Below are 72,089 nucleotides of genomic sequence, written 5' to 3'. Positions count from 1 at the left end.
TGGGTCTCCTATACTTTGGACTTCCCAGTGCCCTTAAACCAGTGAAATAATTTTCCTGGGACCCATTCATAAAATGCAAGAAAATACATGGATAGCAGAGGAGTTCTGGAATTAATGTGGTCATCTGTGCATATTAATATACTCATCAATATTGTCATGAGATTGGTGACTTTGGGCTGAGTTCAAGCTGATTTCATAATGGGTGAAAGTACTCCTGAATGTATAGTAATCTGGAAGTAAATTGCCTTTTCTTCTTCGTTTTCCTAACAAAATGCTAGTGCCTCAGTTACTGCAGCTTCCATACAAAACGCCCCAATTATTAACTATTTTTTGTTTTTAAAACATCTGACACATCAATAAAATGTTCTCTGAAGCCTTAATATGACTTCAGAGGGTTTATGTGGCACCTTTCACAATAGATATATAAATTTCTGCAGGTGAATAATGATCAAGCTATGCACTTATAATTACTGTTTATCTGCAGAGCATAAGTTATTGATGGGGATAAGACTGATTTCATTGTATTTCCTCATAATCCCTTTGGTACAAACATAATGGCTTACTAAAACAACAACAAATACCCCACAAAACCAAATCATATAATGTTCATTGCTTAACAGTTTTTGATCCTCCATCACATAAAATCCATTAATACTTGATTGGATTTTAAAAGGTTCATATATTTCAGCTGATGAAAGAGCAACATAGGTTCTCTCTCTCTCTCTCTCTCATGCGCGTGCATGCACACACAGACACACTCACTCACTTTTCACAAACGCATGGGCATGCTTACACCTAGATAATAAAGCTATTCAGCTATTATCAAAATTAAAGCAGGTCTTTTTCATTTAAAAAAAATTAATTGTAGGGCCATACAGAAGAGGGTAAAGATGACCATAGTCACTTGTTGTGCCAACCATTTTTATAGAATATGGTGAGGCAGTGGACTTGAAAGAAGGGTGGTGAGAATAAATCCTGGAGTGGACTTCTGGTGGAGGGAAAGAAAATGTTTTTAAAAAACAAAATAAAAAGAACCCAGATTCTTGGGATGAGCCTTACAGCACAGTGGACTGGGTAAAGGAAAAGAATGGAGAAAGTGTGGCAGTGAGAGAAATAGGGATGTCCATGGAACTCATTTTGCCTGTTCAGTTCGAATCTGAACTGGAATTGAGCTGTGCCAGCCTGGTCTGACTTCGGGCTTGGCCGAACCAGCTGGGCCATTGAACTGGGCCGAACCAGTTTGCAGGCTGGTTCGGGGATACTTACAAAGGGGAATCCTTGAAGATTACTCTTTACAAGTAAAGGGGACATCCCTAATCTCTATGATAAAGGCGCAGGGGTGGGAAGAGAAAGCAGCCTCTGTACCTTTTAGAGGATGACTGAACCAGTTCGCTGGCTGGTTTGGGAATACTTGTATAGGGGACATCTCTAGGCATGGGGATGGAAAAAGAAAGTGGCTTCTGTACCTTTTTATAGGAGGCCTCAGCGGAGGTGGAGGAGAATCATTGGAGGTGGTGGCCCAGTTTAACAACCTCTTGAATTACAGCCTGGGCTGTCTGTGGCCCAGTTTGGGCCTGCATGCATGCCCGGAGGCCATTTTATGTATGTATGTATGTATGTATGTATGTATTTAATTTCTATGTTGCCCTTCCAAAAATGGCTCAGGGCGGTTTATACAGAGAAATAATAAATAAATGATGGATCCCTGTCTCCAAAGGGCTCACAATCTAAAAAGAAACATAAGACAGACACCAGCAACAGTCACTGGAGTTACTGTGCTGGGGGGGGATAGGGCCAGTTACTCTCCCCCTTCTAAATAAAGAGAATCACCATGTTAAGAGGTGCCTCTTTACCAAGTTAGCAAGGGTTAGGGTTTTCATGACCTCTATGCATGAATGTATAGATTTCATTTTCGTGACCTCTATGCATGAATGTAGGCCATTTGTGTCACTACATGTTTTGTTCATGATGAACCTTCTTTCTTTCCACTCCAAAGGAAAGCCCATAGTATTCTGAAAATTTTACACACACACACACACACACACACACACAGTTCACCACCAAATATAGTCGTTCTGGTTATTACTCTCTCAGAATTCACTAGGGGTAGTTCCACTAGTCAGATGGCACCAGGAGAGGCAGATCTGAAACAAGCAGTGGTCTAATTGGTCTAATTCATAAGTTATTCCAAGTCATAAATGCTCTTGTGTAGCTTTCATTCACTTCCATGGGGACTGCATAGAAGTAGTCACTGTAACATTGCGTCTTTTGCTCTGCAGTAGTAAGCAATTTGTAATGTGAAATAATGCCAGATCATTTGGATAGATTTTCTGTGAACAGATGCTGATTTCTAAATATAGAGATACTGGTTTTCCAGATCTTTGACCCTTCTGATACATTGTGCAGCATTTTATGATGGGTTTGACAAATTGCTCCTTTATGGAGAAGAGAGCTGGTTTTGTGGGTGACAAGCATGAATTGTCCCCTTTGCTAAGCAGGGTCCACCCTGGTTTGCATTTGAATGGGAAACTACTTGTGAGCACTGTGAGATAATATTCCCCTGAGGTGATGGGCCTGCTCTGGGAAGAGCAGAAGATTCCACATTCCCTCCATACTTTGGAGAGGTCGCTGCCAGTCTGTGTAGACAATACTGAGCTAGATGGACCAATGGTCTGATTCAGTAGAAAGCAGCTTCCTATGTTCCTATGGTCTTAGGAATATCAGTGTGTGTATCTGTCTATCTATCAGAGAGAGAATCTTTCATTCAGTGCTTATGGGTGTTTGCTCTTCATCCTGAAAAGGCAAATAAATATTACTGTTAATATCTGTATGTTATATTAGCATCTAGATATGAACATTAAAAGTTCAAGTGAATTAAACTACAATTGAAATGATGCATAGGCTAGTCAGAGGATTTGATTACAAAGCATTGATTTTCAGTAATCATACTGGTGTGTAATAGCTTTTGAACATAAACCTGTGCTTGATAGCTACAAAGTGGGTTGATTAAGGAGCTTTATTTTTGTGGATGGTGCAGTACAAAAAGGATTTCATAATGCTGCATAGTGGGTGTAGGTTTTTAATTTTTATGCAAACTGCTCAGAAATGTTTTATAAATCCAATAAATAATAAAGCCGTTTATAAATCAAATGAATGAATGAATGAATGAAGGAGGGGGGAAATACAAAATGCAATAAGTCCAGTGTTTGCTTATATATTTTTATGCTGTGAATGAATTTAGCAATTGGAAATGATGGATGTTAAACTAGTAAGGGCAAATCCTGTTTGTCTATCTGTTAAATAAAACTGTGGATAAATAAACTTCATTTCTACAAACAGGATGTGGTGGGTTCAGATTTTAGTAAGTGGTGTTTTTCTTTAAGATCCAGATATTTCTTTCTTTTCAGCATATTTGTTCTAACATAGGGTGTGTTGCCTTTTGCATTTCCACCATGATAAGTATGTATGGTCCAGGGCACCCTGGTATGGAATTTTGGTATGGTAGACAGTTGAATTTGGTTATAGGACACCTATGAGACTTCTTTGTCTAATAGTATAATTCCCACTTAGGGTACAAGAGGTCCTGCATTCAGATCCTGGATAAGCCCTGCCTAGGCTTTCCTCCACAGTCCTTTACAACTCTAAAATGCTATGATTCTATTATCTCAGGGCTGTTATAGAAGATCCCTGCACTCAGCAAAGGGTTAGACCAGTGTTTCTCAACCTTTTTGGAGTCAAGAACCGCTAAATTCTTCGTGCGGAGTTTCAAGGACTACTACATTCTTCATGTGCAGATACCCAGACCAGCAGTTAGTAAAGGAGTTTCAAGTTTATCTATTAGTACTATACTACAGGCGTGCACAACTCAAATGACCTGGTTGGCCAAAACTGACCGTGACTTGGCTTATGGGTTATTTTAATTATTTTAATTAAAATAAAATAAATTGAATTAAAAATTCTAATAAAATAAATACAATACAATCTGTACAAAATACATAATAATAAAATGCATTGTTCTTTCTTTCCCCTCTGCCAAATCATCACACGGAGCACTTCTAAGGAAAAAAAATAGAGAAGTTTTTCTCTTAATTTTTGATAAGAAGATTATACTTTGATCCTTCACCACACAGGCTTTTATAAGAAGGAAAGAGAGAAGTGAGACGGGGAAAGAAAGAGGGAAAGAATAGGGCAGGCTTGGCTTGAGGAAGAGAATGGGGCAGGCTTAGCTTAAGAGAGAGAGACAGAGGGATGGAAAAAGGAAAAGAGGATGGAGCAGGCTTGAAGGGAGAGAGGGAGAGAAAGAAAGAGAAAAGGCTAAAAAAGAAAGAAATGGAAAGAGGATAGGTAGGTTTGGCTTGAGGGAGAGAGAGAAAGTCTCTATAAGCTGCTCAGATCTTGCAGAAGGAGCTAGGTAAAGAGGCATAGAAAAAGCAAAATTTGGCAGGAGCCTGGGTAGGCAACAAGGGAATTGACAGGCCTAGGAAAGGATGTTAAGCTGAGGGAGCAGTCGAAGAAGGGTGGGGGGCAGGGGGAGAAGGCCAGAGAGAAAATGGGTATATAAGTGAGATGCATGTGGCTGGGGACTGCAGAGGTGAGAGAGATTGGAGTTAACCTTTTCATTTGAAATAACAAATCTAATCTTAGGATGCAGACATCTACATTTTCTACAGACGATGCTACATAAGCTGAGGTACTGGGGCTCAAAAACCCTCTAGCCACAAATCCTACTTCTCTCCATCTCCTGGAGTAAATTTTTCTGTCGAGAATATAATGACAGCCCATTGTCCTATTCTTGAAAATATGGCAACGCTTGGGCTTTATGTCAGCCAGCCAAGAACTATGCAAAGTTACAAGACAAGGTTGAAATATTCCAACAATGCTGTGCATGGGGAAAAAAAAGGATACTCTTTAGCGTCAGGGCGCACGCAGGCACACACCAAATCCTCTTGCTTAGCCTTAAAGACTAGAGTTACCGAGTAACAGCCCCAAATGTCACCGGAGCTGGAAGGCAAACAACGCCGACGGAACTAACGAACTGCCCGGCGCTCACTTTTTAAACCCTTCGCAATGTAACCTGCAAAGCCCACCAGCGTACATAAAGCCAGCCAAGGCGGCTTGCAAGTTTGCACACGTTGACCTCTGGGAAACGGTTGCAGCTTCAAGTTGCAAGCAGAGTCTGATGGACGGTGCCCACAAAAAATCACGCTTCCACGCACGTGACCTCCTTTCGCCCTCTATTGTTATTATTTCTGATCGATCTGGCTGGAAACTTAAAGGGGCCGTCTCTGCACGCTCACTAGATCTAAGGCGGTGTCAGTGTGGGGTTAATTAATCAATTAGTATCTGACCGGGATCTGCAGAGGCAAGAGAAACACAGAGAGAGAGCACGGGTGGAGTGGTAAGAGCAGCCCGCGCGAGCAGCAAGCAGTCGCGCCGCGACCCTTGCAGGGGCATCTGCGTGCCCAGTGGTGGGTGGGCGTGTGGGGCTAAAGCCGCAGAGGGCAGGATCGCTCCTCCGCTGCCAAGCCTGAAGGAAGCTGTGGGAGAAGACACGCCAAGGGATATCCCCGGCCGGCAGTGGCGAGGAGGAGCCCCAGAAGGGAGACCCCCAGCAGCGTCCCGAGCGCTTCTCCCAAGGAGAGCCTCCAGGCCTGATCCAGCAGTGCGCCAGGTTGCTGCTGCTGCTGCTGCTGCTGCTGCTGCTACTGCTGCTGTGGCTGCTACTGTTGCCAGTGCCGGCTCAGAAGTTCTCGGCGCTCACGGTAAGGCAGGCTGCTGCTTCCCGAGCCCTCCTCCTGCTCCTGCTTCCCCGCCACTGCCGCGCCGCGGCAGCAAAGCGCCCGGCTGCTGCCCTTTCCCCAGGCGATCCGTCTCCTGCTGCATTGTCTGCCTCCCACCCACAAAGAGACACTGAGGTTTGTGGCAGGGGAAGGCAAGCGGAAAGCTGCTTGCTTGCCTGCCTGCCCAAAAAACAACACGGAGGTTCGCAGGGAGGGAGGTGTTAACTCGCGAAGGCACGGACCGGCACTCAACCTGTCACGGACCAGCACCAGTCCGCGGACCGGCGGTTGAGAAACACTGGGTTAGACTACCAAACCTCTAAGGTCTCCTCCAAATCTATGGGCCCTTTCAAACACAATGCGAAACTGCGGTTTGATGAACCTGAGGTTAATTCTTGAACCTGGGAATCATCCTGCAGACGAACTTCAAACTTACATTGGGCAACCTCTCGTTTCAGGGCAGAGGAGCCCCTCCCTCTTCCTGGTGCTCCAAGGCTGCCTCCCAACAAGCTCTGTAGTGCTCATGTTGCCAGACTGTAGAGGGCAAGGCATCAGCACGTCAGCAGGGTGGCAGCTGTTGACCACCATCTTCAAGGGGGCATGCGCAGAGCGACCATGCCTTTTTGGCATGGACTGTCTGCCCTCAGCAGGGAAAGCATTTAAACCCTTGCCCTCATGCAAATTGCACTGGTGCCTTGCCAAGAGTCCTGCAGCCAGATGAATTACTGGTAATGGGGGGATGTAGACTGTAGCTCCGTGAAGGGATCATGATGACTTCCTAGGAAGGTATATGTATATGAGGGCAAGCAAAGGATCCGGGTTTCTGGTCCACTGTGACAGAGGAAGCTCTTGTGATGGCAGACCTGGTTAAAACAGTCCAGGAACCCTCAACACACTCCTGCCCCTCTATCACTTGCTAGCCAGGCATTAGCCCTCTCATGAGAGGGCTCCACTAATGTGGGGCCTCAGTATATTTCGTTAAAAATAGAACTCTTACTCCTCGCCTTCCCCATTGTACTCAACCCCCACAGACTCCCAAGGAGTCCAGGCCACTCCATGTGTCCGGCCATTTCCCTGTGGGCTCAGTCTTGCAAGACTGGGGATGGCTCCCAGTAAACATACAAAATTCCACGACTGGGATTAGCATTGTGCCTTATGCAGATTAGCTGCTGCAAATAATCACAGGTGAGGGGAGCCTCTATTTTAGCGATCCCTGGCATGCAGGTTGGCCATACTGGGCAAAACCCAACATGAATATATGCCAAGGGACCACCAGACTGCCAGAGTGAACACTTTCACTTCTGCTGTCTACCAATAGCTGCATTGGTGTGGGACCCTTCCTGGGGGCTTGTATGGATTTAGCAACAAGGCTGGGCAGTAACAGCGTTTGGGCCCATGTATATGTCTCTACAGCCTGCCACTTTCATGAGAGATCAGTCCTTGGGAGAAGGGATGTTGTCACACATTATTAGCAATCTATCCCTTGAAATGTTATCCCACTACAGTTCATCTTATGAGTAATGCCAGAGATTGCATGCTTACACCCAAGGGGAAGGGGCTTGTTGTGAACTGCACCTGGTTTCACACTCTGTATATGCTCAGAGGGAAAGAGGGAAAGTCCCATCAAACACAAACTGAATTGGCTCTTGGAGATGGTGACCATGTAGGATCTGGGTGCACAAACAGAGACAGAGAGAGACACACTCCAAAAGTTCAATGGGCTTTATTATAGAAAGTTGCTCATCAGGATAAAATAATCCATACTGAAAAAATGTTTCTGATTCAAAGTGTAGTGTAATGTGCCTAACTAACTTATGTGTGTGCAATCAGTAATTACAGCTATCTAATAATCTAACAAATCCTAATAAAACATTTAGAGAGAAGCAGAGAAAGAAGGAAGAAGGAAGGGAAGGCTTAGGAAGGGGGTGGCAGTAATTAGTAGGGAGGAGGGAAGAGGGATCCAAGGCTTGTGGAGGCAACATATTACCAGGGTCAGAGGCTTTGAGAGTGGTGAGAATTCAGCTGAAGGAGAGATGCTGTAGCTGGGAACAGCAGCTTGGGAGTGATGGTCAAGCCTCTGGTGGTCAAGCAGGCTGGTCAAGCAGGCAGTTTGCTCAGAGTGAGGCAGAGGGTGAGAGCACCATGGCTGGGGAAGTCTTGACTTCTCACTGCGCAGCAGAAGTCACAGACAGGTCCTGTCCATGGACAGAGTTCCTGCTTGTTGCCCTGCGGCTTAGCAACAAACTCTGGGATGGCTCTTGAGCAAGTATGCTTATTAGGCAAGATTGCTGACTCTGTCCAGTAAGCCTCATTCTTTATAGTTGTATCTTCCTTTAATGTCCATAGAGTCTATTCAAAATATCCTCAGCCTTCCTGGGTCCTAAAAAGGTGACCATTTGCTGTTACCTTCTGGATATTGTCTTTTAATTATTCAGGATATTAGCTCAGTCCAGGAAGATCTGAATCCCATCTTCTGTAAGCTGCTATTTAGGGGAGGGGACATTCTACTTTGCCCAAAGCAAATCTGCATCTCTGAGCTGCAGATGGGCATTGTCTCTTGTCCCCAGATTTCTGGCGCCTGGTCCCAGAAGGTGTTAAAAGTCAGGAGTTAGTGAAATAATTAGCTCTATTTGTGTGAGACAGCAATTAAATTACTTCTTGTGTACATCTATCTAGTGTGTAATTAAAAAAAGAATATTTAAAGTAACATCAAAAGGGGTACATGTGTGAGGCGAGTTAATCAATATATTTGACTAAGGCAGAAGCATCCTGTCAGTGAGGTAAGGGGATTACTGGAGAGCAAGTTAATTTCAGCAGTGTGAGACTGGTAATCAAGCAAGACCCATTGTGTCTCTTGTGAGTTCCACAAACACTGATAAACAATGCTAGATTGCCCCTGCCTTCACAAATCATTTACCAGGCAGTCATGAGATCTGGGTGTCATGTACTGGTTCAGTCATCTGAATTCAGGGATTAATCGATTCCTTAATAAAATGGAATCAGACACAGGCCTGGGTTCCATATAATTCTGGGTTGGTGGCTCTGGGTCGAATGTTGGGGTCAGGGAGTCCCCAACAGGCTGGGCCTCCCTTCTCCCACTAATTTGTACAAAAATAGAGCAGATCCACTGAAGAATTCCAGGGCCCTTTCAACCAAGACCCTGGGTTTCATTCCCCTGGTATGTGTTATCTTTGTTGGGAAATAACCAGGTTCTTTGGTTTATGGTGCCACTGGGACTCCATGTGCTTGTGCAAATACTTGTTCATCACTTGATTTGTGGAGACCTCTCCACAAAGTGTCATCCCATCCCCTTTTTCTGCAGATTGCCAAAGGGGGGAACATGAGACACAGTGGAAAGAGGCATCCCCCAATGTGGCTTTTCCCTTTGACATGCTTTGAAGCTTGGGATGTGGCTACACAGCATCTCTGTTGCTGGGCAACAGCTGGAGGAGTGCACAGACAGCAGGGGGTGGGGGCAGGTACTCAGAGAGGTGGCCAGAGAGGAGTGCAGTAGGCATAGAGCTGCTGCATTTCTGGTCTGGTCTGAGCTTCCCTCTTTATGGTTTTGGCAGCAGCCGCAGCAGAAAACCCAAGTTATGGTGGTGACAGAATTTGATGACACAATGCCCCCTTCAAACCTCAGGTTGGAGCAGCGAAACTCACTACACACCTAAGGTTCTGATTGTGGTGTTGGCTTGGAAACTTTGGGTTCCTTTTGTGAGGAAACTGCAGTTTCACGCATTTGGGCAAACACGAAATGGAACCCCTGGCTCGTTTGCCTCTGGTTTGTTTTTATGTGCGAAGGTAGCCTAAGATTCTGTTCTATGAAACCAGGGTTCAATTTTTCTGCTCAACTATGAAGCTCCTTGGACAAGTTGGTCTGTTTCAGCATTATATCCTATCTCACAGGATAGTTGTAAGGATACGTATTAGAATATCTGAAGATGGTGACACATGTCACATGTTAAAAGCCCACCAAATATTCACTGTTTGAGATTACACAGAAAGCATGTCTATGAAATTGGATTGTTTGGATGATGCAAGGATAAAACGAGCAGAAGTGTTTGATCTTGCTTACTTACACTTACAGAACAGAACACAACTTTGTTATGGTTACAGACCAATATACTTACATTTTCATGAATACTGACTAACATCGAGAACAGGTTTACATCCTTTGCTTCCAGATTATACTTCATGTTTATCATTTATGAGAGTTCAGTGATAACTCTGGCTGTAATAGTGACTTCCTTCAAAAGAGTATTATAACAGTTAATTAAACGAAGTGCCTTGGCAACGAGAAACAATACGAGGGCGCTTTCCAGACTAGCTGCTCTTCAGCAGCAAAATGCCTCCATTCGGGCAAGTCGCATTCGGATCGTAAACAGTCTCCCAGCAACCAACAACCCGACAAAACAGCAACTTCTTTGTGCTGGATATACGATGTCCTAGCTCTATTTTGCAGCGATTAAATTCAAAGCAAGGCATTGGAAATGTGAACGGCACCCTGCTGTCCGCATACGGTCTGCGGTGTCAGGACGCAGGAAGTGTGGAAGCACACTTCCGAGATATGTCCTGACCCCATTGTAGGGTCTAGTCTGGAAAGCGCCCTGAAGTTTACCAAGGTATTGTGGTGCCTGAGGCAAAGTGCCAAATACTACTGTGCCCATGCCCCTGGTAGGGGCTACCCAATTTCATAACCAACCCTTGGAAGCATCAGAAGTGGCATATGGTGCAGGGAAGAGGGAAGGTTGCCAGCAGCCTCCTCTTCTCATCTTGTGCTTCTATCAAGCTTTGCAAGGAGTGTGAGGAGGGGTACTCCTTTAAAACGTTACAAGTGTCAGATGGGTCCTGAAGCTGCTCTGACGGTGGTGACAGTGGGCATCTTGCTGCATCACCTGAGGCAACCACCTCAGCTTGCTTCATGAAAGGGCCACCCCTCAAAATCATCATAAGATAAATTATTTCCATATCAGAATTACCAAAGATGTCCTATATATAAATGACAGAACATATTCTGAACATTTTGCTTTACTGCTTTTCCATATTGTCCCCCTTGCAGTGTACGCAAATGTGAACATCTTGTAGTAGGATAATGTATGTTATCTAATAACCAGTAGATGTCCCTCTAATGGTTTCTAACTACCAGTTATTACAAAATATTGTGTTGTTGGAGTGTATTGTGGTAAAGCTTAGACTTGGTAACATGGGTTCTTTTGACTTTTACAGTAATGAGTCTTTTGAAAGTAATCAACATCCAGATGGAAGGCTGGGGAAATCTGAGAGCAAGAAATTTCCAGCCTACTAATTTTTATAAGGTGCTAATTGTCTGGACATATTGGTTGGCTTGGGATATTGCCAGCTTGAAATGGAATAGCTTGGTGTCTTCTAATTACTTTGTCAGGATGTTAAAAAACTCTCCCCTCCTGTTCGTGCTACGCTGCTGCTTTCGGATGCCTGCCTTCCTTCCTGCTCGGGAAACTCATAAATCAAATGCAGGACGGGTGAGGCAAAATGTCAAAAAGGAAAATAAAAAACCACCCTACATTGCAATAGAAATTAAAAGGAAAGAGGAAGTGTGGAGAACGAAATAGCTACATGCAGTTAACAGCTATAAATTAGAGATGACAAGGCCAGAATATTTGTTACCCACCTGTGGTTTCAGGAGCTGCTAAATGCGTAGGTTGTCAGGGACATTTTAAAAACCATTTCTCTGAAACAGTGGCAAGCAGTGAGGTGCTTTGGGGCAGGAAAGCATTTCATACTATTATCAAACTCCTGTCAGAAGTTGTAAGCACCTTCGTTGTCTCATTCCCTAAGAAGCAAATAAATTAAAAGGTGATCATAACCTGCTTTTTTTGTAAAAATGGAGAAACATAGAAAAATGACTCCATTTTTATTTTACCTTAGAAGCCTCTAATAATTTTAGAAGCCGTAAACAACTGGGTAGTTTTAAAATGAGCAGAACTTACCCACAAATAAATATTAATGGCATAATTAAAATAGATGCCAGCTAAGTTAGAAAACAGGATCCAACTTTCTCTTATCTTCAGAATGTGCACACTCCCTCTAAGGAATTTTCTAATTTCAGTAGACAATCAGTCATGCTTTTAGAACACTTAGAGAAGATGTTTTTGTTTTTCAGAATGATTGTCCATAAACTGCTATGGGGCTACAGGATCTAGAAGTTTTTTTTTCTTAACTGGCAAATATTTCAGTGCTTATTTCTAGCACAGATACAACATCTGGAACAAATTCATATGGTGACGACTCGGGACTGGGCCTTCTCTGTGGCTGCCCCAGGACTTTGGGATGCACTCCCTGCCAAAATAAGAGCTTATCCATCTCTGTTGCTTTTAAAAAGACCCTTAAGACACACCTGTTTCTCAGGTTTTTAATTGAAATTAATTTTCAACTGTTTAATTGTTTTAATCTTGTTAAATTGTTTTAACTGTTTTGCTCTGAGAAATGGTTTTAATTTATTTTATTCTGAGGAAGTGTTTTAATTGTCTCTATTTTGTTTCATATTGTATTTTTGTCTGTGTACACTACACACACACACATCAGGCAATATAGAAATATTATAGATAAATATACATCTTTTATAGTGAAACTATTAGCAAAACAGAAGATAGTAATCTAAGAAGCAAATCCTAAACAGTAGCAAGTTTTTACAGCCTACCTGTCAAAAACCATTACATAGAAGGAAGAATCCTAGTAGTATAGTGGGTCCCCCTCTGCAAATTCCCCACACCCCTGCCATGACTGGTGTACTTTGCTAACTACAATGCGACTCACAATATATTAAAATATCTCAATAAAAGACACCAAAACATTACAGACACAAGGTCAAACATAAAGCAAATCATATTAATTTCTCAAAGCCAAGAACAGAATAAAGGCATGGCAGGAGGAAGTCACAGTCAACTTACTGTACATTGAAAGGCTTACTGGAAGACAAACGTCTTCTATCAGTGAAAAAATCAGGCAGGCCTAATACAGTGGGGCAGGGATTCTTCAGTCCGGATCCCCATTTGTTGTTAGACTAGAAATCCCGTCTTCACCTGCCACAATGGCCAAGGCTTTGAAAACTTTTGCAATAAGGGAGTGCAGAGATGGGATATTTAAAATGCCCTGTCCCACATCTCTGCCAACTGGACTTCTGTGGTAGAGAAATACAGAGCTGGGTCACAGATTTTGAATGTAGCAGGAGGGCAGAGCTATATATGTGCTGCTTAAGCTCTATTTAGACATTGAGCCCTTTCTCATAATCACGCAGAAAGGGTTCCACACTGCAGGAGAGGAAGCCTTAAAACACTCCCCCCCACCGCCCTGTAGATGATCCTGGTCTTCTTGCTGGGTGAGCAGATTGCTCGCCCAGATGTTCGCTGGCTGCTACCAGCAGCTGAAAGGTTTGGGGGCCAGAAGGCCCCTGGAGCTCCCATAATGCACCACACAAGTGCACCGGAAGTCACTTGTGGAGGTCCGAGGAAGCATGGGGCAGCAAGGAGGTACGCTATTGCCCTGCTGGACCATTTTAAAAGGCAATGGCGGCAGGGGAAATGAGGCGGGAGGGGTAAAAGCACCCTCCCCCATCCTTAAAGGTATCCTCCCACCTTCGAACTGGCAAAACCACTGGACATTTGAACCGGTTTGGAGGTCCATAAAGGGCTGGATATTCAAACTGGTTTGGAAGTCTATAAAGGGCCTCCAAACTGGCTCTGAGCACACCCCTACTCAGCACACGTGCGGGGGCCATTTTAGTGACTTCTGTACTCGGAGGCCCAAACCAGGCCAAAGAAGGCCCAAACCAGGTCGCTGCTGGCCTGGCCTACTCTGGGGGAGGCCAGTGGGGGTGGGGAGACCCTCTGCCATCCCCACTGCCTCCCTGCAGCAGCACTGCAGACACCACTGCTGCCACTCTTAAGTAATTATTTACTCCCCTCCTGCCTGTTCTATCCTTAGGGAAGTCCTCCTGTCCCCTTTTACTGGTGAAGGGGAATCCTCACTAGATTCACTGGCTTGGTTTGAACCGGGCCCAGTTTGGTTCAACCTCGGAATGGCCAAGGCTGGTCTGGTTTGACCCTGAACCTCTTGAGCCTGGCAAGAACCGAGCCGGCTCGCACACCCTGACTTGGAGGGCCCCTTAAAACAAATAGAGCCTTCTCTTAAGGTCTCTAGAGGGAAAGCATGGATAAAGCACATCCCAACATTCAGTGCACACCTTCCAAGGGGATGCAGGGGCTCTAGAGGGTTCTGTTTTCCTTAAAACAGAACCCTCTTGAGCTCTAGGCAAAGTGCAGCACTGCACAGTGAGAACAGTTGTCTCCGCATGGTGTCAGGTGCAGAGTATTCAGCTTTGACTGAAGTTTCACACAGGCCCAATAAACAATTAGGGAGCTCCACATAGGGTTGATGGGGGCTGTCGCTGGCCCCTGAGCTTTACAATGAAGAAAAGTGCTTCGTGTGTTTATTTCAAACGTGAACCCGGATGCAGACCTAATCAAATGCAGGGTACATATACGAAATGTAGTGTTGTATGTGTGTTGAACATAATGTGTCAATAATAGTACTTGCAAACAAATCTGTGTTTGTTTACTGGACACAGATTATATATGAACATAATGTGTGAACAGGGCTTCAAATGAAGCCATAATGTGTGAACAGGTAGTACAGATGTGTTGCCTACATAGCTCAGTTTGGGAAATACAGCTTTTACTACCTGAATTCAATTAAGGTGTTATAATCAAGGTCTGAAGTTTGCTCTTCAGTTTTATCAGAACCTTGTTCTAGCGGATTACAGCAAATAAGGTGCTTCTGTGCAATTCATATGAATGGCTCAATTGGATTGTTTATGGCAGTAATTCAGAGCTGGTTTCCAGACTATGTTTGTCATATGAATTACTAGGTTTCCAAGCACGTAATTTCAGTGTCCAAATGCACAGAGGTGTTTTCCTATGATGTAACATTCTGGGACTTAATATTCAAACACTCTTATTTGCATATTCGTTTTCTTCTTCTTCTCATGGCTGGCACCATTTCTCAGCTCACTGCAGTTTGGCTTCTTGACAGAAAGACAATGAGTAATGAAATGGATGCCATCAATGGAGTGGTGCTTACTGAGCTACAATCTCAGAAGTGTTGATATTCATAGTCCGCCTGAATTAGGTTTGTTTACTTCTTAAAATACAGAAAAAGTGTCTGCATGATTCTGGGAAATATGCAGTAAGTGAGTAAGAGGAAGTTGTACTTACTGGGCGGTGGGTGGGTGGGAATTGCCAGACAACCCTAGGTATGAATGACATTTCTCTGGCTTCATCTCCTCTTTCACCCCCTCCCCAGTCTATTGATGGAACAAAATTATTAATGCCAAACCCATCAGTTACTGATTTAAAATGGAGGGAGGCCTTTTCTTTGCATTTCAACAGCATTTTTGGTAACATAAAACAAACAAACAAACAAACAAACAAACCTGGGCATATTCAGAATTTTTTTACGTTGAAGATTGTTTGGGTAATTTTCATGCATCTTGCAGTCTAGACACTAAGAGAGGTAGCGTGTATCTTTTGCAGCTACATACAGTCTCCCTCACCAAATTGATTTGCTTGAAAATCCCAAACTGATCAATAATAAGAGATCAGAGTAATTGATAATGCAGACTAATCACTATGTAGCAGGACCGTTAATTTCTAGAAGGCCCATCAGCAATGTGCAAAACACCTTCACTGCTTGTAGAATGGAGAAACTCTTCTAAATAGATTGCAGGTCTGTTTAATCATGAAGATGCAGAACATAAATCACAACTATATATCCCAGGAAAATGGAAGACTTGATTACAGGTCTCTTGCAAGCTTCACACTGGAATTTCTTTTTTAAAAGGAGCTTAAATTATTGCCATCTCAGCTGTCTCCAAAAAGAGATTTATGCAAAAAAGCCCTATCTAAAAAGGGTTTCACCTGGGGCTTATATTGGTTAATATAATCTGTTACAGGTAATAGTAAGTTGTGCAGGGGTAGGGGAGCAAAATGCAGTGAGACTTTCTAATGTATGAATGACTTGTATTTTGTTTACACAAAAAACAACTACAACCCCAAATAGAATACTTAACAACATTAGCCAGTTAATAAATTGTATGTAGAGGCGCTCTTCCCCCTGGACTTCGGGGCCAAAGTCTAGGGCCTCCACAGCGCCTGGGGACACCCAAATCCTTTTTAGTCTCTCCTGGATGGTTTGGTCACCCAGTGGAGCATAATTATGCTTAATTTGCAGGGGAGGCAGGCCTCCAAAGGCCTTTAGGTCCAAGATCCAAAATTACCTAGATGCACCTCTGAGTGTATGTTGACGTTTTCATAAACAAAACTACATGTGCACATTGAGTACATTTTAATGTAGAAAAAATGCATTTGGGAGGAGATACGCATTATATAAATAAATGCTGTGCATCACAATGCCACCAAGACTGTAATCTTAGGAAGCTATATCTGTGGAGAAAGACATAAGGAACTGGAAATGTCTTTGAAATGTCAGCTGAGCTGCTCACACAGCTAAATAAGCAAACCGTGTTTTGTTTTGAATGGGCTCACCTTTCAGCTACATGAGTGGCTGTAGGAAAAATTTCAAAGGTATCTCTGGCTCTTTATACAGTTCTCTTTTATGCATGCCAATGTTTTTTAGGATACTACTCCATGTGTGTGGTTGAATCCAGCTGGCTGAGCTCCTATAGGATTTGGCTGAGCTCCTATAGGATCAGCTTTTGACAAACTCTTGCAGAAACTCTTTTCAAAACACGAACAATGGGCACCACATTCCAATTCTAAACCATGAAGCAAATTCGCATGACTTGCTCCTTGAGGGCTAAAGGGCATGGTAGTCATCATGGGGTGAGGTTCACACAACATGTATGAAGCACAACTGCAAAGAGAAATTGGTAAAAGCAAAATGAATAGGTAAAATGATAGGTACATACACTATGGAGAGGGATGATCACAAGGTTTCAGTAATAGCATATAACTGGGGTCTCATTTTGAGGTTCATGGTGGCACCAGAAAAAAATTGAAGGAGGGGCATAGAAGGGGCAAGCTGCATTTACTGTGGGCAAGCTGTGTCCCACATATTAGATTTTAGAAACAGGAATTGTGCGTATGTGTGTGTGTGGGGGGGGGGGTTGCCACCCCTGCTACCTCTCTGGACTACCCTTACCTAAATAGTGCCCAGGGAAAGCAAGTGTATCTGCATATTCTATGAAGTATGGAACGTCTGCAGGGATTGGGGGTGGGAGGCACTGCTTTGCAATGGTTCCACTCTTATCTCTCAGGCAGATTCCAGATGGTGTCTCTTGGAGACTGTTGTTCTTCAGAATCTGAACTTTCCTGTTGTGTCCCTCAGGGCTCCGCATTGTCTCCGATGTTGTTTAACATCTACATGAAACCGCTGGGAGAGATCATCAGGGGATTTGGTGCAGGGTGTTATCAGTATGCTGATGACACCCAAATCTATTTATCCATGTCAACATCATCAGGAGAAGGCATACTGCCTGGAGACAGTAATGGGCTGGATGAGGGATAACAAACTGAGGCTGAATCCAGATAAGCCAGAGGTACTTATTTTGCGGGGTTGGAACTTGGGAGACGATTTTGATCTGCCAGTTCTGGATGGGGTCACGCTCCCCCATGACCCAGGCCAAGAGGGGGAAGGCCTGAATGGGCCGAAGAGCCGGCTGAACAGCCGGTTTAGGCTGCAAGGAAAGCCAGAGGAAGGAGGAGGAACCTCCGCAGGACCCCGCCACCTCTAACAACTTCCCCGGAGGGGATAAGTAACATATATATATTTTTTACTTTTAAAAAAATGTCCACGAACCCCCAAACATTGGTCGAACCAAACAGGGGGTTGTTTGGTTCGATTCCGGACCACTGAACCGAAGCAGCTTGACACCGAACTGGTTCAATGTTGAGCCGGTTTGCACAAACCTAGTCATTACCTATAAAGACCTAAACAACTTAGGCTCTGGGTATTTAAGAGAATGTCTTCTTCACCATGAGCCCCACCGCCTGCCGAGATCATCTGGAGAGGTTCGCCTGTGGCTGCCACCAACTCATCTGGCGGCTACTCGGGAACGGGCCTTCTCCGTTGCAGCCTCTGGACTTTAGAATGTGCTCCCTGTTGAAATAAGAACCTCCCCATCTCTTTTTAAAAAACTTTTTAAAAGGCACTGAAGATACATTTATTCACCCAGGCTTTTAATTAGAGTTATAGTTTTAAATAATTTTAATACTGGATTTTAAATGTTTTTAATCTTTTAAATGATTTTAATTGTTAATTTATTTAATGTTTTAAATGATTCTAATCGTAAACCTCCCAGAGACACAAGTTTTGGGTGGTATAGAAATATTTTAAATAAATAATAATAAAAATAAATAAATCCATTAGGCATCCATATAGTCAGCGTCAAATTATTCTTGCTCATTGTGAACCAGAGATGTGCACAAAATGAATGAATCAAATTGAATGCAGAAAATTCATCTGAATTTGAATTGAATTGAAATTGATTCAACCCTGTTTTGGCACCTTTTAAAACCAATCGGAGGCCTGGATGGTTTTAAAAAGGTCCCAAACGGCTCTCAAATAAAATTCAAATCAAATTTTGAAAATTTGATTTGAATCAGAATTGAATTGTCCTTTTAAGGGTGATTTGATTCAAATTCGAATCACTCAAATCACCCAGATTAGAGTTGAATTGATTCAAATTTGAATCTATTTGCACATTCCTATTGTGAACATCGTGAGCTATCTTTGCTCTGTCTGTGTGCTTTGGTATGCATTTCTAGACAACTGGGTTGTTACGCATCTGTCCCGTTATGGGTGATAAGTTTCCATACACTGGATTCAGATCCTTAAAAGAAACTCTTCTGTATCATGTGACAAGTCCATCTCGTCAGCATTCTGTTTTTCACAGTGGCCAACCATATGTTTCCAGAAAGCCCACAAACAGATAGCATTCAGTATGGTCATGCAAAGCAGCATCACTTTGATATTGGGATCAACCTTGGTGGTTTGGTGGGACCCCAGTTTGATTTGATTACTGGGCCTGGTGGAATGGGGGAGATCCACTGGCTTTAGTACAGTTCAAAGTGAATTTCAGGCTAAAAGTTCAGCCCCTCCCCCTTCTCACCACTCCTTCAACCCCTGTACTAAATAACCAGACTGGGCAGAGGGCAGGACACAAGCTGGCAGACTCCCAGCAGTGAAGGGGGAGTGACTCAATGCAGTTCCATTTTTTGAGAGACTGTCGGCAATTATAATAATAATAATTATTATTGGTAAAGTTAATCACAAGGATGGGTACAAGTGGTCTTGTGGTATTTTCTGGGTCTTCTGCAATGGCCATTATAGAAAACAGCCTTTCATAGACCTATTCTCCATGAATTTGTCTAATCTGCTTTTAAAACCATCTAGGCTAGTGGCTATCACCACAAATTACATAAGTTAATTATGTGTTGTGTGAAGAAGTTCTTTATTTTGTCTGTCCTGTATCTCCTGCCAGTCAGTTTCATTTATGATCCTGGGTTCTAGTATTATGGGGGAGGGAGACAGTTTTATTGACCACACCATGCATAAATTTACAAATCTTTGTTTCCCTTATGTTTTCTAAATCCAAATCCCTTAGTATTAGCTTGTGGGGAAGATGCTCCAAATCTACAATTATTTTTTTATACTTATATGTCACTATTATTAATATAGAGGCAGTTTTCTTTTCAATCTATTCCTTAATAACCCTAGCATGGAATTAATAGTTGCTGCACATTGAGGGACCATTCACATGAGCTGGCGGGTGGGGATCAAAGAAATGCTGCTGGGAGCGTGGTTGGCACTACCATTCTGTGCTGTGCTGTGCAGTGTGGAGCTCCAGCCTCTGGATATCCCACAATGCACCACACAATGAGTGCGGTGCACTGATGGGAGCCTCCATTGGATGGGTGCTCTAGGTGTTCGTCTCTGTGTCCACGGGCTGCATGCAGCCTGGTTATGGGAGCACTCATTCCCTTAAGCTTGGTTAAGAGCCAGGCTTAGGAGTGGGCTTAGGCTGGGCTGGAGAGCTGGGATTCACACTGATCGCGACGCTGCACTTGAGCAGCCTAGCCTTTGAGTTTCTGTTCTTTGTGAGAACAGACTTTGAGGTTGTTATTTTTTTAACTGAGCTTTCCCCTGTCACCCTGAGATCTCTTTCCTGGATCGTAAATGCTAATTCAGAACCCATCAACTTATATAGGAAGTTGGGAATTTTTGCCCCGATGAGTATCACTTCACCTGAATCCAAGACTAGGCTTTTCCCAAGTTCTTTGATGTTAGAAACCAGGGGGTTGTCTAAAATTCAAAGTCCTCTTCCTTTCAGATAAATATACCTGTAGGTACAACCTGTATTCAACCTTTATTTTTACGGGGTTTATCTTAAATTTAGTCATCCTTGCTTTGGGTAAATACAGTAACTATACTGAACCTCCTTAGACATGTCTGCATTCTTTAAACTGAAGTGATTTGGGAACTGAGATGATGGGTATGCATTTCTTTAAGCAGATAGTTGATTTCAGTTTCTGTACAGATGTGTTTCATTAAAACTTTGATTGTCAGAGTCCACCCATCTATCACCTTGCATATCAATTTTTGTTTCTCGTAGTTCTGCTAGGAAAGGCAAATCTTCTAGGGCAGGGATTCTCAACGTTGGGTCCCGAGATGTTATTGGACTTCAACTCCCATAATCCCCAGGCCCAGTGGCCTTTGGCTGGGGATTATGGGAGTTGAACTCCAATAACATCTGGGGACCCAACGTTGAGAATCTTTGCCCTAAGACTGGAGGAAGGTTTGGTGTTTTCAAAGGTCCACAGCTGAATCAGTTCAAGCTTGATAATGGTCTGCAGAACCTTAAGGAGGATCATGGCATCAGATTGATCATGCTTCCTTTTAGTCACCCTAAAAGTGTAGTCTTGAGTCCATCCACTTCTAGGACTGGGTAGGGTACCCAAAGCCTAAGAGATATTTTTGGATATAAAGGAGCTATAGAGCTGGGTCTCACAATCAGTGAGACCCAGTTTGTAAGAGTGAGTGGGGAGAGCTAAGCCCACTCTCCCCGCACACGAGCAGGGCGGGAACCCTGAGCCACTGGATCGGCCGCCCACACGACTGCCAGGTCCGTGACAGAGTCGGCGGTGGCTGGGGAGTTTGGGGGCTGCGCCCAACTCCCCAGTTCTCTTTCTTATCTGGTGTTCTCTTACTGGGCCACTGGCAAAGCAGAGGGGAGAAAACCCTTCAGAAGCAGTTGGGCAGGAAGCACCCCACTGTGGGGCCCAACCACAATGCTTCCTTCATGTTTCTCCTTCCAGTCACATACAGCATTCTGGTTGAGAGCAGGTATGGCTCTTCTTCATCCAGCCAAGTGTGCTTATTTTAATTTGGATTTTAAGTAAGTTCTGTCAGCTCCATCTTCTATTTGCTGAACATTTCACACAAGGTGTCAAACCTGGGTAGCATAATAACAGGATGAAACAACTTCCCCAAATACACAAAAATGACGCTACACTGCTTTTAGGCTACTTTTTGCCTCTGGATGTGCTCACAATACAAGTAATTTGAGGACTGCTGTTTTTCCTAGTAGCAGGAGAGGGAAGAGCAGAGTGGATCTCTTTCTAATAATAACCTGCAGGTAGTAAAAAACTGAAATGTAGACTTATGAAGCATCTTCAAGATATTTAGTTTTATTTCTACAAGCTGCAGCAGTTAGATTTCCTTCACAATGAATATTGTCGAGCAGGGACAGATGAAATATTTAAATGCCTAGAGGGCATGGGCTAATGAGCACAGCAGAAAGAAATATCAAAGGCAAATGACTATATGGTACAGACATCAGAAACAGTTCTCATTTCACATTGGACAAAGGAACACATTCAGAGAAATAATAAGTTTTTCCTCTCTTCCAATCAAAGGATGGAACTGGAGCTCAAGAGAGGGGAGAAAGATGTGCTCCCTGAAATATTTAAAGGAAATGGGTTTTTAAAAAATACAGTCTGGCCTAAGGCTGCTGCTTCCAAGAGATTTAGGCACAATGATAGCTCTTGCACAGATGTACTTAGTATGAAGGGAGAGGCTGTATTTTAAGAGGAACCATAGCAGTTCCTCACCTATGGTGTGAGCTTAGCTTGCTACTTGCAGTTCATATATACCAGCAGATGGAAAGCTGGATTAGCCCTTAGCTTTGGCACTTTCTTTCAATATCATGTGTATGTCTGCCATTTTATAATTATTTTTTAAAGTTACACATGTATGTGTGTTCCTATATATGCGCCGCTGTATCTATAATATAAAGATGCTTGGGCCTCAGTCAGTCATTCATTCACTGGCCACATTCACATGTAACACAGAACTGTGGGTCCAATGGACCCATGCTTCTGCTCTCTCCTACTGCATTCTCCGGTCCGAATTCAGACATCATGGAGAGTGATCTCTCTACAGTCAGCAAGACTGCAGAGAAGAGTGGGAACTGGCTCTGTGGGCTTCTTCTGGAATGAAGGACATCCAGCCAATCACAGCCGGAAATGAGGGTGGAACCAATCACAGCCGGATCACAGCTGGGATGGAGGGTGGAGCTTCCTCTCTCAACTCTGGTTGAAGGGGACGCAGGCTGCGGTCCTGAATTTGGATTATATGCAGGCTGCGTGGAACTTCTGGTTGCAGTGAAACTCACTACAACCCGAGGGTTCAAATTGGAGTTAGAAAAATTGAACCTTGGGTTAGTTACCACGTGGAACTGGAGTTGCACGCATTCACACATAATGGTAAGGAAACCTCTGCCCCTCCAGACTCTGGTTCTGCATTATATGTGAATGTGGCTACTGTCCGACTTGAAACTCACAGAACAAACCACACAAGATAGAAAAATGCCGTTTCTGCAGGTAGGTTACAGAACTCACCTAGACTACCAAACAAGAATTAAAAACCCTTGGGGGGAACCATCACTTTCCTGGAAAATGTGGAAAAACTTTTTCATTGGAAAACATGGGGAATGAGACCTCATAGAGCTAGGAAAAGACTAGAGTTACAGCAAGATAAGATAAGATGCTTGCAAACTGCAAGCCATCACTGACGCACTCTCTGTCTGACATGAAACTCACAGACCAAACTATAAAACACACAAACATGCTGTTTTAACAGGTATGTTCCAGAGCTCCTCCGGACTACCAAAACAATCCAAAACCCCATTAAAAATATTCCAGAAAATGAGGGAAAACTCTCCAATTGGGCTGCTCGGGGAATGAATCCTCATAGATCTAGAAAAAGACTAGTCACAGTGAGATAAGATGTTAATATGCTTGCAAATTGCAAGCTGTTTTCTAGTATAAATAAAAATTAACAAACTTTTTTTTAAAGTTGCAAAACTGCTTTGGAAATTGTGTGTATGTATGTGTGTGTCTCTCTCTGAAGGTGTTAGTGATATCATGGCTGCTAGTTAATGGGTTTTCTTAATTGAAGCTTAATTCAATTTGAACTACTCCCAAAATGTGCAGAACTAATTGGAAAGAAAATGAGGTGGGGAGGGGAATTACATTTTGTTTAGAGTAGTGGAAACATCATTCAACTGCCTTCAACATTCTTAAATGTCTTCTTCCGGATGATCTGATGACAGCATGATCTCAACAAGTATTTATCACTTCACACAGCAACTCCACGGCAACAAATTTCCCTTTGCTTCAGTGTTGAGGGTGTATTCTAAATCTAAAGAAACCATAGTGCAAAGACTCTGCTTTTATGGATAGGTATGTATAAAGAGTTTTCTACAGAGTTTTCTATTGTTGACCTACAATTCAAACTTTTTAAAAAAGTTTAAAACCTCAATAAGCCTATAACAGAGTTGTTATGAAGCTTTATGCATTCAATAAAATTAATGATAGTTTCTGTGTAGTTGTGGCATCATTCAGCTTCAGGATACAACAGATTTATGGATATTTATCTTTGAAAGCATCTACTGCCTTATTGAGACAACTACTTATTTGCTCCATAGGTAGAAAAAGATTGATGTATATTCACTCTTTCATTGTAAGTGATGAATTGTTCATTCAGTTAGACAAGTATCCACAGAATATTTAAGGTTTCACATTTTAAATCAAGTATACTTCTCTCCAGTAGACTTATTTAATAGGCTCATAGTGCACAATGTGTTATCTGTGCAATGTGTTAACTGTGATAACTAATCATTCACTGTCTTGACATGAGCAGCCCTACCTGGATAGGGCTGCTTGTGTGGAGCACTGGGATTGGGCCTAATCCTGGTGCTGCCCTGCCAAGTAGCCCAGCATTTCTTAACCTGGGCTAATACTGAGGTAGAAGGGCAGGAGTGTGCCCTTCTATCGCAGACCCCTGCAGCTGGAGCATACACAAAGCCGGTTGGGAAGAGTTCCCAGCAGCAGGGAAATTCCCCAATGCACTCTTGGAGCAGTGAATTGTGGGATGCCAGAGGACTCCCTCCTCTGGCTCCACCGTTCACCGTGGCACAACTGTTCAGTGGTGAGTGGCAGTGCTCAGCAAAGCCAACAGTCATGTGTGGGGAGGCAGGTAGGAGCCTTCCTCCCCACCAGCCCTCCCTGGCTCTGAGCAGGTAGGTCATGTGAACTACCTTAACGTGTAACTTGCTTGTAGTGTAGTGGCTTTGCATATGAGCTATGAACTGGGAAGTCCTGAATTCAAATAGGTTTCCAAATTGACTCATTCTGGCTGTGGACAAGCCACCATCTTTCAGTTTTATCATCTCATCTTTAGTACATATGCACTGCTTGCAGAGGAGAGCTGGTCTTGTGGTAGCAGGCATGACTTGTTCAATTTGCTAAGTAGGGTCCACATTGGTTTGCATTTGGATGGAAGACTACATGTGAGCGCTGTAAGATATTCCTTTTAGGGGATGGGGCCATAACTCAGTAGAAGAGCATCTTCATGCTTGCAAGCAGAAGGTCCCAGGTTCACTCCATGACATCTCCAGGTAGGGCTGGGAGAGACTCCTGCCTTTCACTTTGGAAAGCTGCTACCAGTCAGTGTAGACAATATTGAGCTAGATGGACCAATGGTCTTCCTTGTTATAAGGCAGGTTCTTCTGTCCCTAGTACTATTGGTCTACCATACAATGTTGGGCAATTGTTACCACAATAATTATCACAACCAATTATGCCTTGGTTGCAGTTTATAGGGTTGGATTCAGCACTGTTCAATGAACAGAGTTAATATGGTCCTATAGTAGATAAAACAATTCTCATGGCTTTGATTCTGCAAAAAAAGTTGCCCAAGCAGAGCAACAATTTAGGATTTAGTTTCAGTTTCCTCATAAGATACTATGGAGCGAGGTATGAAAGAGACTCTTTCCATGAATGGAAGGGAACCTTGGGATCTAATCTGATATATGTTTTCACATTGTAAGTTTTCACATTCTAAAGCATAGCAGAAACACTGTTTATTATTATTTCATGTTATTTGTAAGTATGGCACGAGTTAACATAAATATGATATTGTTGCTGTGCTGATCATTAGTTTCAGCATCACCTTTTTGGGCAGCATTGGCTGCTGCAGCATAGAGGGAGGGAAGCACCATTCATGAACTGTGTTTCTCTCACAGGTTCTCTGGATCCTACCCTTTAATTTTAACATTTTAATTAAACTCCTTCTATAAGTAAAAAAGGGGGGAAAGGCCACTCACAACATGAAGGTGAACTACAGAAAGCTCTGTGGTGGGCATACAATTCCAAATAGTTTAGGTGATCACCCCATTGTTACTACATGTGGGGCCAAACACTTGCACCTTTACTGGGATATTTTCACCAAAGGACTTACCTGTGTGTAGGTGCAATCGCCATACAAAAGGAGTAAGAACTTAAAAGCAAACTTTTAAAGCCAACTATTCAAATATATTAGCAAGTTGTTCTGATAAGAACTAATCTGCCTACTTTCCTTTCACTATAATCTTAATTGATAATTACCATCTTCACAAGTTAGTCCACTTCAGCCTTAAATGTTCACATGTTCACCAGCTTGAACTGGGGTGTCACTATGTGTTATTCACTACAACTGTACCAAATTTGATTCAGATCAGTTAAGCTATCTACAAGTTAGCCCACTTGTGCCTCAAATGTTCATGTGCCTGCCCTCTTGAATTAGGGTGGATGACATCATCACAAACTACACCATTGAGGTGTCCCTATGTGTCACTCACTACAACAGGAAGAGGGAGTGGACGGGAGGAGAAGATACAGGAACGTGGATTTTGTCAGCTGGTCTCCCTGGCCTTGGCCTGAAGATATATCACAGCCTCCCCACTCTCCCCCTATAGCTCAGCTTGCATAGCTGGGAGACCAGCTCTAACTAGCTGTTGGTTTGCTGCTCTGCTTCTTCTTGGTTCCTTATTTGAGTGACTTTGTGGTTCCGCTCCTATCTCTCAGGCAGATTCCAGATGGTGGAGCTTGGTGATGGTTGTTCTTTGAAACAGGAGCTATTATATGGAGACCCTCAGGGCTCCATTCTGTCAGCCATGCTTTTTAACATCTACATGAAACCACTGAGTGAGGTCATCAGGAGATTTGATGCAAATCTCCTCCTTCTGCTCCTCATCATCATATGGCATTCACCCCCTAAATTCACTCATGTCTACCTACGGGCAGTAATGGGCTGAATAAGGGATAACAAATTGAAGCTGAATCCAAGCAAGATGGAGGTGCTCATTTTAGGGTATTGGAATTTGAGGGATGAGTTAGATCTTCCTGTGCTGGATGGGGTTGCATTCCCCCAGAAAGGATAGCATGCAGCTTGCAAGGGCTTGGATCCAGGCCTCACCCTGGTATCTCAGGTGGAGGCTATGGCCAGGAGCGCTTTCCATCAACTTCAGCTGATTTGACAGCTGTGTCCATTCCTTGATGAAAATGGTCTCAAAACAGTGGTGCATCAGCTGGGGCTGCCTTTGTATGTAGTTAGGAAACTTCAGTTAGTTCAAAATGTAGCAGCCAGACTAGTCTCTGGGGTAACCTGGATAGACCATATTATGCCTGTTTTAAAATAGTTGAACTGGCTGCTGCTTTGTTTCTGGGCAAAATACAAAGTGCTGGTTATTACCTTTAAAGTCCTGAATGGCTTGGGTCCGGGCTACCTTAGAGAGCACCTTCTTCTGTATGGAACGTTGAGGTCATCTGGAGAGGTCCATCTCCAGTTACCACTGGTACATCTGGTGGTGACTCAGAACCAGCCTTCTCTGTAGTTGCTCTTGGCCTATGGAATGCACTCCCAGCAGATATCCACAGTTTAGGCTCACTGTTGGCCTTTAAGAGAGCCCTGAAAACTTATTTGTTTGGCCTGGCCTTCCATGGTTTTCAAATTGTTTTGGGGTATTTTAAATGGTTTTGAATTGTTTTAAATTTGTTTTTATATTGTTTTAAGTAGTGTGAACCCAGTTTGGTTTATATTGGTCTAGGCATTGAAAAGTTGAGGTGGGGGGTACACCACAGACACAGAATGTCAGGTGATCTCATAAGCCTACTTTCCTTAAGGAAATAATCAAAATATATGAGTATATATTAGGAAAAAGAGATCATCCACATATGGAAATTAAAAATGTTTGGTGGAGAATTTGGCAGAGCAATTAAAAACACTCGAGAGAAGAACCATTGAGTTCTGGGAGGTGGAACTCCTAGAGAGGCTACTTAGCAGTTGCAATTAATACTAACTAAAATGGCTGGTAATTATAGAGGCTATGAGAAAGATGGATCCTTGAATAGACAATAATGAAGAGAGGGGACAGGGGAGCGAGAACAGAGAAAGAGATTGACATCATAAATACTGAACTGAAGAAGAGAGGTTGCTCAGATGGGAAGGAATAGGCAAAATACAAATATGCACTGCAGCTGTTTTGCTAGACCAGGTATATATCGTCTGCAGGGGTCATGCAGCTATGTGAGTGGGTGGGAAAGGTTTGAGTGGGGAGGTAGGCAAACTCAAGAGAAGCTTTGTTGGGCTGGTTACAATGATAGAGGAGGTTAGTGAGAGGGGGGCAGGGGCTAGGAAGGGGTTCAGATAGTCTGGACAGCTTTACTCACTGGCTCAGCATGGGTTGTGGTACCTGTTCATGAATATGGACCTCCATTGTGTGAGACTGGCCTTTGTAACCTGTGTACAGCTTTCCAGTGTAGCTGCATGCCTCATTTGGGACAGGCCTTCTCAGTTGTCACTCTGAGTCTTTGGAACGCGCTGACATAGGACTCTCCCCATCTCTAGCGGTTTTAAAAAGATCTTTGAAGACTCATCTTTTTAACCAGGCCTTTTAGCTTTTGCCATTTTAAATATTGTAAATTTTTATTTTAAGTAGCTTTTTTGGAGTTTTAATTGGTTTTTAATGTTTTATTTATTTGTATTGTAGCTTTATGATTGTGAACTGCCCCGAGACTTTAGTTTGGGGCGGTATATAAATGTATTAAATAAATATTTTTTTTAAAAAATTGCACACAAATACCAGTGATCAGAGAACTGGTTTGATGAATAGGGTTTGCTTTGGACTCAGGATTTGCTGGTTGAAGAACAGAAAGAAGAGTTGAGGGAAAGGGAAGACTTGCAGAAGAGGAGGGTGACGGGGGGGGATCTCTATCTTAGGGAACTAGAGGAGATAGACAGACAAGGCAGGGGGGAAATGGGTCCATTTGTTTACTACAGTTAGCAAGAAGGTGGGGGGGGATCCTTTTATTATTTATTTATTTTACATTCATATTCTGCTCTTCCTCCAAGGAGCCCAGAGCGGTGTACTACATACTTGAGTTTCTCTTTCACAACAACCCTGTGAAGTAGGTTAGGCTGAGAGAGAAGTGACTGGCCCAGAGTCACCCAGCAAGTATCATGGCTGAATGGGGATTTGAACTCGGGTCTCCCCTGTCCTAGTCCAGCACTCTAACCACTACACCATGCCACTTTTAGTGTTGCTTTCCTGGGCTGTAATAAAGGGATTGGAGATCCTCTTAGCAACTTGAAACTCCAAGTGGCCAAGCTGAAGTTCATGAGGGCTGGAAGACCCAATGGGGTTCTTTGGAGTAATTGGCCAGAAATTCACACAACCAAGAATCTGAGAGCACATCCACAGAATGCTCTCTCTCTATGGGTTTTGTAGTGGGGTGGATATCTGTTGGAAAAGAGATCTGTGCAGCTATGATCTCTGGGAATAAGGCTGCAACATTCTTTCTCCGGGTGCTTAGACTGCTCAAAGTGCTTAGTCTGATCAAATACTAGAATGGTATTTCATGTTTGATTAGACTGCTAGATCTGAGCTGTGGTTCTTATACCCAAAGTTGATTGGAAACAACAAAAGAATTGAATAGATTTGGAGAAGGGTGAGTGCAAGAGCAGGTAACTCTAAAGGAAGTTCTTTTGTGGATGGCTTGGTTGAGCCTCTTCTATTGTTGTGCAGAAGTGAGGAGGAAATTATTTCTTCCTTTAGTCCCAAGTCTGCTTTGTGTGCTCTATTGTTTTGGAAATCCGGAAAGTCTGGGAAGCATTGGAGAGGCTGTTCAGGAACATAGTCTTCTGGCCATAATGTAATTAAGTTTTGGGTTTCCTACACTAATCCAATCAATGAGAGGGGGAATCACATTAAGTAAGGGATATGCAATCAATAATGGCATTGAGGAGATTGCTTTGGTTGGGGAGTGTCCAACCTAAGTTGGAAGTGTTCCAGTTAGCTACCTGGAGTTCCCCGTTGCTAAGTGGGTCCCTAATCCTTTCATTCCAGCCCAGGAATGCTACACCAAAAGGTCAGGTATATTCTTCCTCCTGGCTAACTGCAGCAACCAAATCTACCACTTTCCCCCTGTCTCCCTTGTCTAACTCCTTTGGTTCAGGAGTGTTTCACTTTTTAATTTAGAAAAGGTATTTTAGCATATGCATACCATGTTTCGGTGTCACTGAGCTTAGCTTTCCCAGGTACGGATGAGCACGAATCAATTTTTTTGATTCGATTTGTACCCAAATTGAATCACCCCTGATTTGTTTTGGGTCCAGATCTGGCCAGCTAGCACAGGAGCAATTTGTTTTGTCCACAAATCTCCCGAAACAAGTAGATTTGGTTACAAATCATTTTGTACCGAAATCGATTTGCACAGACAGCAGACACAGGCAGTGATTCTCTCAGCAGCAGGAAGGGGGTGGAAAAAAATGTTCTTATCTTTTTCTTAATCAGAAATGCAGGAACAAAAAGCGGAGAATCCACTCCAGGTAGCAGGCAGGCAAGGCAAAGCAAAGCTCCTCTGGCTCACTCTCTCTCTCTTCTCCCATGAGGCAGAAAGGCAGAATGGTGGCTGGCTGCCTCCTTATGTACATTTAAAAATCCTTCCTTCGAACTCCTCCCCCCAACCTTATCCCTTCTTTGACCCTTCCCCTAGCCAATGCAGGATCAGTCACTCCTGGCAACACAAGATTTGAATGGAAATGGGCCAATCTTGAACCAGGGGGGAATCGCCAGCCGATCGTTGCACACTCTAAGTCACCAATCTGAAGCTAGGGAGGGCAAGATTTTTTTTAAAAAAATTCCTGACACAAAATGGAGACAGCAGGAGAGATCACCACAAAATGGAGGTCTGAATCTACAATTTTTTCAGGTCCGAAATCTGGGTGATTTGTTTTGGACCTGAATCTAGCCAGCTAGCTTAGGGGCAATTTGTTTTGTCCACAAATCACCCAAAACAGCTAGATTTGGGTACAAACTGTTTTGTACCTGAATCGATTCACACATCCCTATTCCCAGGGAATTGAATTCCTCAAAGAACTTTTCATTGTTAGCAGAAGAGGAAAAGGAGTTGAGGCCCTGGCCTAGCCTCAAATTCCATTTTTAAATGCCTTTTTCTTTTTGGAACCAGATTTCCTGGTATCAAATCTCTGGACTAACAGTCCTGGTTGTGCTTGAAAGACCCTCCGGTGTGAACTGGGCTGGGAAGGATGTCTGCCTGCACACCATATTGCATAAAGGTGAAAAATGACCCAAGTGGCTTCTGTACCAACTTCTGATTCACCTGTCCTCATAAAGTAAAAGAATTGCAAGGTAGGGAGAAATTGTTTCACTGGAAAGATGCTATTATTTATTACTTACATTTTTACCCCATCAAATGGCTCTGGGCACTTTACAAACTTAAACAAAATATAATCATTCAAAAATCAAATGTAAAACTATAAAATCTGAACAACTAAAACAGTTTAAACCATTAAAAAACTTAAAACAATTTAAGACCCTTGGAAGGCCAGACCAAACAAATAAGTCTTAAGGGCTCTCTTAAAGGCTGATAATGTATTTAAACCACGATATTCCCCTCAGGGGATGGAGCGCTCTGGGGAGAGAAGAAGGTTCCAAGTTCCCTACCTAGCTTCTTCAAGATAGGGCTGAGAGAGATTCCTGCCTGCAACCTTGGAGAAGCCACTGCCAGTCTGTGAAGACAATACTGAGCTAGATAGACCAATGGTCTGACTCAGTATATGGCAGCTTCCTATGTTCCTAATTTCTGTGGGGAGTGCATTCCAAACCTAGGAGTGGCTACAGAGAAAGCCCAGTAGCAGCTGTGGGCAGATCTCTCCAAATGTCCTCAACATGAGGTGGGGATCATACAGAAGAAGGCCTTCTCTAATTTAACCAGGACCTAAGCCATTCAGGGGTTTAAAGGTAAAAAGCAGCACTTTGCCCAGAAGTGTATTGGCAGCCAGTGCAGCTATAAGTATAGGCATAATATGATCTCTCTGCCCCAGAGACCAATCTGACTGCTGCATTTTGAACTAACTGAAGTTTCCTAACTACATACAAAGGCTGCCCTATGTAGAGCGCATTGCGGTAGTCAAGCCTGGAGGTTACCCCTGGTACACTAAAGTTTTGAGATCATTCTCTTCAAGGAATGGACACAGTTGTCGAATCAAAGCTGATAAAAGGCGCTCCTAGCCATAGCTTCCATCTGAGATACCAGGGTAAGGCCTGGATCTAAGAACACACCCAATAACTGCATTATTTCACTGGAGCTATGCTAATTCATACTTTACATATGGCTAATTCATACAGCCATATTTTGTGGCTATAATTCTAAACATGCTTACTTGGGCATAAGCCTCATTGAGCAGAATGAATTTTTGAGAAAACATGCATAGGATTGTGCTTTAAGCGTGGCTTGCAGGAGACAGAATTAGGATTTAGTTGAGTAACTTTGGACCGTTGTGATAATAGATGCCTATACCTGAGCAAGACAAAAAGGCATTTATTAAGTTATTGCTCATTATCTGGAACTTGGCACAGATGATGTAGGAACCTTACAAGTCTAAGAAGAGGACAAGAACTTGCAGGGGAAGCGTTTATCACAATTGGAAAGAAGATCAACGAATAAATTAAAGAAAGTAAAGTTGTGCTGTCGAGTCGGTGTTGACTCCTGGTGACCACAGAGCCATGTGGTTTTCTTTGGTAGAATACAGGAAGGGTTTACCATTGCCTCCTCCCGTGGAGTGTGAGATGATGCCTTTCAGCACTTTCCTATGTTGCTGCTGCCCGATATAGGTATTCCCCATATTCTGGGAAACATGCCAGTGGGGATTCAAACTAGCAATCTCTTGTTCGCTAGGCAACACCATTAGGTGGCTCAATGCATAAATTAAGGACACCAAAAATGAACTTCTACCGAGTCCTAAAGTATCCCAATGTAAACATATTCAGACCTCTTACTTTTTAGGTGAGTTATGACCCACCAACTACAGGAGATACTTTAACAGAGAATACTTCATATTTATCCAAAAAATCTTTAATTCCATCAATTTACTAAAAGTTTATTTCAGCTTTGAACAATAAACATTCACACAGTAGCATGGTTTGCAAAATACAGTCCTTTACACTTGCAGGAAAGACTTCTGTTGCTATTTAAACAAACCAAAAGATTGAGAAATTCTTGTCTTGGGCAATTTGAGTTCAAAATTTGCTTTTGAAGCTGCAGGGTCCTTCAGTAAAGGCCTTTCTTTTTAATCTCTGGGACAACTTGATTCAGGAGGGCTGTGGTTCTCTCTCTCACTTGTCCTAGCTGTACGGATATACTTTGCCTTAGGGCAGCAATTTTCTGTTTTCCAGACAAATCTCAGCAAACTGAAGTGAGATGATAGATAAATATATGGGTTGGGTGGAAGTTGATAGCTGTGAGGCTTTCCACTGCACACTATATAGCTCTTCATAATTATAAAAACTCAGTGTTGTTTTTTGTTTTTTGTTTGTTTGGCCTCCAGCAGAAAAGACTAGTCCTTTCATCCACATTTTTTTCTTTCCAGTTACCAAAACCTATTTTGCACTATGAAGCAGTTTAGAGGAACTGATGTTCACAATGATTGCGCAAGGTGTGTGTGTGTGTGTGAGATGAAACTTCCTTGCAAAAAAGGTGTTTTTTAAATTTATCAAAAAAAGAGACAGTGGGATAAAATAATATAAGCCATTTATAAACAAAATCCATTATAGAATGTCAGTAGTTTTATCTTGGATATATGTGTTTGTGCTTTAGCAGAACTTCAAATGCATTCTGTTGCCTTAACAGCTCCCCAATCTCCAAAATTATGTATGGTGTAGAAAGAGTGGGTGGAAAAAAAGTCTTTTCCTCAGGATCTCTTTAGTTCAGAGTTGTCTAATGAGACTGACTCAGGGGTGTAGCTATAACTGAGCAGATGGATTCAGGCATCCCAGCTCCTGAGTGCCCCCCAGGCCCACCCCTCCCTATTTTCTTCATCACCTCTGAGGGGCCACTGAGGAGAGGAGTGAACACAGGCCCCGTCTCCCCCTAGCTACGCCCCTGGTTGACTGTAGGCTCAGGACAAACAAAACTTTTGCATGTAGTACTCACCTTAAGTGGCGCAGTGGGGAAATGCTTGACTAACAAGCAGAAGGTTTCCGGTTTGAATCCCCGCTGGTACTATATTGGGCAGCAGCGATATAGGAAGATGCTGAAAGGCATCATCTCATACTGATTATGGAGGCGGCGGCAATGGTAAACCCCTCCTGTATTCTACCAAAGACAACCACAGGGCTCTGTGGGCACCAGGAGTCAAATTCGACTTGACAGCACACGATAACTCTATTCATATATTATATTGTACCTGCATTTGGATGTTTGCACAAACATACATGTTTTTGTGTGGATGATTGTACCTGCATTCATTTAAAAAGTGAAGGCCCCTCAAATGCATGCAATAGATAGGACATTTACTGCTATAACTGTATTCAACATAACATGTAAATAACTGTACCTGCCTGCAGATCTGTACCTATCTACACTGTATACTTCTATTAGTGCTGAACATAACATATAAATAGGGCTAATAAATTTACACAAATCAGTGCTACTCTAAAGCATGGATGTAAAAGGGATACGAATGAGAGTATTTATATACCCCTTTTCAACCAAAGTTCTCAAAGCAGTTTACATACATTAATTAATTAAATGGATTAGATACAATCATGGAAATTAGCAATTATCATTAGTCATAAACTGTCTAAAACAGGTTCAAAGCAGTATATATCCAAGTACCAGATATTTGGGGGACACAGTTTTGAGCATGTTAGCCTCATTCTTGCCCTACATGTGAGCATTCTGGGATACCTGGCTGTTTGCTGTTGAAATCTGAATGCAGGGCTAGATTAATGTTTGGTCTGATCCAGCAAGGATCTTCAGTGCACAGACAATTCTTGTGCATGCAGAATATTCATTTTGCAAGAATGGACAATTCTTGTCCATTCAGAATATGGTTGCTTTTAAGCAGCTCTTGAAAATGCACCTATTTTATCACACTTTTAATTTATAGAGTGTTAAAGTTTTACTGGTGGTTATTTTAATTTGTTTTATTTGATTTAAGGTTTTAATTGTGTTTTAATTTGTAAAGCACTCATAAATTTTATAGGGGGCAGTACAGAAATGCGGTAGATAAATAAACTGATTTTCAATGAAAGCTGTAATAGAAGCAAAAAGAATGTGTATGTACATTAGATTGCTTCATGAAGGAATATAATCTACATAATGAAGGGGATGTGCCCAGTGAGGAAGGAAGGTATCTCATGGATATATTTAAGAAATCAGTGCATCTTCTTCATCTTCCTCACTTCTGATACCCCCCAATACAATGTCAAGCTTCATTAGCACAGTGGTATCTTTTGGCTTGGTTCAGGACTAGAATTTGGAAAGGGAAGAAACCTTAAGAATTTGATAACTGTAAGCTTTTGCAACCGCACTAGGTACTGGAAGGCCCAATGCTGCCTTCAATCCTGATAGATTATACAACATAAATGTTTCTCGTTGTACCCTGGGGAAGGATACAACGTTCCCCAGAGCAGATTCCTGGTTGAGAATGAATGGTGCCTACTTCTTCCTCTCCAATATGGTTAACAAAAACAAGCTGTAATAGAATGTAGCACATTGTCATATAGGCCCACCAGGGTTCAGATTTCATTTCCTAGGGTTGTTTTATTTCAGTCTATAATGTCAAGAGGCAGCCTAGAACGTCTACACATTTGCTCGTTAAAGTTAAGATTTAAAACAGGAATCATAATCACATAGGCATAAGTCTAGTTTCTTATTCAAGTTGCAGATACTTTCTTGAAAGTCAAATGTTATCCGTTCGCACGATGTACTTGCATATATGAATCAGTTCTCTGACTTGACAGTTTGACAGGCAAGAGAGTATCTGATTCATACATACATGTACAGCAAGTGATTATTTGCAGGTGAGTGTGTACCTGAGGAGATGTGAAGTAATACAGATTTTCTAGGTCATTTGAGCTATTCTGCTCATTTGCATACAGGAATCAAAGTCATCACTCGATGCAACATCGATCAGGTTATAATAAACATATATATGTGAATCAGTCCATACCTAGAGATTATACCAAAGACCTACATGGGTTCCATACGCTGACAGCATCCTCTCATTTGTACTGTTACAATTATGTATCAGTGTACCATGTATGTAAAAATATGTGTCCTCAGGGTTGTGCAATTATATTTGTCCAATTATAGAGGAAATTCAATGTAATGAAACACATTTGATTAAATGGTATTAACAGATCTATCTTATAATAATGGCTGTATTTTCCTGATACATTTAATGATGTATAGGTTAGATTCTGCACATCAAAATGGCGTTAACAATAGCTAGCCACCTACTTTATTCTATATGTGAGAAGGAGATAAGTAATTAGTAAAACATTCATCAGAAATTGAGCTTTTTCCTGAGTGCTTGTAGACATGCAGTAGGAACTTCATGCTCAATCTTTTAATATTTTTTTACTTAACTAGGCAGGAGGAATGACACACTTGTGACAGTTTTGAATGTCCAGAAGCATGCCAACTCCTCACAAATGCCTACCTTCAGCTACCCACAATTACAGTCACCATAGTGACTCAATAATTTAATTCTGGTCATCAGGATTGGTGCAGTCTCCAGCCACAGAATTTTGCTCTCTGGGATTTCTCTTATTTATTTTGCACTGCCATAGCAGTTATCCAGATTGCTAAAATAAGCTTCTGCTGCTCCTGTCTCCCTGCAAGTCATCTGACTGACTGAATGGGAGCAGTAGGTAACCTTTTTAAGTGGTTTGGACGATGTTGTCCCTGCGCACATGATTAACAAAGGGACATGCCAAGAGTGTGTTCATTGTGAGTGTGTTCATTATTCTGTCCTTGGTGGGCATCCCAACACCCTCCAGGAATGTTCATCTCACGGTGTGTGGGGGAGCTGCTTATCTGAGTGGCCCCTCTACACATACCCAAAATATTTAGAGCACACATGTACAGGGGCCATTTGGATGAACACCCCCCTCATGTGATAAAGGGTTGTGCTGGGAAGGCATCAGGACATCTGCAGAGGACTTCACAATGGTGCACTTGCAGTGTGTCCCCTTCTTAATCACATGGGCAGGGACAGCCTAGTGTCTGTTTTCCTTTTCTCAGACTACTTAAGTGTCTGCTCTCCTCTGCACATGCAAATTCATCTTCTGTCCCCCCCCCCGCATCACTACTGGTCACTACTCCTTTCTCCAGCCCCTGCTCTCCACCTGGCAAGTGCCTTCAAGTATGTTCATGTCTGGCCTCCTCCTTCACACCTGACTGGAATAGAAGAATTAAAAAACACTTTTTAAATGAACTCCAGGATTGACATGAGATTGTGCTGGGTCTCAAGGCAGAGTGTTGCACTGGGTCATTACCTATCATGTGCTAGAGACTACCACAGTCCACCCCTGTACTCTAATAATAACAATAATAATAAATTAATAATAAATAATTGAAAGGCTGTGGCAGAAAAAGACCAAAATAATCCCAGCGGTAATTGGCGCCCTGGGTGCAGTTCCAAAAGACCTTGAAGAGCACCTCAACACCATCGGGGCCACAGAAATCACCATCAGCCAATTACAAAAAGCAACTTTACTGGGAGCAGCCTATATTCTGTGACGATATCTATAACAACAGCAACAACATTGACAATAAATTTCAGCCATCCCAGGTCCTTGGGAAGGATTCGATGTCTGGATAAAACAAACCAGTCAATAACACCTGTCTGACTGTGTAAATAAATAAATAAACAACAACAACAAATAACAAAGACCAGGAAAATAATGACCATCAATCATGCTCTGCACCCCGCAGTGATGTAGATAGGCTATACCTCTCTCACAGCTCAGGTGGAAGATGAATGCTGCAAGTCCATCAAACAGCAGAGGAGGAGAAAAGAGGCTTTGAAGAATATATCAAGGACAGTGAAGAAGATGCACTTCAAATGGTCAATAATGCGAAACTATTCAACACCAATGAAACAAAGCAGGCCTACAAGAAAGAACAAGTCAAGAACCAAGCAGAAAAATGGAAAAAGAAGCCACTGCATGGTCAATATTTGCCCAATATAAGTGGAAAATCAGACATCACCAAGACCTGGCAATGGCTTAAGAATGGCAACTTGAAGAAAGAAACAGAGGGTTTAATACTGGCTGCACAAGAACAGGCACTAAGAACAAATGCAATAAGAGCAAAAGTCGAAAAATCCACAACAAACAGCAAGTGCCGCCTTTGTAAAGAAGCAGATGAAACCGTGGACCACCTAATCAGCTGTTGTAAAAAGATCGCACAGACTGACTACAAACAAAGGCATGACAAGGTAGCAGGGATGATAGACTGGAACATCTGCAAAAAATACAAGCTACCTGTAGCCAAAAATTGGTGGGACCATAAAATTGAAAAAGTGGTAGAAAATGAAGATGCAAAAATATTATGGGACTTCCGACTACAAACAGACAAACATCTGCCACACAATACAACAGATATAATTGTAGTCGAGAAGAAAGAAAAACAAGTTAAAATAATCGACATAGCAATACCAGGGGATAGCAGAATAGAAGAAAAAGAAATAGAAAAAATCACCAAATACAAAGATCTACAAATTGAAATTGAAAGGCTGTGGCAGAAAAAGACCAAAATAATCCCAGTGGTAATTTTCACCCCGGGTGCAATTCCAAAACAACTTGAAGAGCACCTCAACAACACCATAGGGGCCACAGAAATCACCATCAGCCAATTACAAAAAGCAGCTTTACTGGGAACAGCCTATATTCTGCAACAATATCGACAATAACAGCCTCAACATTGATAATAAAATCCAGCCATCCCAGTTCCTTGGGAAGGACTCGATGTCTGGATAAAACAAACCAGTCAATAACACCTGTCTGACTGTGTAAATAAATAATAATAATAATTTATTATTTATTTGATTTCTATACCACCCTGTGAACCCTCACTTTACTGGGTGGTTGTGGCTAGGTGGGTAGTGACAGCTCTTCTCATTCTCCAAGGTGAGATAGATTCCTGCTGTCACAATGGCCATGCTCTTCAGTAATTCCAGTGGCAAGTCCTATTCAACCCCAGCTGAGCATCCATCCAGTGGCTGTTGCTGGTGTCTATCTTATGTTTCTTTTAAGACTGTGAGAGCCCTTTGGGACAGGGAGCCATTTTATTTACAGGTATTTGTTTTTATTTCTTTATGTAAACTGCTTTGGGAACTTTTTTTGAAAAGTGGTATATAAATATTCATAGTAGCAGTTGTAGTAGAATTCCTCCCAATCTCACCTTCAGAAAGTAGGAAGAAGTGAAGATGCTCTCACCACTGCCAAGTCCTTCAAGAGCAACATCTCCCCCTCCCACTGGTCCATGGGAGCCTCTCTTTCTGTCATTGTGGGTCTTTGACTGTTGGGGAAAACGAGGAGCTCCCATACATATCTTGATTCAAGTGGCAGCTTGTTAGGACCCATATGGATTCATATTATGAGGCAAATCTCTCATAAATTTTATCATGAGAAAGAGCACCCCCCAGATAAGACCCTTAACCTTGATGAAATCCCCCCAGATCCAATTGCCCCTGAGCAGCCAGAGCTTGCACCCTGCCTTTAGTCAGCCCTTCAGAGGAATCCTGGAATTGTGAGGATCGAGTGCCCACCTCCAGCTGGACTCCTGTCCAGTTCCTGGAATCCCCTCCAATGATCCCCTCCCCCCGGTGACCCCGGAATCAGAGGAGGTACCAAACCAGGCCTGAGCTCCAGCATCAGAGGCAAATCACTCACCTGACTGCTTGAGGCGTCCCTCCCAATAGAGGGAGGAGGGGGAAGCCAGCTCAGGCCCTGCCTTGGACCAGCACCCGACTGAGCTTCAGGAAGGGCTGGGGCCAGTGTTCTCTCTATTCCCCCACCTCCCGTATGCAGAATGAGTTTTGTTCTGGGCAGCAGTATCAAGGCACTCTGTACAGACATGAATTCAGAGAGCGGTCATCCTGATTAAACCTAAGTGGGATCTAAAACTAACTGAGTGGACATTAAAAAAATGTGTGAGCATGCACACATGGACACGCTTTAGAGGGAACACTGGCTGGGTCCTCCATTTGAAGTCTGACCTTGCTAGTGCAATACCTTTCCACACTGAGCTCTAGTTCCTGCCTTGGGTGTATCTTACCTGGGCACCAATCCAGCTCCTTCTCCTGCCCTGTTCATCAAACAATAGGATGATGCTGTGGTATACTCCCATTGGTTGATGTGGGGCACCTGCCAGCAAAAGCAGTCACAGTGCGAGTTTATTATCCCTCGCCTACTACCTACAGCTTTCGTATTTCATGGCACTTCTTCATAGCCATCTGGGAACAATTAATTTGATGTAATTATGGAGTGAGCAGAATGCTTTAATTGATGTCTGAACTATATAAGCCATGGAATCTGTGTATAAGCAGATTTTTGTGGTGTTTTTTGGGTGTGTGTGTGTGTGTGTGTGTGTTTTGCACATGTAAAAAATTAACAAAGCATCAGACACAACAGCCACAATAAGCAGAGCCAACCCTAGTAATATCACTGGCTCACACACACACACAAAACACACACACACACACACACATCTATCTATCTATCTATCTATCTATCTATCTGAAGGAGAGAGAGAATTGGCCCCGTGATGAATCAGGGAACCATCCCCCAATCCTATTAAGCCCCTCAAAAAGAATATGACTGATCTCACACTACAAAGATCTCCTGCAGAGAGGGACGTGTCATCTTTTAAAGGCCTACCACCCTTCTGTCTCCTGATATGGCATAGCCAGATCCTCCCTAGTCTTAGGCTAGATTCTGGGATAGGATGGGGCAAATATGTCTCTTCCTGCAGACTTTGGGGTGTGAGTATGGTTGTCATGACTCTGGGTGCCTTCAAGGAGTGGATGGAGTGAAGAATCTGAGAGAGGAGTAGGATTGGGAGGCACTACTGACCACGCACCTGGCAACCTTCTGCCATTGGAAACCCCTATTGGGGGGGATAGTTTATCTAACTGTCCCTGGCTGCAGCAGGTGAAGAGAACTCACAGCTCATTAATGGTATCAGGAGTAATGTGCTTAATATTAAAAGAAAAGAACTTTATTGGGGAAATACAAATTTGGATAGACAGCCTACATTACTGCAGCTAGCTACTTCATGGTGCTGCAGGGAAAGGAGTAGCAAGTCTCTCTCAGGTGAGGGAATGAAACCCGAGAATATCAGTCTATCAGCTGGGGACTCTGAGCAGAGACAAAGAGAATAGAAAAGGTCCCCTAACTTGCTTCTCAACTCCCAAAGCCCCTAGTGATCAATAGGATTGCACGTGCAGAGAGTTGATGGCTTCTGAAGCTTGCATCTCCAGCAGCCCCCCCCCCCCACACCAGATGAACTAGAACCCCAGTCAGAAACCTTCACCCCAAGGACATGGTCCTGCCAGTTTCTCTGATTGGGAGAAATCTTTTGAGGACCTGATGGACCTGGACATGAAGGAAACCCCCACCCCCCACCCGATCAGTGGGGCTGCAAATTTGAACAGGGTTCCTACAAAGATGGGCAAGGCCCCTTTAAGAGATAAACATTTGTGCCGGGGTCAAGCTTCTGGATGGGGTAAAGTCACCCTGCCTGAGCAGCAGCCTACAAAATCCATCTTCTCTTTTCTTGCAATATTTAGCTCTGAATAACGATCAGCTCTGATCGTGATCCTAATCTGTTGACCTGAGGAGCTGTCCAAGGTCTGGCTTATCCCTGGTACTTTTGGAATAGTTTCCAAAACAAGCACCAGGCTTCTGGAAAAGGACAGCATGGAAGCAACAGTAAATATTTTAATTAGGTTTAAGCTGTGGTTCTGGTTTTACCTTTGTCAGCTCTGTCATGCAGAAGTAGCCACTGCTTCTGCTTTTTATGTTTGTGTGATTTCTAAAGGTAAAGTGTGTCGTCAAGTTGGTGTTGACTCCTGGTGACCACAGAGCCCTGTGGTTGTCTTTGGTAGAATACAGGAGGGGTTTACCATTGCAACCTCCCACACAGTATGAGAAGATGCTTTTCAGCATCTTCCTATATCGCTGCTGCCCAAAATAGGTGTTTCCCATAGTCTGGGAAACATCCCAGCGGGGATTTGAACTGGCAACCTCTGGCTTGCTAATCAAGTCATTTCCTTGCTGCACCAGAACAGACTAAATGATTTCCTCAGGTTATGCTTTCTTCTCCTTCCCTCAAACAGGGCAGGAAAGTATCTGTATTGCAGCCAAACATCAAATAGCAGGCTTCTCATTCTCTAAGTTACATCATCATCAATCATCATCAATCATCATCATCATCATCTCAATGTCTTTTCAAAAACAGTGTGCATGTATAGGAGAGAGAGAGAGAGAGGTGTTTTTTTTTAAAAAAACAACAACATTGAGCAAATAAAGTACAGCTCACAAAATGGTAAGCATTACTTAGGAGTTCTACAGGAAATCCTTTATTATAACCTTGCAGAGCACATTATCACTTCACAGATGAGAATGGAGGCCACAGTGACATACAAAGGTCATGGAGGAGAACTGGAGGATCTAAATCTAGCTCACCCAGTACTGTGCCTAGAAGGCTATTTAGAACAGCTTGCAAACCCACTTCACATGCTCTTGTCATCTGAGAGGTCACTGGCTTGCATCTCCCTCCATTAATCAGTCTCGGGGATAAATAGTTTCCAGTCACATAGTGTAATGGCTTGATTACTTTGCTGCTCATAGTGTCTTTCCTGGAAGAGGGAAACTTTTAACTGATGTAGAACTTTAACTAAGTCATGCAAACATTATTAGGCATTAGATGTTACCAATACGACAAATATTTATATACCGCTTTTCAACAAAAGTTCCCAAAGTGGTTTACATAGTTCTGAATTTTTTTTAAAATGGCTCCTTGTCCTCAAAAGGCTCACAATCTAAAAAAGAAACATAAGATAGGCACCAGCAGCCGCCACTGGAGGGATGCTGTGCTGGAGATTGATAGGGCCAGTTGCTCTCCCCCTGCTAAAGAAAGAGAATTGCCACTTTAAAAAGGTGCCTTTTTGCTCAGTTAACAGTGATGTCTCAGTGCTTCCAAGAACTTTTTGGAACCACTAAAATAATTTAAAAGTTGTTTAAAATAAAAAGACACCCTCGAGCACTGTGGAGCAAGTGAGTACCAAAGGAACTTGGGTGGGGGCCAAGTTCTTTTGGGGAATTAACTAACAAGGTTGATCTTGTTTAGTTGTTTCCCTTGATTGCCCATTGCTCCCTGCAAATCCAGATTTTGATGACCCAATTCTTCATACCTGAATAAACCTATTCCCTTTTATTTTCCCTCCCCTCTTCCAAGAAGGCTGTTTTCTGCCTATAAGAAGGAGCTGGGACTTTTCTTTGTTGGTTGTCTTTTAGGGGTGGTGAGAGGTACCTTTATAAAAAGTGATTACAGGTGGTACCTGCAAGCTGCCGTGAGCTGTAGTGCCCCACCTGGCATCCTTTGTGGTGGATGCTGCAGCTCCAGCACTCACCTGGCCTCTGCGCATGGCCTGACCTAAATCATAGTCATATTGTAACATGATTGGTTCTTCTGGGGAGTTAACTTTCTTCTTAAATGTTTGTTTGCTTGTTTGTTTGCCTGTAAAGTCAGGTTTTTCCCTCATTTAATGAATCTTATTTTTCTTTATTATAATTGTGCTTAAAAATTGGTTTCACATTTCATCCTCCACACCACCATTGTGGTCATGCTACTAAATGTTTTTAGGGAGTTGTCCATGTCCAAAGGAAGTTACTTGATAAGTTCCTTTTTAGTGTTTTAACAGCAGTATTCCCGACTTTGTCCTCAAAAGCAGGATGCTGGCAGCTGATTTGTATACAAGGAGATAGTCTTGAAGAGGGTGAAGCTAAATACAGGGCTGACCTAAGAGATGGTTGTACCTGAGACAAAGTGCCAAATGCTACCTTGCTCCACAATCGTAACCCTAGTGGGTGATAGTTCTCTTTCAAAATTGTCATTTGCAAGCTATGAAAGTGGCGTAGGTAGTGGGACAGATTCCAGCAGCCTCCTTTTTCCTCCTCATGCTTCTTGCAAATTTTGCCAGGAGTGTGAGGAGAGGCACTCCTTGCAAACCTGCAAGTCTCAGATTGATTCTGAAGAACTGCTCTGATGGCAGCAGCAGATGCATCCTCCTAGTTACCTGCTGCCTGAGGTGATCTCTTCACCTTGCCTCATGAATAGGCCACCTATGGCTAAATCAGCTTTTTATCAGCTTAGGCTGATTCGACAGCTGCGTCCATTCCTAGAGGAGGATGACCTCAGAACAGTGGTACACCAGCTAGTAACCTCCAGGCTTTACTACTGTAATGCACTCTACATGTGGCTGCCTTTGTATGTAGTTCGGAAATTTCAGTTAGTTCAAAATGCGGCAGCAAGGCTGGTCTCTGGGGCAACCCAGAGAGACCATATTATGCCTGTTTTGAAACAGCTGCACTGGCTGCCAATATGTTTCCGAGCAAAATACACTGGTTATTACCTTTAAAGCCCTGAACGGCTTAGGTCCAGGTTCCCTTAGAGAGCGCCTTCTTCAGTCTGATCCCCACTGCACGCTAAGATCATCTGAGGAGGTCCAGCTCCAGTTGCCACCATTTCGTCTGGTGGCGACCCAGAGGTGGGCCTTCTCTGTAGCCGCTCCTGGACTGTGGAATGCGCTCCCTGCAGACATCCGTAATTTGAATTCTTTATTGGAATTTAGGAGAGCCCTAAGACCTACCTGTTCAGCCTGGCCTTCCAGTGCTCTTAAATTGTTTTAAAGGGTCTTTGATGTTTGTGAACCGCCCTGAGCTATTTTGTAAGGGCGGTCTAAAAATTGAACAAATAAGTAAGTAAGTAAATAAATGCCTCTGTAGGCACAAGACCTTTAGAATGACCACCTTTATGAATCATTTCTATGTTTTGTTCCATAAGAGGGGGAAAAACCCCTCATAGTTTGGAGAGTGTGTGTGTGTGTGTGTGTGTGTGTGTGTGTGAGAGAGAGAGAGAGAGAGAGAGAGAGAGAGGGAATCCTTTTAGGTACACTTCCTACTTATTAAACTAACCCCATGCTATCTTGAGAGCTATCTGATATGATCACGTTTAGGGAACCAGCGAAAATGCTCCACTGATGCTATTTTACACCCATTTCCTTTCAAATATTTCATGCTTTCTCTTGAATTGATAACTTACATTGTTCAGTAGATGGTGATAGTTAAGTACCAACCTTCCTTTGCAGTTCTCATTTGCCTTCAGCTATTAACACCCACACTGTGAAGGCCCCTTATCAATTCTCTGGTTCAAATGTGCAAGAATTGGAAAGCTCTGAACTTCATTCCTCATCCAGGTACAAGTTCTATAGAAAAACTCTTCTTCCCAATAGTGTTGGTTGAAAGAGAGATACTTTTTTTTGAAGAGGTGGCAGACTTTGTCATTCTAGGAAAGATGATCCTTCAAATTCCATTAATTGATGCAAGTATGTCATTTCCTGGCAGCCAGCTCTGATTGCAGCTGTTTCTGGGTACATTTACCAGTATTTTTCACCATATCAAGCCATTATGCTCTCCAGGATATTGCTTTCATTAGTCACCTGGAGACTGATTCTTAGAGACCCCAGGCCAGTCCTGCAGGATTGGCAACTCCATTGTAGGAGTTTGCAAGCCCTCTTTCATTTTGTTATTCCATTAATTTTTATTAAAACCTTATTATTAAAATCACTTTTGTTTTGTAGTGAGTTTAGTTTGTTTTTGTTCACCCATTCGGTTTAGTTTAGTGTTGAATTTAATGGAACCCAGCTGCAGTTCTGCTGCAGTCTCTGTTTCCCTTCCTATTGGCATGAAACTTTCATGCCTTCTAACAGATCAGACCTGCCAAATTCCAGATACATAGAATAAAGATTCCTCTTCTAGAGGCAACTAAAAAGGCACACAGCTAAAGAGACAAACTCCTATTTATGATGAATATGATGAATATTTATATACCGCTTTTCAAACAAAAGTCCCCAAAGCAGTTTACATAGATACATCATCATCATTATTATTTACATTTATATCCCACTCTTCTTCCAAGGAGCCCAGAGTGGTGTACTACATACTTAAGTTTCTCCTCACAACAACCCTGTGAAGTAGGTTAGGCTGAGAGAGAAGTGACTGGTCCAGAGTCACCCAGCAAGTATCATGGCTGAATGGGGATTTGAACTCAGGTCTCCCCGGTCCTAGTCCAGCACTCTAACCACTACACCACACTGGCTCCCACTACACCACACTGCCCCCAAAGTGGTTTACATAGATAAATGAAATGGCCCCAAAGGGCTCATAATCTAAAAAAGAAATGATAGACAGCAGCAACAGCCACTGGAAGGATGCTGTGCTGGCGATGGATATGGCCAGTTGCTGTCCCTCTGCTAAATAAAGAGAATCATCACTTTTAAATAGTGCCTCTTTGCTCCTTTAGCATGGGTTTAAACCAATGGTAATTTGGTTTGAACCTATTTAAACTAATGGTAAACAGAAATAAACATTATAGCTATAAAAAGAGGGCACAGGACAAGTAAAAAGGTTAGTATACCTAGCTTTGGGGAGAAAAAATAACATGCTAGAACAGAACTGAGAGTGGGCATTTCTGTCATTCTATATTCTGTAGACTGAGTCAGTCTAGAATGTAAAAAGTAACAGGATATTAAAAATTAGACTTTCATCCTGATGATAAGCATGTTTACTCTGAAATAATCTCCATTTATTTCAAATAGGACTTATTTCCAGGCAAGTATGCTTAGGAATATAGCCATTAATATAAGCTTTTCTAAACCACCTATTGCTAGAAATAAATTCTATAACTCATCTCATAGACTTAGCACCCTAGGAAGAGGGGCAGGCTATTAAGTCATTTGGTGAGAACTTCTTTTAATAGACATATTGTGTAACAGAAGGAGTTGTCTCCTATGCCATTAATTAAGCCCCTCATCATTGAGGGGACAGGTTCATGGAGGACAGGTCTGTCAGTGATTATTATGTAGGGAAAGAATGGCAGTTCAGTCCCCAAATAGCAAAGCAAAACCAGTTTGGTGAGAAAGCAGCAAAGCAAGAGGTCTTGAGACAGTTCTTTAGTACCGAAGAACTACAAGGATTTATTTAAAGAAAAGGTTACAAACAAATGTGAAAAAGCCTGCAGCTTAATTTCAGCTGTAGCTCATGACTGAAGAGAGAGACCAAAACAAACAGCCATCTCTGGAGAGACAAAATGGAGAAAACTCTGGAAGAACAAAGAGGGCAGGAGTCCAGCACTTTTATACATGACCCTAAACCCCCAGTGGTCACTATAAGCCATTGCAACTGAGAGTTGATGCAGCTGCGAGTTGATGTTGCCTAGCTCGAACAGTTCAGATTGGTTTAAATCTGCCATATTGATGTCCTGATTTTAGACCTGTGGTAGTTTGATATGGTTCTTTTAAGGTTTAACATAGTTTTATTATTGCTCTGTTTTAAAATTTGTAGCTATTTGATATGTTCATTTGACTATTCTATTCTATTCTATTCTATTCTATTCTATTCTATTCTATTCTATTCTATTCTATTCTATATATTGGATTCTGGCCAGCATACCAATCCAATTTCTTATTTAGATCCTGGTTGATTTCAGAAGTCAGGGTTGTTCATTTTGGACATGGGAAATGATCCTGGCTTGTTCTTAGAATCAGAAATAAAATTCTTCGAACTCTTGTGTGTAGAGGAAAGCAAGGATATAATCCTGGCTCTGTCTTACATCTGAATCAGTCTGTTGTGGTAATTAAAGCATTTCATGATTGTTAGCCACCTTCAATACCTTATGGAAGAAAATGTATAAATTAATAAATAAAGACACGATGCATCTTTGCCCTGCCCCTGAGATTTAACATATAGAGATTTGGAGGAGAGAACAGAAAGTTGAAAAGGGGGAGGGGGTTATAATTCCAGCAACTCACACTAACAAAATTTTGAAAAGGCATCCCCCAAAGCAAACTATGGACCTTGATTTACCAGAAACAGGTACCAACAAATTGGGACTGTAGGAGTTTATGTAATGAGGTTGTCTGCTTCATTAAGGGATCTTGGGGGCAATAAGCTAGGCCAAGAAGATTTCCATCTGCCCCTTTGGTAAATCAGCCCCACACCAAAGAATCTGGGTGACTATTTAAGAATCATGGCACTGCAAATTGATGGGTTTGCACAAGGACTCAGATCTAATCAGAGACTAATTATATAGCTCCCATAGGGAAGAAAAAACCCCAATGCAGACAAAGGCACATAGGAAGACTGTCTTGGAGAAAACATTGCTTCTGCTGAAGGGTCCAGACTTCACTAAATCATTTACTGGAACAGATAAGCAATCATTAAGTGCAGAAGCACAACCAAACGTGCTGCGTTCCTTTCCCATTGTGTAAGTCTCTTGCTCTGAGAATGTACCCATAACATAAAGTTGTTGGATGTGACCTTTCATACCTCATGGCCAATGTTCATTCATGCTTCACACCTTGAAAGCCAGTATCCCAAAGAGACTTGCATTCAAGCTGCATCATCCTGTCATTTCATTTGGCTTAATGGGTAACAGGGAGACAATGCCTCAGGAAGGACTTTCAGAATTTGGTCTCTAATTGGAGGCAACTTGAGACCTTCTCTTACTGCCAGAACAGCATCTGAGGTTTTGTTTTTTTTAAAGGAAAGGGGAAATAAGAAAGAAAGAAAATTAGCTGTGTCTACCATAATTAGAGAAAATGTTTGAGATTAAAAAAATACTAAAATAAAGAATGCTGTAGTTTTGATGTCCAGAACAAGGGATATCTGTTATATTTCTATGGCCTTTTGTTCCCAGATAAAGTATAACTACAATTATTTATATACCACTTTTCAACAAAAGTTTCCAAAGCAGTTTACATAGAGAAATAATAAATAAATAAATAAATAAAATAAATAGCATGGATCCCTATCCACAAAGGGCTCACAATCTAAAAAGAAACATAAGATAGACACCAGCAACAGTCACTGGAGATACTGTGCTGGGGGTGGATAGGGCCAATTATTCTCCCCCTGCTAAATAAAGAGAATCGCCACATTAAAAAGGTGCCTCTTTGCCCAGTTAGCAGGGGTAAAGGCCAATGCTTTAAGGAAAGAAGGATGTGGTCATTGGATGGGTTCTAGTGTCTTGAACTGATGCATGATACACGAAAGAGCTTTTCTTGTCACTATGCTGGGGAAAGCTTTGTCTGTTGAATTTCTGCCCTATTGTGCAAGTATTTAAAATCACAGAAACTTTCCAGAAAAAAGATGGTGACCATCCATTGAAAAAATATAGTAATTAACAATTTGATCCAATGTGAGGGTCACCACAATTTTTTCAGAGCCTGCAGCTTTGCCTTTAATAGCACATCTGGCATACAGATATTAAACAGATGGAACTCTTCTTATAATGCAAATAATTGGTGAGAAAAACTTTGTTTCACTGTGTTAGACTTCAGTTAAAGGCACAGTAACAGGGCAAAAAAGCAGGACAGCAACTTAGCCAACTTTTTTGGACATTTATTTTGGCACCGTAGTACCAGTGAACACACGTAGCACAGCTAAGATTTTATTTCTCATGAAAATTTAAATGTAGAGAACAATAACGCTAGCACTGAATATACATATATTATTCATAATAAGGTTTTGTTTGTACAGTTTTGTAATGTAAGCCTAAAAAAGAGATAGGCTGGTGAAACAGAATAAATGGGGAAATGGGGTGGGAATAGACTGAAAGGTCATTCACAGGACTGTTACTAGGGTGGGGAGGGCGGTGGGGGGAGAGCATGGTTGAACCTACCTTCCCCCAGATGATCAATCATCTTCTGTGTGTTGCACGGCTCCCCCCCCCCCCCCGCCCATGATCCATGCTGCTCTGAGCACCACAGATCTTTGTAGGCTGGGAAAATGAAGCCTGGCTTCTAAATATCCCTAAATGCACTACGCAAGGATTGTGGTGCATTGAGGGTGATCTAGATGTCCGACTCTGTGTCTGCTCAGGCTGGCTGCAGCCTGAGCACACACACAATCCCAGACCTAGGTAAAAGGGTGCACTCACATCCTTTTACCCAGGTAAAAGCCTGGAAGAAATTCCTGGGCTACTTGGGAGTATTGGCCTCAATCCCAGCACTTCACATGAGAAGCTCTACCCAGGTAGGGCTATCCAAGCCTGGGTAGGGCTGCTTGTGTGAACAGACTCTGAGTGGTGGAGCTGATCTTCTGGTAGCACACGTGAATTGTCCCCTTTGCTAAGGAGGGCTTGCCCTGGTTTTCATTTGAATGGGGGACTACATGTGAGCACTGCAAGATATTCCCCTTAGGGGATGGGACAGCTCTGAGAAGAACATCCGGATGCTTGCATGCAGAAAGTTCCCAGTTCCCTCCCTGGTATCTCCAAAACAGGGCTGAGAGAGACTCCTGCCTGCAACCTTGGAGAAGCCACTGCCACTCTGTGTAGACAATACTGAGCTAGATGGACCTATGGTCTGACTCGGGATAAGGCAGCTTCCTATGTGAGTCTTGTTTGGCTTTGAAGGTCCTCCATAACCTATGTTTAAATGTTTGTTAGGTGCTAGCACTATTTTAGAGGGTGTATGTTACCGATATTCTTTAGTAGGTATCTTTTCTTTTAATTAATATGTATATACCGCTCGTCTTCCTAAGTCCCAGGGTGGTTAACAAGATAAGAACAATTCAATAAAGACATAAAAACAGAACAAATGCAGTTAGGAAGGGACACATCATTTGCCAAAAGCCTGCATTTTTTTTTTAAAGGCATTCTTCACTTTCCTCCTAAAGGCTGGGAGAGAGGGAGCCACCTGGGCTTGCTGTCACCTGTACACAGTTAGGTCATCATGGAACCTAAGAGCAAGTCATATGTGTAGTGGTGAACTGAAGGTAGGCTGCCCTTCTAATGTTGTCATATGAGTTTCTTGGCCGTTACTGCTGCTCATAGTAGCCATTTCGACTGACTGTGTTTCCATAATAATGGAATTCCGTAATAATAGAATATAACCAATAGTAGGTTCTTACTGGAGAGCACCTTTAGAAACTTGCAATTAAAAAAGAAATTACTTGCTTATGGCACACTTGGTTCGATTGTCCATTTTATTTATCACATCTAGAGCCCAACATTACTTTAAAACGCTGAGTGCTGTACATGGGGTTATCCCATTTGAGTCACACAAAAATCTCAGAGTTAGGTTAGGGTGAAACTTGCAGAAGTAAGTTTCACTACTCTCTTAAGTCATTCACACAATCAACCTGTGTTCTACCCAGGCCAGGGAGCTGTGTGTGCTCCTAATTTTCAGTTGTGTGGAAGCAAAGTAGGAGGAAAACCTGGGTAGCTTTTCCTCCTACCCTGCTTCCACACAATCACTTTCACCCAGGTTTTCCTGCTACCTTGCTTGCACACAACCAAAAGTTGGGAGCACATACAGCTCCCATACCTGGGTAGAACACAGTTTTTGATTGTGTTAATATTAGTTGAAAGTGAGCCCCACTGAAATCTATGAAATCTACTTCTAAGTAACATGCATAGGATCATACTGGAGCTAACTGGGTAACCTCCCTACCTCAGGGTATTTCAGCTACCTCACAGCTTTCCTCCATTGTCTCTAACTTTGTCTAGATCCAGATTGCAAATACTTTTCTAGCTGTTTGGCTGCTCCCACAACCCGCCAAACTCAGGTGGATATTACAGTCCACAGTTTAGGACATCAAAATACATTCAACCCTTTTGTTAAGTCCCTGATCAGAACCATTGCGATGGGTGAGCCTCACAAAATTGACGGCTATAAAATTTGTGAGGCAAAACTATAGCAATAGGCCCATTTGTGCTAATGAAGACAACTATTTTCATAACACCATATTCACACTTGACTCTGCATGTCTTTTGACAGCATTTAGATGAACTTAGTGCATTTGTGAAGCAAGTACATCAAAGTGGCTTGTGAAGTTAGGGCAGGAGACTTTATGTACAAGCCTACCTACATTTCTCAATAGATTTTTCCTGGCAATAAATCAGACCAAAAATAATCAGACCAAACAACACAAAGAATAAAGAATGATTTGCCTGTAGAATATTAGTGAATCAAGTCAATGCGAGAACTGAACTTAATTGCCCATTCTCTCTGTCCCATTTATAATGATTATTTAGGCGTCATGTCAACTGAGGTTGGTTGAGTTTTATATCTCTGTAATTTGTTGATTTTATTATACCTGGAATGATCAGCATTGTTCGTGTCTAACTTTACTCAGAATTATCAGTCCAGAGCATTGAACTGAACATGGAAGATTTGTTTCAATCATAATTAGTTTCAGGCCGCCTTCTGACATAACACCAAACTGGAGGCAAATGTGCCAGAGTTTCAATTTTGTAGTTATCCTAATGCATTAAACTGTGGTTTTGTCACGCAACTGACCCAAGGTTTTTGACCTCAAATCATGATCTGAACCTTTGGTTTGTAGTGAGTTTTGTTGCTAGAATCTCAGGTTTTAAGGTGGCATTGTGTCATCTGAATTCTGCCACCGATGTGACCTGGGTTTTGTCCTGTGGCTGCTCCAAAAACCATAGAAAGGGCAGCTCAGACTAGTCCAAAAACACATCAGCTCTATGCCTGTCACACTTCTTGTTAGCCAACTCTTTGGTCAGTTGCCCCACCCTCTGCAGTCTCCACACTCCTCCTCCTGTTGCCTGGCAACAGGGACGCCACGTTTCAGCATCCCAAGCTTCAATGCTTTAAAAGGGAGAGAACCACATTAGTAAAAGCCCACTTTCTACTGGGTCTTATGGTTCCCCCATTGTCAACCTGTACAAAAAGGATGGGATGACAAGACGGGCACAGTGGGAGAAGTCTCCAGCAATAAAGGACTGCAGAAGTGTATGCACAAACACATGGAGCCCCTGTGACACCAGGAACTGGGCAACTTGGTTTTCCCCTGACAATGATCACACATGCCAGGGGAGTGATACCACGCCGCTTGGCAGAAATACCAATGTGCCAATCCAGTGCAGAAACCCATGGAAACCTTCCTGTTGCCCAGTCATATAAAGAAAGAGACAACATGTATCCCCACAAATCTCCTGTCTGTATCTGTCCATTTGCTTGTGTTACTTGAGCAACCTGCAACACACATGTTGCCCGGCATTCAGGGACTTAAATTGCAGTTTCTATACAAGATGTTTTGGCAGTTTCCTTCTAGGGAAGGGAAGGGGCACACGTGCAAAGAACCCTTTCATTAATAGCACATCTGATCAAGTGCAGCTGGCCAGCAAGGCATCCTTTCTAAGGTGTTGCATGTGGAGTATGGTCAGTCAGCAGGGCATTGATTTTCCTGGGTGCCTGGACAGTGCCTGTATTATTTAGGTTCCCGTGGATGGTGTTGCTCCCACCAACTGTAGAGAGTGTTCCCTGAACACTGCATGCATATGTATGTTCAACCTTGGCCCCTTGGCTTGGAGGTGCCCCAGACTGGTGCGGTACCATGTGTGCTGGGAAAGGAAAATCTACCATCAAATGGGTAACCCAAAGCTAAAAGATTGCCCCTAGAACTCTTAAGTGGTTCTGTTCTATTTTTTGTTCAAGTTTGTAGGAGAAGGGGGGCAGCCCCTTCACCTGGGGTGCAAGCAGCACATAGTCTTGGCCATACCTCATGAGAAGAACCATCCTGGGTTAAACCTGGATGATGTTTGGATAGGGACATGTTCAAAAGCACTGTGTGATGACATTTGCAATAGATGCATGTCACTTCTTCCAAGGACTGCACTCTCATGAGAGTGACAGGCCATAGAGATATGCATGTGGGCCAGAGGGCTGTTGCTGCCCAGCCTGGTTGCTAGATCCCTGCAAACCCTGGGGAAGGGTACCCTGGCAACACTTTTCCTGGTCCTGGCTACTGCCATGAAGCAGGAGTCCAAGAGCTCCCTCTGGCAGTCTGGTCTCCACACAACACATACCCATGTGGGGGTTTGGGGTTTTTTTTGGGGGGGGTGCCACATGGCCACCTGGCTTGCCAGGAATTGCTCTAATCCATGGGTGCCCTGACCTGGGATGCCCCACGGTAACCAATTTGCATATCCCACAATGCCAGTCCCAGCCTGGGCCATTTGACTATGGACTAGGATCTATCCCTGGTGTTTCCCTACTCTGCCCACCTGAGACCACCTTGACACATGGAGTGGCCCAGAGTCCTTGGGAGTCTGGAAGGGGTGAGTGGAGGTGGGAAGGAACAGGATATATGTTCTTTTATTAACCATGGATACTGGGAACCCCACATCTGCGGGGGCCACTAGAGTTGCATAGCCTACCTCATGAGAATGCAGTCCAATAGAGGAGAGCTGGTCTTGTGGTAGCAAGTATGACTTGTCACCTTAGCTAAGCAGGGTCTGCCCTGGTTGCATATGAATGTGTGTGGACACTGTAAGTATTCCCCTCAGAGCCGCTCTGGGAAGAGCAGAAAGTTTCAAGTTCCCTCCCTGGCTTCTCCAAGATAGGGCTAAGAGACTCCAAGGTTGAAGCTGCTGCCAGTCTGTGAAGACAATATTGAGCTGCATAGACCAATGGTCTGACTCAGTATATGGCAGCTTTCTATGTTCCTATGAGATCCAAAGATCATGGTGCCTCTGGTCCTTCCCAGTGGACTGACCTTCTCATTAGAGGGCTAATCCCCAGCCGGCAAGCCAACACGAGGGCAGGTGTTGGGTCTTCCTGGACTGCTTGGCCAAGATTCCAGGAAGACATTCCTAACATTCCAAGAGCATCCTGTGTCACAATGAACCAAACCTCAGGATCCTTTGCCCACCCTCATATAGATGTTCCCTCCTAGGAAGTTGTCTTTACCCCTTCCCAGAGTAACAGAAACCTAGTGCCCCTCTACATCCCCTGGTACCAGTACTTGTGCTTGTGCAAGACTGTATGGCTGCAGGGCCCTTGTAAGGGCCGTGGTGCAAGTGATGGGAACAGGTTTAAATGCACTTTCCCTGCTAAGGGCAGGGAATTGATGCTGAAAAAGCACTATTGCACTGGGCGCACCCCCTCGAAGATCGTGACCAATGGTTGCCACTCTTCTGACGTGCTGACGCCTTGCTCACAGTCTGGTGACAGCAACGCTATGGAGCTTGCTGGGATGCAGCCTTGGCTGACCCCCTCTGCCCACAAGCCAGAGGCTGCGAGCAGCGAGACCACAGCTCGATGATTGTCTGCAGGATGATTCCCAGGGTCACAGATCAACCACAGATTTGTGTACGCGATGTTTCACGCTTCGTCCGAAGGCAGCCTATGAGTAATCACTATAACCTTAAAGCTAAACATATTTATTAGGATTAGGATATAGTTGATGGAAAAGAAATACTTTTTAAACTTATCTTTTAATAATACTTTTTATAAAGTATCTGCTGTTACACTGAAGAAATATAGTATTTACAGAGAGATGAGATATTTCTGCAGTCGCAAGTTTGCAGTTCTGTGTAAGCTTAACAGTGGAGTAAACACTATTGAAGTCTCTGAGACTTACTTTGAGTAAACATGCGTAGAATTGGGCTGCATGACTCACAGATCTTTATACTAATGGGAATTGAAAATCTCCGAAAATAAGAAGTAAGCTTGTGTTGATTCTTGCAAGAATTTTGCCTCAGGAGACATCTGGGATGTTGTTGCACCAGGAAGTAAAGAAGTGATAAAAGGCACTACCTGCTGCTCTGATGTCCTGCCTTGTGACTTTGGAACAGGTGGAGAAAGAGGACAAGGTCAGCAGTGGCCACCACCAACACCAAATATGAAGCTGGCCAGGGTGGGCGGAGGCTTTATGCTTCAAAGGCATACATGGCTTAGGAGTTTCTGGGCAAAGCTGTCTCTAGCTTGTGTGGGGACTTGGACAAACATAGTTTATGGGGCTCTGCACGATGAATCAGTGTTTCTGTTGCTGTGCTGCCGAGGAGTCCTTGGCAACCATCCCTAGCCCCCACCCCACTTCACACTGTCCTGTTCCTGGGAGTTCCTAATAATACTACATATACAAGGCTTTGGAACATAAGAACAAAATAACATAAGATCAGCCCTGCTGGATGAGGTCCAAGGCTGCTCTAGTTCAACAGTGGCCCACCAGATGTCTCTGGGGAGCCGACAGGCAATAGCTGAGGGCACGCCCTCTCTCCTGCTGTTACTCCCATGCAACTGGTATTTAGAGGCATCTTGCTTCTTAGTCTGGAGGTTGCTGATAGCCCTCAGACTACTATGTTGGAGCTAGGACCCTGGCAGTATCAGCTCTCAGCTGCAATGTATCATAGTGACTACTGGGGCTTTTCTAGGGTCATGGATAAAAGTGCTGGACTCCTCCCCTCTTTGTTCTTCCAGTGTTAGTCTCCATTTTGTCCCTGCAGAGATGGCTGTTTGTTTTGGTCTCTCTGTTCAGCCATGAGCTACAGCTGAAATTACGCTGCAGGCTTTTTCACATTTGTTTGTAACCTACTTAAATAAATTTCTGTTGTTCTTAAATCCTAAAGAACTGTCTCAAGACCTCTTGCTTTGCTGCTTTCTCACCAAACTGTTTTTGCCCTGCTATTTGGGGACTGAACTGCCATTTCCCCCCTACATATCTGACCTTTCCTCTGACCTATTGCTGTTAAAGTGCTTCTTTGCTGGTTAGTTGATTTTCCTGCAGTTGTCTGCTTTGGCAGGAGCTGGATAGTGGTGCACAGGGCTAGTTGCTAACAGACATCCCCTGTTTCAAAATCCACATTACCTGTCGCTCTCTTCACACGTTATGTTCCATGCACATACAATCTGTGTACAGTGAATTTATGTTCAGATCTATATGCACATGTTATGATGACCACAAATACAAAAGTACTATCTGTTTCAGGGGGCCTATACCCAAGTTCACTTTTTAAAGAATGCATGTACATTCACAGAAAAACAATTACATGTGTACAGATACCTGAACCCATATTTGAATAGGGCTATTTTCCTGATTACTACAAACAGTGCAGTCATAGATAGTACCTCACATTAATTCAAATCACTCTTATATTCATTTTTTTAAAATTGAGCTACAGCTGAAATTAAGCTGCAGGCTTCTTCATATTTGTTTGTAACCTTTTCTTTAAATAAATCCTTGTACTTCTTCAATACTAAAGAAATGTCTCAGGACCTCTTGCTTGGCTGAATTCTCACCAAACTGGTTTTGTTTTGCTTTTTGTGGACTGAACTACCATTCTTCCCCTACCTAGTAATCATTGATAGAAGTGGCCTCCATGAACCCATCCCCTCAATGAGGTTTCTGCGGGCAGAAACCTTCCTCCTTTCTCCATGCTCTTCTAAAGGCAAGTAAATGCTGGCTCAATCAATTTGAATAAATCAGGGGCAAGTCTTTTCTTCTAGGGAGCAGTTTTCAGGGCAAAAAAAGAGATGTGGGGGGGGGGAAGTGAACCTTTCCACACAACCTGGCCCTGACTGGGTTTCTGCAGGTGCTCCATTAGGTATGAAACTGGTGGCCCAGATCCATAGAAATAAAATAAAATAAAATAAAATGTACCCACTTTCCTAGAGGGCCCCATGATTTCCCCCAAAGGAAAAGAGGGCCCTTTTATATTTCTGGAATGACTTGGCCTAGAGTTCTGAAATTTGGCACAGGTGTAGGACATGTAATTGATTCTAAAGCAGATCAGTTGATGTGTATTTTTAATGATTTTTTAATTTTATAAAAACTTCAAAAAAGTTAAAGTTTTATAAGTGGCTTATTTCATAGCAGAAAATCACAAAACTTCTGGAACTGAAGCCCCCCATTCAGACCATCATTCCACCCCCATGTGAGATTCCTATCTGCCCTTTGCCTTCATAAAAAGAGTGAAGCATGCCCCCTCCTTTTGCCCAACCCTTTACATTCCAGAATGGCTGGGCTTAGAATTCTGAAATTAGGTGCACACATAGTCCAAGATGGCACGACTCTGTGCATTTTTATTTCAAGGAAATTTGTCAAACCTGTGATTTTTAATTATTCCCCCCCACTACGATAAAGCTGCCAGAGTTATTTCTATCCATAGAGTACACGGTGAGGCAGTCACTTCAGGAAGCAGATTTTTGGGGGCACCAGCAGAATGGCAAGATGCCCCTTGCTGGCATTATCAGATCAGCAACTTGGGACTGATCTGATCCTTGCAAGCTTTCTTTCCTCCTTGCCCCTATGCTACTTTCAAAGCTTGCAAGGGTTTGTTTTGAAAGGGGCCTGGCCCTCACCTGGATGTAATATTGGGCAGCATTTTGCACCTCTCCTCAGGCACCTCTACACCTTAAGCTGCGCTGGGTGAGTAGATGGTTTTGTGGTGGCAGGAGCTCCAGATTCTCCCCCTCTTTACTCATTTGCCAATGGGAGTGTGGAGGAGGAGCTGCCACTCTTGGGCATTTGTGCGGTCACCCCACATGACCTGTGGTATTTACCTGCCAATGTCCCCTCAGCAGACCTGGAGCCAGCCCTGAGAGGCTCCTAATAGAATTCACCAGCCCCACCCCAACTTCTCCTCTATAACTGAAACACTGGTATAAAGTGCCATAGATTGTTTTAGAAATGCGATGAATCTCTCCCTCCATACTGAAATGGAATTTTTGCTTTGGCTTGAAAAGTTTTCAAAGTAAGAGAAAAACAACCAGCTGTTTCTGCCGTAATGCTGACATAAAGCAAGTGCAAGCTTATATCACTTCCAAGGAATCAATAGGGCTAAGCAATCAACTTTAGGAAATCTATAAGTCTATTGTGTAACTACTTCCTTTAGCCAGCTCTGGAAAGCTTGCCAGAAGCAATACCTCAAAAAAAGCAGAGATTCCAATAGTATTGGAAACTGCCTTGACCTGGGGAAAATAAATTATTCCTGGCCAAAAGAAATGCAGAGGTAGAAGTATGAAGAAGACCGGATTTAGCTGTTTATGCAAGAAGGTTTGGGCGACTGGAGATTCTATTTATTACTATTACTATTTTATTATCACTATATTAATTTATTTACTACACTTCTAAAGTTATCTTCCAGGGATATAAGTGAAAAGAGCAAAAATGTAACAGCAGAAGCATAGCACATACAAATACTCAGATGATTGAGGTTTCATGCTAACGGGTAGCCTCTCATTTATGGCCCCAATCCAGCTAAAGTTAATTGTGACTAATTGAGATTGATATAACAACTAAGTTATTAACTGGAGTCTGCTTACCTTCAATAGAACGATGCCATGATTGAGTGTAGCTGATCATACATGATTGTATCAGAAGCACATGGGGGCTACACTAGCACAGAGTTGCCATTTCTGTGTACTAGCGCCTCCAAATGGTGGCTGCAGGCACAGCTGTTGTAGCTGACACAACAGTAACAACATTATCTTTGAGCTGTCCTTCTTGCACAAATTTTGTACAAAGCTGCCCTTATTATAAACTTGCAGCCACCAGTTTTTAAAAAGTGCTATATATCTTTGGGAATACACTTTAAAGAGGCTCTCACAGAGCTGCTTGTTTATGAGCAGTGGGCCTTGTTGTGTCTCTTAATATAAAGTAATAGAAAAATACATAATGGCATGGAGACATTATTATTATTATTATTTATTTCTAAAAATATTTATATGCCATACGTTAAGAACAAAAAGTTCTCAGAGCAGTTTATATAGCAAAAGGAATTTTAAAAAAATAGTTTTCTGTTCCCGAGTGGCTCACAGTCTAAAAAGAAACACAAGGAAGACACCAGCAACAGCCACTGTAGGGAACAAGGATAATTGTTCTCCCTCTGCTAAATATTTATTTGTTTGTTTGTTTATTATAGTTTTATGCCATCCTTTGTCTGAAGACCCCAGACGATTAACAAGATAAAAAGAGTAATAAATCTTCAATTAAAACAAAACAAAAACACAGAGAGCCAGGTGCCACTGATTGGCCAAAAGCCTGTATAAAGAGGGTGGTCTTCAGATTCATCTAAAAGGCTGGGAAAGAGGGAGCCTTGAGGATCTCAACTGGGAGCGAGTTCCACAGCCTGGGGCAATCACTGAGAAGGCCCTGATCCATGATCCTCAGGAGGTGTCAATCTAGTCAGGTGGGTAGATTCAGCTGGGAGCAAGTCCTAATGTATTCAGCTCCTAAGCCAAGATATGAGAACCACCATTTAAAAAGGTTTTTCTTTGCCTGTTGGTAGAGGTTAGCCTATATTGTGGGAAGGAATCAGTTGTACATGGATGCACTCAGCAGTTGTTATATTTTTGCTCCAAAAATACTGTTATGGTTGCTGAGTGCCAACTATGGATGCTATGTGACTATGTACCTGGAGACAATATGTGGGATAAAATAACCTACTTGAAATGATAATCTTAACAGCCCTAGAATGGGTGACAATGAGCCCCCCCCCTTATTTGCATCCAATTGTCAACTGAAGGAAACAGGATGGAAACAGCAATAAACAATCAAATTTTAACTTGTTTAATTAACAACAACAACATTTCAGGTTTATTATTATTATTATTTATTGTTTACACAGTCAGACAGGTGTTATTGACTGGTTTGTTTTATCCAGACATCGAGCCCTTCGCAAGGACCCGGGATGGCTGAATTTTATCATCAATACTGTTGGTTATTATAGATATTGTCGCAAAATATAGGCTGTTCCCAGTAAAGTAGCTTTTTGTAACTGGCTGATGGTGATTTCTGTGGCCCCTATGGTGTAAATAAGATGGATCCCTGTCCCCAAAGGGCTCACATTGTAAAGAGAAACGTTAGTTAGACACCAGCACCAGTCACTGGAGGTACTGTGCTGGAGGTGGATAGGGCCAGTTACTCTCCCCCTGCTATATAAAGAGAATCACCACAGAAAAAGGTGCCTTTTTGCCCAGTTAGCAGGGGTTAACTGGGCTACAGATATATAAATATCTGTAGAAGTAGTTTTGAATCCCTGCTGGGAAACACCTATATTGGGCAGCAGCAATATAGAAAGATGCTTAAAGGCATCATCTCATACTGTGAGGGAGGAGGCAATGGTAACCCCCTCCTGTATTTTACCAAAGAAAACCACAGGGCTCTGTGGGTGCCAGGAGTCGACACTGACTCAATGGCACAACTTTACCTTAGTAGTAGATGAGTCCTTGTACACTTGTAGCTCAATCCAAGCGATGCTGCTTCAGCAAGAAGTCATCTTTAGTTCCATGAGGTATATTCCCATGGAATATATGGAAGGACTCTAGGCCTTAAGAAACCCAATGTTGTCAACCTTTCCTTTGCTGTGTGAGAACACTGAATGGGAGGTGAATGGAATATTCTCCTCTGTGGGTTAGAGGTTTAATGAAGTGCAACTTGATTGCTGTTTAATGGAGGCAATTAATTAAACCGTGATATGCTCTGTGGCTTTTCCTAGTGCAAAGTAATACCCTTTCCTCTTAAAAAATGGGGCAAGGTATGACCAAAGTGTTCCTAATTTATTTCTTCAATAGGGAAAATGAGTTATTCCAGTCTGTTTGAACAATAGAAGCAATACCATCCCAGCTGAAATCAGTGCAACACAGGAGTGTTTTAACTGGACCTGGATTGGTCCCAGTTTTCCCCCCAGCTATGAAAATGGCAATTGCACAATGCATATTGTGCAAGCAGCCGGCCTCTGCAGCAGTGCTGACGTGCTCTGTAGGGGTGTGCATTTTGGAATTTTCTTGTTTCGATTTGTATCCGAATCGAAACACCCCCGTTTTGTTTTGTACCCAAAATTTCTGAATCCGAATCAGCCCTGTTTTGTTTTGTAGCCGAATTTTCCAAATCTGAATCAATTTGGATTTTTAAAAAGGGTCCCAGGGCAAAAAGAGTGGCTGGTGGTGGTAGTGTCCAATGGGTGGAAGCTACTAGCCAAATTTCAAAGGAATTAGGCAAAGGGCTGATTTTTTGTGAATTTTTAAAGTTTACACATCTTTAAGAATTTCCCCATAGGGAATAATGGAGCTTCCAGCAAATGTATCGCTTCAAATCAAGGGGAAAGGGATGACCCAGAGCAGAGTGTGGTGGGTGGTAGTGCCCAATGGGGGCAAGGAAACTTCCAGAATTATTTCAAAAAAATTGGGCAAAGGGCTGATCTTTTGTGATTTGATGAAGTTTACGTGTCTAAGATTTCTCCCATAGGGAATAATGGAGGTTTAGGTTTCAGCAGCCCCATAATTCCACTTGGGGGGCATTGGGGTTGCCCAGAGCGAGAGGTTGTGTAGTGCACATAGGGTGCTAACCAACCCCATACCCACAAGCCTGTGGGGTACTGGGTTTTGTTGTTTCTGAGGTGTTCATTGTAGATTCTCTGGTAGCATATGAGATTTTCAGTGAAAAATAAGAATCCACTCTCATATGCTACCAGAAAATCTACACTCAGAACACCACAGAAACAGCAGAACCCAGCACCCCATGGGTTAGCAACCCTTCCCCTGGCCAATGTGGGGTCAGTAAAGAGTGGGAAGAAGCAAAAGAGCCAATGCGGAACAAGGAGGGAATTGTCAGCAGGTCAGCCCATGATTTAGGTCACCGATCAGAAGGCTGGAAGGGTGGGAAATTCAAAGAGATGTCAAACACAAAATGGAGACTGACTCAGAGATCACCACAAAATGGAGGTCCGAAACAACAAAACGTTTTGTGGCCGAAACAGGGACATTTTGTTTTGTATACAAAACTTTTGGATCTGGAAAATGGGTGTTTTGTTTTGTCTACAAAACACCCGAAACAGGCTGTTTGGGGTACAAAACGTTTTGTATCCGAAACGTTTCGCACATCTCTAGTGCTCTGTATAGCCAGAGGCGTATCTAGGGAAAATAGCACCTAGGGCAAGCACTGAAATTGAGCCCCCTGTCCAAACATCTGACACCCATCTTTCAGATAACATTACAATATTATCAGCTCAAAAATACAAGTCAAGCTAGTTAATCTTTTAATATTTCAAAATCTATTTAGCAGTGGACGTAGCCAGACCAAAAAAAAATGCTGGAAAACTACAAATTTCAGTACGCTGGGGCTCATGAAATACCCCAATACTATGTGGAGGTGTACTTGGAAAACTAAACAGAAGCACCTGCCTAATTGTCTACTGTGCATTGTAGCATCACTATTACATAAGTTTTAAAAATAAATGGAGAATTTGACTTTTCTCAGATACTCTGAAAATGCAGAGTAAATTGTGTCACTGCTTGGAATATATTCTAGTATTTCAGAAAGATAGTGAAAATGAGAGAAAGAGAGCAAGAAACTCCCAGTGGGCCTTAATACTAAGGATTTCACACTGATTCAAAGACAAACTCACCATTAATAGCCATCACATTTAACTTACTTCTCACAAGAAGCAAAGTAAGAGCAAATGAATACAATCCTAGCTCATAAACTTCAGCTCAGTATTCATAAGCCCTGATTCTCTGTACATAGTGCCAAACTATGTGAACAGTGACTTATATTAATTTTTTAAAAAACTACCTGTAGCCCCTTTGGGGGGCTTCCTAAAGTCCATGGGGGGAGTCTGCAAAGGTTCCCTCTCCCCCCGCTGGCCTCTAGGGCCTTGCAGGGACCATTTGAGCATGGGTGGTGGCCATTTTTAGAAATATTTTTTTAAAAAATGGCCACTGAAAACACAATGGCCACCGCGCATGCTCAAATGGCCTCTGCAAGGCCTGGCATGGCCTAGGGCCTCACAGAGGCCATTTGAGCATGTGCAGTGGCCATTTTGTTTTCAGTGGCCATTTTTTTAAAAAAAGTTAATTTTTTAAAAATGGCGCCCCCCCCTTCAAGTGGTGCCCGGGGCACGTGCCCTGCCCGCACCACCCTAGATATGCCCCTGCGTATAGCCTTGCAGCAGTGCGGGTGGTTCTCTCAAGCATCAGTGTTTCTCTGTGCAGCATATGAGGGAATAGCTGCAGTTGTACACCGGAGAGACATGTGTGGCTGGGATCAACATTGCTAGTTAAGGGTCACGTGGTCAGAAGATGAGGAGGTGTGTGGCAGAACAGTTGATGGGCTACAGAATGCCAAGGAACATGGGAAGACTGCACTTCTGGAATTGGCAAATTCTGTGGTAATCAACACATTAATTGCTAAATTTATGAGATCCAGTTCCATCAGTATTTTTGAAGGTCATCAAATTTAACTGTGCAACATAACTGATAGGATTTATTATTATGATTACTAGGAAATCAATAATGAATGCGACTGTTACAATATAGTCACCACCTCTCTCTTTTTAAAAAATCTGAGTTGTAGGCTCTGATTGAAAATACTTTCATGAAGGACACACATTTTGAGCCAAAAGTAATGTGTGGTGTATCTGCAGCCCAATTCCCATGAGCCAGTCCCCATAAGACATCTTTATATCCTGTGTCCTTTGTCTTGCCTAACAGAGAGTCTTGTTGCCACTGCTGAAAGGCTCAACAGCAATTGAATTTGCAAGAGCATTAAAAGTAAAACAAGTTATATAAATATATTTATGCAAATATGCTTCAGTACATTTAACTTACATATTCTCACACATGTCTTTCCCCACTTTCTCACTCTTTCCTTAGAGAATCCAATTCTTAATTGATCCAAACACCTTTGGAACAAAGCAGGGCAGGGCGGGGTGGGTCGGATGAACCAACTTTCCAACTTGAAACTCCCACCTTCTGAATCTGCAGACTTGATCCAGCTCTTCTGTTCTTTCAAGCACTTGCAGCTTTCCAGTAAGGCCCACAGGACAAACTCAAGTTTTACAATCCCTTGCAGTTAAATAATACATATAAATATGATGATTATTTAAATACCACTTTTCAAGAAAAGTTCCCAAAGCCAGTTACATAGATATAATTCATACATAAAATGGGCTCCCTGACCCCAAAGGGTTCACAATCTAAAAAAGAAACATAAGATAAACATCAGCAACAGCCACTGGAGGGATGCTGTGCTGGGGATGGATAGGGCCAGTTGCTAAATAAAGGGAATCACCACTTTTTAAAGGTGCCTATTTTGTTAATTAACAGGGGATTAAATAATACATACACATAATAACAGCAAAACAAAATAAATCCCCAGGCTGCACTTACAATTAAATACACAACTGCTCACCTAAGCAAGGGGTTAAGGCTGCTTCAGTTTCTGTTCCTTACATAAGATAGACATAGGCCCGTAACACCAAACCAGAATTGAATGCCGGTGGGGTGGCAGGAGGTTGGAATCCGTGTACTTCCGAATGCATGAAACTGGGTTTCACGAAAAAAGTGACCTCTGGTTTCCTCACCATACCCCAATTTGAACCTTTGGTTTGTAGTTTTTGTTGAGTTTTGCTGCTCCAACCTGAGGTTTGAAGGTGGCAACATTATATCTGAATGCAGATGCTGCCATAATCGAGGTTTTGTGCTGTTTCTGGAACCAAAATCATAGAGAGAGCAGCCCCGGGAAATGCATGCTCCATGTCTGCTACACTTCTCGCTGGCTGCCTCTTGGAGCACTTACCCCCACACTTCTGTCTCTGCTCTTCTCAAGACATTGGCCAGCAACAGGGACACTGCCTTGTCCCCTCCCAAGCTTCTAAACCTATCAAGGGGAAACATTATATTGGGGGATGCCCGTTTTGCACTGTGTCTCCTATTCAACCAGAAGAAAAAGGGGACGGGATGGCAAGACAGCCACTATGTGTTTTGGTCACCAAAAATAAATCAGTAAAGAAGTATGTTCACAAACACATGCATTCTCAGTGGCACAATAAACTGGGCAACCTATTAGATTGCTGCAAAGATAACATATGGCTGGCTAGCGATACCTGGTGTTAGCTTTAAAAGGCAGCCCCATCCAGCAATTCTTGAATGTCTCTGCTCTATTTTTTGTACAATAAAGTTGGGGAAGGGGGTCCCCAGTGGACTGGCCCTCTCACAAGAGGGCTAATTCCCTAGTGGCAAGCCAACATGGGGGCAGGAGTGTGCTTGGGTGTTCCTGGACTGCTTTGCCAGGGTCTGCCATCACAAGAGTATGCTTGGTCACAGTGGACTAGACCACAGGATCCTTTGCCCTCCTTCATATACATATTCCCTCCCAGGAAGTCATCATGATCCCTTCCTAGAGTAACAGAAAAACAGTGCTCCTCAGCATTCCCCCACTGCAGACTGTTCTGCATCGGGGCTCCTATGAGGGCAGCAGTGTAACTGTTGTTAGGAAAAGGGCTTACATGACATTTAAAGGGATTTAAATGCCCTTTCCCTGCCAAGGGCAGGCAGTCCATTCCGAAAAGGCATGATTGCACTTGGCATGCTCCTTGAATATCATGGCCAGTGGCCAGTGGCTGCTGCCATGCAGATGTTCTGACATCTTGACCCTAGTCTGGCAATGTGAGTGCTACAGAGCTGCCCTTCAGGGATGTGCATAGAACTGGCTGGCTCGGACCAGACTCGAACCCGACTGGACCAGTTTGGTCTGGCACCCCCTCGAACTCTCTCACTCGGTCCAGTCTGGGGGGTGGGGATTGTGAACATTTTTTTTAACCTGACTTCCCCTCAGGGGAGTTCCTGGAGGCGGCGGTGGGGAGTGGGGAAGTGTGTCTGCGGAGGTTCCCCCTCCCCCTGCCGGCTCTCTCTATGGCCCCCTCCAGCTGTCGAACTGGCTTGAGGTCAAGCTGGTTTGCACATCCCTGCTGCCCTTTAAGGCTGAATGTCCCTAGCAGACCAGGAAGAGGAAGTGGCTCTCCTGCCCTGAAACCAGAGGTTGCCAGGCTAGAGTTGGATGAACATCTTCAATGAGATTCACAGTTACAAATATTAACCTCAGGTTTGTCTACCCACAGTCTGCCATTATGGGTGTGAATGGGGCCAGATGGACATCTATTATCTCCCTCTAATCTGATCTCTGAGTCTGCTCACAGTAGAGCTAGGCTACTCCCTGACTGCACCCACCAGCCAGAACTAACTACTACAGCCTATGGAGGGGGATTTACACGAGCACAAGACTGCTCTGCCTGGGATCTCCTCAGCAGCAACTACAAGGTCCATGTGCAAGCCTTTTCTGTTTTCAGAGACTGGTTTCTATTGCTCTACAAGGCTGCTCATTGCTAGGAGACCTGAGGTTCCAGCAACCCTGGCAAATGTGGCGGTGGCATCAGAAAGAACCTATTGAGTGGAGGGAGCACAGGAGGAGGAGATGACTCCTTCCTGTGTGGGCAGAGGGTAGACTTTGTTCCACATATTAGATTTCCAAAACAAACAAAAAAAGTGTATTTAATGCTATCATCGTAAACATAAATGGAAATGAGCCCATGAGATCAATTTTTATATATGCATTTAATATATTTATTTATTGATAATAAACAAAAGCACTGAGTGTGTAGAAAGTGCATTTCTTTCAAGCTACCACAGGGATTCAGCAATGGGGGAACAGCAGGGGAGGAAGCTACTTGTCGCGTGCAGGCGGGCGGCGGGTGCGGGGGGGGAGGCACTGATTCACTTCAGAAAATATTTGGTCTGATTCGATTACCGAAGCTTCAGTTTGGATCTGAACAGGCAGACTGCTGCATGTGCCCCAACTGAGGCAACGCTGGTCAAATGAGGCTGAAGCACTTCAGCCATTTTAGCTCCTCGCTCCATCTTGCCATCTTCCCCTGGTCCCTGCAGTGCAGGAGACAGGACAGGCTACACTTCATCTTTACCTGGCAGTGAGGAAACAGTGATTTATTCAGCTTCAGTTTTAAAATGATTCCTGGAAGACAATTTCACCCTTTGACTTGGTAGTTTTGTAGTTTATCATCTTTGTAGTCTCTTTCAGGTCTGCAGTCTCAGAAAAGGCTATACTCCCTCCACAAAATCTCTGCACATTTCTCAGAATTGCAGAAGAAAATTTAAAAACCTTGCTGAAAGTCATTCTAAAATTGTAGAAGCAGCTGCTTCCTTGCTATTTTGTTTGTTTGTTTGTTTATTTAACACATTTTTATATTGTCCAAAATTCAAATTCTCTATTGGCAGCAATGATTCTCACTCCATGGCTAGGCAAGGTGATTGAGAAGGTGGTGGCCTCCCAGCTCCAGGCGGTCTTGGAGGAAACTGATCATCTAGAACAATTTCAAACTGGCTTTCAGCCGGGCTATGGGGTAGAGACTGCCTTAGTCAGCCTGTTGGATGATCTCCAATTGGGAATTGACAGAGGGAGTGTGACTCTGTTGGTCCTTTTGGATCTCTTAGCGGCTTTCGATACTATTGACCATAGTATCCTTCTGGAACATCTGAGGGGACTGGCGGGTGGGAGGCACTGCTTTGCAGTGGTTTTGCTCCTACCTCACAGGGAGATTCCAGATGATGTCTCTTGGAGACTGTTGTTCTTCAAAATCTGAACATTCCTATGGTGTTCCTCAGGGCTCCGTATTGTCTCCGATGTTGTTTAACATCTACATGAAACCACCAGGAGAGATCATCAGGAGATTTGGTGCAGGGTGTTATCAGTATGCGGATGACACTCAAATCTATTTCTCCATGTCAACATCATCAGGAGAAGGCATAACCTCTCTAAATGCCTGCCTGGAGGCAGTAATAGGTTGGATGAGGGATAACAAACTGAGGCTGAATCCAGATAGGACTGAGGTACTTGTTGTGTGGGGTTGGAACTCAGGAGACAATTTTGATCTGCCTGTTCTGGATGGGGTCACGCTCCCCTGGAAGGAACAGGTACGCAGTGTGGGAATGCTTCTGGATCCGAACCTCTCACTGGTATCCCAGGTTGAGGCAGTGGCCAGAGGTGCTTTTTATCGGCTTTTGCTGATATGCCAGCTGAGTCCATTTCTTGAGAGGAATGACCAGAAAATAGTGGTACATCTGCTGGTAACCTCTATGCTGGATTACTGCAATGCGCTCTGTGTGGGGCTGCCTTTGTATGTAGTCTGGAAACTGCAGTTGGTTCAGAATGCGGCAGCCAGGTTGGTCTCTGGATCATATAGAAGAGACCATATTACTCCTGTGCTGAAAGAACTACATTGGCTGCCAATACGTTTCCGGGCAAAATACAAGGTTCTGGTTATTACTTATAAAGCCCTAAACATCTTAGGCCCTGAGTATTTAAGAGAATGTCTTCTTCGCCATGAGCCCCACCGCCTGTAAAGATCATCTGGGGAGGTTCGTCTGCGGGTACCGTCAACTTGTCTTGTGGCTACTCAGGAATGGGCCTTCTCCATTGCAGCCCCTGGACTTTGGAATGCGCTCCCTGTTGAAGTAAGAGCCTCCCCATCTCTGACAACTTTTTAAAAGGCACTGAAGACACATTTATTCACTCTGGTGTTTAATTAGATCTATGATTCTTTTTTTAAAAAAAATTACAATGTCTTTTTTTAAAAAAAGTACTGGATTTTCAATGTTTTAAAATTTTTAATGTTTTAAATGATTTTAATTGTAAATCTCCCAGAGACGCAGGTTTTGGGTAATAAAATAATGTAATAAAATGTAATAAAATAAAATAAGTACAGTCTGCCCATTCTCCTGTCTTTACCTGGTAAATAGCTCAAGAATGGGAAGATAGGCGAGGAGAAGTGAGGGTGAAATTTCAGCCCAAATTGAAGCAAATGCTTCAAATTGGGCCAAAACAAGGCAGAAACTCCCAGGACTAATTTGATCCAAGGGCCCTCTGAAGCACTGTGTGAGTCAGAATTACTGCTGTCTTCCTATGTCAATTTACACGGATCAAATTAATATTAGAATTGTAATAGTCTAAGACTTATTTAAGCTTTTAAGCATACTGAACTGTTTAATACTTGTCAACTGTTAGTGGTATCCTAATACTTGCTGCCAAGGCCAATCACCTCACCCTATGTGAGAAATAGAGGCTCTCCACATGAGCAATGTGGAGAGCCTTACCGGGCTCTGTGGGGAGAGTGGGAGCCCGCGATCCCTGCAGATCAGCAGGGAGTCATCCCTGGGCAGCCAGATCGGCTGCCCACATGACTATTGGCTCCGTCATGGAGCCAATAGGGGTGGTGGGGATTGGGTGCTGCCTGGTCCCCGGAAGTCCCAGGATGCCCTGCTGCTTGTAGCCTCCTGGTTGGCAGTCTACTCGTGTCACTGCAGTGTGGAGCCCCGGTGTGGAGCTGCATGTTACATGATCAGTAAAATGGGGTTAGCAGAGCGCTTATTCCGTTAACCTCGTTTAAGGGGGAGAACTTAAGTGGGCTAACCACCGGGAACCGCGCAGCTCCCAGCAGTTCCCATAACTGCAGGAAAGCAGGCTGGGCTCCCTTAGCCTACTTTCCTGAGGTTGTGAGAATAGACTCATAGGGGCTATTCTTACGATCACAAAAATCGGGCTAGGAAAATCCTAGCCCGATTTTTGTGATCGTTAGAACCACCGGGCTCGCAGCCGAGCCTGGTGGTTCTGGAGCGGCTAACCCACTCCTGTAGCCCACCTCTTAGCCCGGTTTGTGGAGCGAGCACTCCGCAAACCTGGGCTAACTGCTCATGAGTAGTCGCGGCTCCGCGTCGTGGCTACTCATGAGTAGACCCCCGGCCAGGAGGCTTAAAAGCCACCTCCCGGCTGGGGGGTCTCCCCAGTATGCCCTGCGCACTTGCACAGGGCATACTGGGGCTTCCGGGTGCCGCGTGGCCCCCGAGCTCCCCAGCCCTCACCGGCTCTGTCTTGGAGCCGGCCATCGTGTAGGCGGCCGATCCGGCCACCCAGGGCTCCCTTCCCGCTCACCAAATGGAGCCAGGTTTCACAGATCATGAGATCCGGCTTATAGTCTCCTTCCTGTCTCTGCCCTTGTAGCTACCCAGTCCCAGGAGATTCCATGGCACTGTATCAGGGTCAACAATTGTTGGATACTTCTGCATGTATTTCATTGGTCAGCAACCATGCTGACCATGCAAATGCTGGTGTCATGCAGGGTCAGCTGGGGGATAGCGCTGCTGATGTGTGCAGATAGCTGGGAGGAGCCCTGCTGATTCAGGAAGTGGTGGCGAGCAGCGGAAGAGCAGTTATGCCCCTGCTCTACCCTGTTTTAAAGGTGCAGGGGATGTGTTACAAATTGTGCTTTTAATCACAATTCATGCACATCCCTATTCTCCAATATTCTCCACTTGTAAAAAGAATATGGCAACAGTACAGCACCAACTGGATTGTTTGGGGAATAAAACTAAATATATTGGACGATAATGGTGTATGACTGGTTTTCCATCTTAAAAGTTGCAGAAGTTGTCAAAGGACACAATTTAGAATTATATTTGGATAGATGTAGACCCAGCCACCATCACCTGTGGTTGCATTTTCCCTGGAAGACTTCACACTTCAGGAGAAGTCTGTACAGAGTAGGATAATACCTCATACTTCCTGACAGGTAGTTCTTTTGTGAAGGGTTCTTGTTCTTCAGTTCATTCCTGAATACAAAAAATCAGCTCAGGGATTTTCCAAGGCCTAATTCTCCTATGGCAGGGGTGCACAACTCCAATGCCCTATTGGGCCAGAACCAACCATGACTTGTTGTGCAAGGGCCGAGGTCAATTTTCAGTGCATTGTTATATTAACATTAATTAACGATATTAATGAACACAGTTATTAGCTACTTGTGAATCTTTTCCCCTCATCAAATTACCCACAGTTTTAACCAAGGATAGTGACTGGAAAATAGGTCATGTCCATGCTCAGTCTGTGGGGCACTTGCAGTGCATGCCAGCCCCAAACAAATGCCAAGTCATCTGCTCTCCCTAGATTGCTGTTGCCTTCAGACTGCAATCCTAGGCATGCTTCCTTGGGAGTGAGCACTTAGTGGATACACTGTGGGACATATTTCTGAATAAAGATGCATAGGCTGGCATTGTGAGGCAGTTTCCAGAAAGAATGTCCCCCACTCCTACACACTTGGAGAAGGTTGAGGTACCAAGAGCAAAGCTACTGCTGTTGCTGTAGGATATTTCTACCTGAGGGCTAGTAAAAAAGCCCCTGTGGGCCGAATCTGGTCCCTGGGCCTTATGTTGTGCAGGCCTGTACTATGGCCAAGCAAATTCTGTACTAATACAGGAGAAAGCTAGAAGATATTTCACTGAAATAATTAACCCTGTGGCAATAAAAGTTAGTCTTTAAGCTACTCAATAAAACTGAGTGCTTCTGCTTTTCCCCTAGTGGTTCATATGATTAAATCTTAACTCCCAATGCCTGGGGCCTAATAAGAATACATGATTTAGTTCTGTGCCTGTCTTGATGCAGACTGTTTTCAATGAATAGTAGATGTCTTGAATTAATCTCCTTTGGCCAAAGTTGCTTTACTTTGCTAAAAGTCAAGGATACTCCTCTGTCTCTGTCTGGTACTGTGCTGTGAATGAGGTTTGACATTGGGCATGTAGGGAAATGTACCCAATAGTTAGGGTGGGAGTTTGATACTGTTCTTGGATTCAGCAGAGCTTTTATGGGAATGATAATGCCCTTATGTTGTTTTCATTGGG

Source organism: Hemicordylus capensis, chromosome 3 (assembly GCF_027244095.1).
Source record: "Hemicordylus capensis ecotype Gifberg chromosome 3, rHemCap1.1.pri, whole genome shotgun sequence".
Classification (NCBI taxonomy): Eukaryota; Metazoa; Chordata; class Lepidosauria; order Squamata; family Cordylidae; genus Hemicordylus; species Hemicordylus capensis.
This window is presented reverse-complemented; position numbering follows the sequence as displayed.